Source organism: Liolophura sinensis, chromosome 11 (genome assembly GCF_032854445.1).
Source record: "Liolophura sinensis isolate JHLJ2023 chromosome 11, CUHK_Ljap_v2, whole genome shotgun sequence".
Taxonomy (NCBI): domain Eukaryota; kingdom Metazoa; phylum Mollusca; class Polyplacophora; order Chitonida; family Chitonidae; genus Liolophura; species Liolophura sinensis.
The window spans coordinates 23,315,726-23,387,814 of NC_088305.1; the positions used below are offsets into that span (position 1 = coordinate 23,315,726).

Sequence of the window (72,089 nt, forward strand, 5' to 3'; positions counted from 1 at the left end):
CACCAATCAAAAATACAAACAAACTTTCGTTTGGCCGATTGTAGGCTACATCGTACGTCTTCAACCATTATGGTGTGTAAAAGCTCGTCAGCAAATCGTCAAAGCTTCATTGTATAAGCGAAACTTTCTTCAGTATGTCATAAAACATCAGCCAAGTAAATAAATAAATAAATAAATAAACTCAGTGGTATTGTCCTTACCTGCAGACGTTGTCTATCTGTTCCCTCGTCGTCAACTGACCAACTATTTCGTGTCTTTGCACTTTGAACCGCATTTCGCACTCATCTCGGCTGTTGTTTACAGGGTGATCTTGACACAGAGACCATGACGAGTGAACTGCAATAAGTACATCTGGGATTTTAGGACTTTCTACAGCATTGCACTAACCCATCTACAGAAGAGATCTCTTTATTAGTGTATAATTCTGTAAGCATATATTAGTGCGAACGTGCATTATTGTGTGTGTGTGTGTGTGTGTGTATGTATGTATGTATGTATGTATGTATGTATTTGCGTGTGTGCGTGTGTGCGTGTGTGTCCGCGCGTGTGTACGTGTGTATGTATGTATGTATGCATGTAAAGTCTCCCGACTTTGAGCCTGACGCTCTAAACATTATGCCAGCGAAGCGGCCTGATGAATTAATATTAACGTGGGTGAGCGTGTATTAGTGTGAACGTGTGTGTGCAGGTTTGAACGTGTATTAGTGTAAATGTACGTCTACAGTAGTGCAATGCACGTGTGAATGCACGTGTGTAGTAATGAGAACGTGTATTAGTGTGAACGTGAGTGTACAGGACTGAGCGTGTGTTAGTGTGAAACTGTGTGTACAGATGTGGGCGTGTATGAGTGGGAACGTGGGTGTACAAATGTGAGTGTGTATAAGTGTGGAAATATGTGTACAGATGTGAGCGTGTATCAGTGTGAATGTGCGTGTACAGGTTGGCATCTGTATTAATGTGAAGTGTGGTAATTATGGAAACGTAGCACGTTGGGCGAAACAATCAAGAAAGTTTGGGCGTGTGGTGCAGCACATTTGATCCAATAGGGTGATGAATCTTACCGTCAAAATAAAGCATTCGCACACCCGCCGTCAAACAATAAGCACGTAACTGGTCAATAATCGCAAGGCCAATTCCCAACACGACGTATACCACAAAACAATAAAGAACTAAGAATGTATTTACCATCTTTAAAGTCGTCGACTATATAGCTCCACGCTGACAAATTGACATACAGTATTGTTTTTAAAATCATTCCACCGTTACTCTTCAGTGTTAATGAGTTCCAAGATACTTTCCTACCGAAAGCATACCGAACACTATGTGTTAAAGCGTGTATAGTGTTATTCCAGAGAATCATATAAAATAAGAAGCGAGGAATGTCAAATCTCCATTTACTACTCCTTCAAGTTCAGGGGGCCTCCTTGACTCATTTGGTTAGCGCGCTAACGCAGCGTAGTGACCCAAGAGCCTCTCACCAACACGGTCGCTGTGAGTTCAAGTCCAGCTCATGCTGGCTTCCTCTCCGGCCCTAAATGGGAAGGTCTGCCAATAACCTGCGGATGGTCATGGGTTCCCCCCGGGCTCTGCCTGGTTTCTTCCCACCATACTACTGGCTGCCGTCGTATAAATGAAATATTCTCGAGTACGGCGTAAAACATCAATCAAATAAAGAAATAAATGCTTCAAATTCAAGATCACCAAATAAAAGACACACTTATACCTCAGACATTTTTCCGATATTTGCACATTTCAGAGAAGACAGCTTCGTGTATTCGTCAGATTGTCCAGTTGAATGTATCCACTTTATTTTTCTAGTAGAAGCAGACACATTTTTAGTAACAAAAGGGCCTTTATGATGACTTATTTACCGACGCCCTGTATAGATTGAAAATACGACCCTGGAAAGCGGGACGTAGTTCTATTCTATTTTTACCCTTTCAAAAGCCAAGTGTATCTTTAGATTTGGTCCTCTTTTTGTACGCAGCTTGAACGTTCTCTTATTCCCGTACAATCAAGTCTGTAGCATGTGGCCTTATCATACAGTTTACACTGCATTCATCTTCTTTATCGTTAGTACTCATACAGAGTGTAAGTTGATAGCAATGAACTTTACAATGGAATTTCCAGGTATTCTGATTGAAATACTCGCAGAAGATTACGTTTACCATCGTTAACGCTCAGCAGTTAGAATGTACCAGCAAACTCCGTACTTTTCATGGATCCGAAAAATAATGTATCCAAAATGTTTGCTCCATACATCTGAATATTTCTCGACGAAACAACCTTACTGCCTTTTCAATTCACTCGGTCAAACAGCTTTGACCTATATATATTTTTTCTAACCTTTATGAAAATCCAAAATAAAGGCATCTTCATAGTTTGACAATTATTTTGAATATTTTCTTCTCTATCGATGCCGGCGTGGTAAATAATTCATCTTCAAAATTAAATTTTTGCGCATGGACGATTTGGCCCTGAATTTCGCTAAAACAATCTTTAGTGATGCACGAAGAGAGATAGAGGGCAGTAACTGTTTTGTTTTCCGTGACAGCAGATATGTATGCAAATGAAAGACCCACTCTAAAATTCACAATTTTCACAAAATGAATTTTTTTCTGTTTAAGAAAATGACTGGATGAATGTTTATAGCTCAACGCCATACTGTCATGACCGTGGCCATTTAAGAAAGAAGAAGATATATTCAGACTTCTGAAAAATCATATGGTCATTTAACTTCAAATTTCAGAATCATGTTGCTCTAACTATACATCTGCGTACATAAAAACTAACAAAACTGAGGCTAAAAATGAATAACACTTACGTTGCTTTATACTCACTTTACACGGGAATAAACATGAAATGGTTAATTTCGCTAAAATTGTGCTACCGTGTCTAAAATATTATACCTTATGCTTACATTACAACAAATGTAATGATGCCCCTCGTTTTCCAAAAATCAAAATGTCAATACAGCAAATGCATTTAGACATATGTATACTGTAAATAGCATTACTAAACTTACGTATTCAGTACTAACTCAGAGCGTATGAGCGTGTGATATACACAAGGTCTGACGGATGAAAGAAGACGTCCTGCAGCTTTAATTACAGGTGTGTTAAAACTCGTGTATAAGGTTTCTTCCCATGTGTCAAGATATATATTTACACTGTTTCAATCCTCACCTAATCCTGTTCTACTAAGAAACACCCCTTTAACTACAGCACCATATGCGTATGTAGGCTTGTCTGCTGACAGACAGGAACACTTTTGTTACTACACTCAACAAATTAATCTCTCAATGTTAATAGTTGTCTGAGTGATGCTAGAATATTCTCGCTATTCTGTTATTGCGGCAGATTATCCAATTACATATAACACACATATTTTATTAATTCAACATAGATTTATTTTATTTATTTGATTGGTGTTTATTTTACACCGTACTCAAGAATATATAAGAATATTTATATTGTTGGGAAGGTCTTGCAGCAACCTGCAGATGGTCGTGGGTTTCCCCCGGTCTGTGCCCGATTTTCACCCATCATAATGCTGGCCGCGGTCGTATAAGAATATTTCACTTATACGACCGCGGCCAGCATTATGGTGGGTGAAAACCGGGCACAGACCTGGAGAAACCCACCAACATCTGCAGGTTGCTGGCAGACCTTCTCACGTACAGCCGGAGAGGAAGCACGAACTGGACTTGAACTTACAGCGACCGCATTGGTGAGAGACTAGCTAGCGCGCTAACCAACTGAGCCATGGGGGCCCCTGCAGTTCAACATAGATTCTATTAGACTAACGGAATACTTTGTTGAATATAATACGGTATTATGTTATAATAACAGAATACAGCCTAGCATCTAGACAACAGACTTTCTGTTCAAATTAACAGATTGATTTTTTTAGCGTATAGATAAGCAGTCAAGAATGTAACTTAAGGAGCTTTAATATCCACGTATATGTTCACGACACTATGCATCAGTGTTACTCCAAAACGTATGGTATTTGCATATGCACGACTTGTAAGGAAAACAACAACACTACACATGTTTACATACGCTGAAACGGCATTGTACTTAACGGAGGGATACGTTACAAATCAAATATGTTAACTAGACTCTTCTGTTATTTTGTGAAACTTATGTTTAATAACGAAAGTTTAAACAGCTTACCTGTAGTCACAAGAACGAGAAGTGTTCCCAGTTGACGCAAAGCCTCCATCTTGCCTCAGACCAACTGTCCTACTTGAGAAGTAGAGCAAATGTTCATCACCAACCTCTTAATCCCTACACCCTGGATGTGTGACGTGCTGGTTTCTTTACAAAAAGATAAAAGAAAGAGAGACCACTTTATAATCGAGCACGTTTTCCGTACGAGCTTATTGTCACATAAAAGTGTACTTTTTTCCTTACTATTTACCTCCATCTTGACCAAAACCCCTTATTTCTCGAGTTTTTTCACGTGACATCTCCCCCCATCCCCACAGTTCCACCCCCCCCCCCCCCCCCCCCGCCACCCTTCTGCTACTCGCACACACACACCAACCCTCTCTCATAGGGTCCTGGCTTTACACCTACATCTACCTATATAAGAGAGCAACACTTCAGGTTATCTATGAACCTTTTTATTTTATACACGCTCCTGTTTTTTGTTTCACGCCTGGATGCACTTTCAAGTTATGAAGTATAGCTGCTGTATGTTTTGATTATTGTCAGTTGTAGGTTAAGAAATATAATAAAATTGGTGTGGAATAATAAGAGTTAGATGGTTCGTACGGTTTATATCATGCTTGTAATACAGAATATGGCATTTCAGCAAACTCACAGATCTTTAGAGTGCCGGTCCACGTGGGATGGAGCCTAATATTTGTGTCACACAAATGTACTATGGAGAAAAGTAGGGGTCATCTCAGTGTACTATGGAGAAGAAAAAGGGGATATCGCAGTGTACTATGGAGAAAAGTAATGGATTTTGCAGTGTACTATGGAGAAAAGTAGGGGATATCGCAGTGTACTATAGAGAAATGTAAGAGATATCGCAGTATACTATGGAGAAAAGTAGGGGTACCTCAGTGTTCCGTTGAGAAAAGTAAGGGATATCGCAGTGTACTATCTAGAAATGTTGGGGATATCGAGTGTACTATGGAGAAAAGTAAAGAGTATCGCAGTGCACCATGGAGAAAACTTAGGGAATGTCGCAGTGTACTATGGAGAAAAACAGGGGATATATCGCAGAGTACTATGGAGAAAATAGGGATATTGCAGTGTACTATGAGGAAAAGCAGGGGATATCTCAGTGTACTATGGAGAAAAATAGGGGATATCTCAGAGTACTATGGAGAAATGTAGGAGATATCACAGTGCACTATGGAGAAAAGTAGGGGATATTGCAGTGTACTATGGAGAAATGTAGGGGATATTGCAGTGTACTGTGGGGAAAAATAGCGGATGTCGCAGTGTACTATGCAGAAAGTAGGGGATATCTGAGTGTTAAATGTAAAAAGAAGGGGATGTCGCAGTGTACTATGTAGCAAGGATGGGATATCGCAATATACAATGTAAAAAGGAGGGGGATATCGTGGTGTACTATGTAAAAAGGAGGGATATCGCAGTGTACTAATATTGCAGTGTAGTTTTGGGACACAACATGTCTTCATAATCACTAATTGCCATGCAGGCATTTTTCATGGCATGCACATATGTGGATCTGGTTTGAGTCGTTTTGCATGACATGCACATATGCAAATCTGGTTTGAGAAACTGGTGCATTGACAAATGTTCTTATTTAGTTATTAGGGAAAAACGCCGATATTTGACAAGTCACTGACGTGCTTTCCCCAATGTACACATATGAACACTTTCGATAATCATAATAATAATAATTATTATTAATAATCATATATATATATATATATATATATATATATATATATATATATGGTTTGAGTATGCAATAACCTATATATATATATATATATATATATATATATATATATATATATATATAACAACATGTCTTCATAATCACTAATTGCCATGCAGGCATTTTTCATGGCATGCACATATGTGGATCTGGTTTGAGTCGTTTTGCATGACATGCACATATGCAAATCTGGTTTGAGAAACTGGTGCATTGACAAATGTTCTTATTTAGTTATTAGGGAAAAACGCCGATATTTGACAAGTCACTGACGTGCTTTCCCCAATGTACACATATGAACACTTTCGATAATCATAATAATAATAATTATTATTAATAATCATATATATATATATATATATATATATATATATATATATTATATATGGTTTGAGTATGCAATAACCTATATATATATATATATATATATATATATATATATATATATATATATATATATATATATATATATATATATATATATAGGTTATTGCATTGTATGGTCCTGTATGGACGAATCCTGGGTGCCGGAAAGGGACTCACAAGCTCGTCTCTTTCCTGGACTCATCCATACAGGACCATATAATCGAATAACCTATTTAATATACACCCACTTGTCAAAAAACTAAGTAAATAAACTCGAACGCTAAACAAATTGGGTAAAACCGTGCTAATTATTTCATATCGCGTAACAATAGCCGATAGCCGGTTGCTGATGAATATGGAATACTGAATGGAGCACTTTCATTGGTTGGCGGAAAACTGGGTCAGGCGCACGTGGCCGAAGCGGTATTTTACAAACAGAAGTGTAAAGAAAAGGAATGCAGACGCTTCAGTGAAAATTAAAGGGGGGCCTCCGTGGCTCAGTCGGTTAGCGCGCTAGCGCAGCGTAATGACCCAGGAGCTTCTCACCAATGCGATCGATGTGAGTTCAAGTCCAGCTCATGCTGGCTTCCTCTCCGGCCGTAAGTGGGAAGGTCTGCCAGCAACCTGCGGATGGTCGTGGGTTTTCCCCGGGCTGTGCCCGGTTTCCACCCACCATAATGCTGGCCGCCGTCGTATAAGTGAAATATTCTTGAGTACGGCGTAAAACACCAATCAAAAAAAAAAAAAAAAAAAAAAAATGAAAATTAAAGGCGCAGCTATTGAAAACTGGGCCACCGAACAGACTAGTGTAATCTTTACAGGATGAGGACGAAAGAGAACTAGAGTTTGCTGACAAAGCTAGCTGATTATCTTTGGGATTCCATGCGAAAGTTGATGGGATCGGAGTCGTGAAAACTTTATTTGTGTGCACTTGAACTGGCCGGCCAGGGAGTGAAAGCGCGGGAGATGGTTGACTGAAGGCGCGATTGCCCTGAAGTAAACTCGACATTTGCTTCTGCTCTACGTGATCTAATTTAGAATCATACTCCTGGATGCTAGCAAGGGATTTGTGTCCGGTGACCTGCATAATTTTATATGGAGCGACGCCAGATTTTACAAGGGTTTGGACGGTTGTTTTTCGGACCGAGTGATTAGTTTTCTGGCCTTTCATTCCAGCAGCCTCAGCTGCCCTCTTCATTAGCTCTCCCAAACGATGCTCTCCCATTGGAGTGGAGTAATACCACACAGCTGTATCAGGTTTGAGGCGACTTTCGGGAATTGGTGTGAGGTAGAACGGACTGTCCGGAGACACAGATTTTTCTGGACGAGCACGGACGAACATCTTGAAAAGAGCGACGGGACACCGACGGGCGTCTGTGTTTGGCTGGCCGTAGATGCGAGGGTTGGTCAGGCGGAGATCATTTCGTCCACTCCCGTCTCTCGTCGTCCTATCCCTTTCGGCCCATTCCAAAAATTCGCTTCCATTCAGGGTTTCCTGATTCAGGATATCATCCTCAAACTTGAGTTTCCTGTGCTCTCCTCGTCCTCGGAATCCAAAAAATTTGCCAAAGAAATAAAAAACGGAGAACTGTACGCTGTGAGGTGTGTAGGGGCCGAGCTGTTTTGCCTGAAACAACTGCTCTTCTTCCTGCGGAGAAATGCCGTCTGCCGCATGGATTTTCCGGCCCATCCCCTGCTTCTTCAGGTCCATCTTCTTAGATGTCACCGCCTGGGTGGCCTCGTGAAACTCACGGGATCGAAGTGAGGTAGTGTACCCGGAATCTTTAAGATGTCTGCAGATGAAATATTTGAAAAATTTGTTAAAAGTAAGACAATTTTATGTATTTTTTTTTGATTAATTCATTAATTTATTTTTTTTTGCTTGTTTTTCACCGAGTAAGGAGGCCCATGTATGTTTTTGTTGGAAAGATTATCCAAAACAATTTAAAAATATTATTGTGTTCTAAACGGATGAGGTCATTGTTTCAGTCATTTAGAAAGGCGAAATAATTTTTTTTATTTTTTGACCGTCTGTTAACTGAAAGTAGGCTACCTCTCGATGCTATTTTTCATGGACTGGAGGGATGCTGGTTCGTACTCTGACCCATCCTTCTTCCTGATTGAAATGAACATCTCAGCCAGATATTCGTTCAGATGATTTGGAGGAATAAACTCTATCAGTCTCTACTCCTACTTGTTTTGCCACAACCATCTCTGCACATTTTTAACATCGCAATTTGTGCTCACGACTGTGTTTTTCTTCTTTTGCGAATCAATAAAGGCACTCACATCATTTACTACTTCATCTCTACTGGTACTTGGTGTTGCTTCTAAAATGTTGTCCAGCCCTGGGTCATCAAATGGATCAAGTAGCATGCAAATTTCAGCGTCGGTGAGATCAAAAGGGTCAGAATCTGATTGATCGGCAGCCATGCTTGTTGTGTGGTCTGCTTGTTGACAAACAAAAGTAGGCTGTACGTGTGACGTCACAGTTACAACTGTCCAGTATATTAAAAGTATTGGACAGTTGTGTTTACTACTTAATATAGTAGGCGCTGGACACTTAGGTGTATATATATATATGTTCAGGGAAATGATCATCGAACAGTTTACAGGAAACAATTCGTTTAACGTATGGTTTCATTACCCTGTAATAGACGAATCTAACCAGAAATCTGATAAACAGTGTAATTTACATGTATTTAATTGATGTTTTACACCGTACTCAAGTAAACGACGACGTCCAGCAGGCAAAGCAAGGAGGAAACCAGACAGAGCAAGGGGGAAACCAGACAGAGCCCGGGGGAAACCAGACAGAGCCCACAGGAGGCCAAACAGAGCCCGAAGGAGACGAGACAGACCCGTAAGGAGACCAGGCAGAGCCCTAAGGAAAACTCACTACCAAACAGAGTAAATCCAGGCTTATCCCAAGCTGAGCTGCTCAGACGAGAGTTAATAATCATAACCTTGTTGTGAAGGCACAAGGTATAAAAAGGTATAAAAAATGAATGAATATTCTGTCAAAAAGCAGTGGTCACGTCTCACAAGTGATGTGATAACCTCCAACATGCCAATATCGCTCCTTCTCATCACACGACACATTCAGGCGGTTTGGAAACAGTAATTTCACTTCAAAAAGATTGCTATTGGACAAGTTTTTGTCATGAGAAAATCATTGAACTATATGGAAAGTAAGGCAGTACTCGCTCGAAGTGCCCACCGGTGGTGGCATTTACGAAAACTTTCATGTTCTTGATTTGGAAGCCGTCATATAAATGAAATATTCTCAAGTACGAGGTAAAACACCAGTCAAATAAATAAATCCTTCAAATTCAAGATCACCAAATAATAGACAAATAAATAATTAAAATAAAGACATGCATGTATCGCACACAATGTTTGTAAAGATATACATGTATCATTTATTTATTGATTGGTGTTTTACGCCGTACTCAAGAATATTTCACTTATACGACGGCGGTCAGCATTATGGTGGGTGGAAACCGGGCACAGCCCGGGGGAAACCCACGACCATCCGCAGGTTGCTGGCAGACCTTCCCACTTACGGCCGGAGAGGAAGCCAGCATGAGCTGGACTTGAACTCACAGCGACCGCATTGGTGAGAGGCTCCTGGGTCATTACGCTGCGCTAGCGCGCTAACCGTCTGAGCCACGGAGGCCCCTTACATGTATCATGCACGACATTTGTAAAGACATACACACCATACTGCTAGACGGCGTCGTATAAATGAAATATTCTTGAGTACGGCGTAAAACACCAATCAAATAAATACGCAATGATTGTAAAGACATACATGTATAATACGCAATGATTGTAAAGACATACATGTATAATACACAATGTTTGTAAAGACATAGGCATACATATATCATATACAATGTAACTAAGTAATACTCTATCACACTCATGTGTATTTAAGGTGAGTATATCTGTGCAAACCAAAGTACATTTATTTATTTATTTATTTATTTGATTTATTTTTACGCCATACTAAAATATATTTCACTTATACCACGGCGCACAGCACAATAGTCGGACGAAACCGGGCAGCGCCTGCGGGAATCCCACGACCATTCACAGTTTGTTGACAGACTTTCCCACGTTCGGCCAGAGCGGAGGCCAGCATGAGCTGGACTTGAACTCACAGCCACCGCATTGGTGGTAGGTTCCTGGGTTATTGGGTCATTGTGCTGCGCTGGCGTGCTAATCCCGTCGGTCACGGAAGACTCAAGACAAAGTACATGTTTGACTGACAAATTACATGTGCATTGAACAGATGTAGATGTTATTACATTTAATGGTAAAACAACTTTCACGCGTTCTGGTAGATAATTATAATTAAAATGAATTTTTATATATTTACATAGGGAAAAATACAAGAAACTACAAAATTCAGCTGCACTGGCGTTTGTTAAATTAACGACATTTCCAGTCTAAGGTTAGCAACCGAATAATTTTGTAAAAAAGACAAAATATCGGGTAATACAAATTAAAAATACATCAGTGTTTCTAACATAAAACAAATCAAAATCCTTAATTTTGTAAAGTCTTTTATAGTATGTTTCTTTTTGCCGTAATCAGATTGGCTGAAAGTGGACTAAGAGACGGGATTACTCATGACAACGGTTGCATTACCGACCAGTAGAGATTGAGCCAATTCGCTGCAGTATGTCGATGATTTTGTGTTTAGTTTCAACTTTTCCGTAACTCCCTGCATCACATGTAACTGCTGGAGTTATCTCCCTTCATGCACTAAAGATTGTAAGGTGTCGATAGACCTTTTTTTTCGGATGCGTTTGATAAAGCCGGAAATGTCTTGCTGTACCTTTTGGGTCGTTTTACGCAATCTGCTTTCCTCGTTTCTAGGTAAATAGCAAAATAGCATCTCGTTATGACCATAAATAAACCCAGCAGTTTTGTTTTGTTGTGTTTAAACTTTATCATCCATAAAATAAATAGTACTAAAGGCCTTAGACGGGACCGAGGTCATGATATCGGGGATATCCAAAGAGGAAACTGGACAGATTATAACATAAAACACCATGGTGGCAAGTAGTAAACAGCACAGATGCTAGGAGAAGGAAACCTGGCAAAGATCAGGAGGAAACCAGAGAGGTCCCATGAGGAAACCAGAGAGATCCCAGGTGGAAACTGTTAAGACCACCGGTGGAAACCCGACGGAGGCCGAGTGTACACTGGTCTTAACCCAAGAGACAGACGAGAAGAGCACAGGAGTGAACAAGAACTTGGATTGTCCCAAGAGGAAACAGGAGATATCCATGGAAGAATTAAGACAGAGCTCAGAAGGATACCGGGACACGTCCAAAGATGAAACCAAACAGGGTCTAGGAGTGACTGGGACAAATCCAAAAGGAAAGAAAAGAGCGTCTAGGAGTAGCACGACTGATTACAAGAGGAAGCCAAACAGTGTTTAGGAGTGGATGGAGCACATCCCAAGAGGAAACCAAAGTTTGGAACAGCCGGAACAGATCCCGAGAGGAAACCAACCAGAGTCTGGGAGTAACCGGGACAACTCCCATGAGGAATCGAACCCGAGGTTTAAAGTAATCGGGAATGATCTCAAGAGAAAATCAACAACAGATTCGGAAATTCTGCGCAGACCTCAACGTAGATAAAATCATGTTCGAACGCAAATCCCAAATTTGAGACTTAATCATATGTAGTCATCTGGAATAAAATCTCGGTTTTACGAAGCACCTGCCACAGGCTCCTGTCCGCTTGATGTACATTCCTGTTTATTTGCATCACTGAAGAATTATATGAAAGACACCATATGTGACAATCATCTGGTCACACCAAAGTGACATCAGTCGAGCAGTCATTAGTCATTTTAGCTTAGTAACAAGCCCATACTATATGTCGTTTATAGGGAATTTTGGTACACTGCTGTACGACGCCAGTGGGAACAGAAGACCTCCAAACATATGACCAACGTCCTCCTTCATACTAGACGTAATTGAGAAGAAAACATAAAAATGATGCCAAAATCAGCTGAAAGAAAACTTATTTGCAAGTACTGTCTTTAATATTCTCTTAGAGTTTTTCTTTCAGGAGAAAAAGGTATTTGAACAACTTTTTGTATGGCCACCTCTTGGTATATATCGTGTTTACACAATAGTGTTCTAAATAAGGATGTGATGCATGTCTAATAAATTTATTTGAATGTAAATTTGTTGTTCACACCCAAACACATGCATTTAATCTGAATTATGATATTTATGAATACATTGAAAACATGAATATGTTGAACACATTTGTTTACTAAAAAGGTCAAATTCTAGCGCAAATATATTTATTAAACATGTGTTGAATGTTACATGTTCATTTATAACATTATTACGCAAAGACAATACATACCAAGAGGTGGTCCCAAATACAAGAATTATATTTAAGTGTCTTTTTCTCGTAAAGGAAAAGCGAAGAAAGTATTAAAGACCACAATTAGCTTTTCTCACTCTTTCAGCTGAACTTTGTGTAATTTTTACAGAGCTGAGATCCATTGGCAAGGTTCCTTTCTACATATTCTGAAAGCTAATCTGGAAAGAATAAAGTATATGTCAGACTGAATGTTAACAAAAAAACGCATTCAATGCGACTGTGACTTGAACAGTTTATTAAAATTTTAACAAAATAAGTTATACAAAACTATAGACGAAACCTTTGTACAATGCCATCAACAATTTCCCCCACGAAGTGCACTATCGGTGTGGATTTATTGGCTGCAATAAAAGTCAGCCATCTTGAATAAAGTAAAATATTTTTTAAAATCTACATATACATATCCCGGTGTCTGAGTGAGTGGCACGTGAACATCAAACTACATAAATTGCCCCTAGGAGTAGTTAGGAGTTATCACATATAGATATTTATAATATGCTGTGAAATATAGTTACTACTACCCCCTGATCGCTCAAAGTGATACGGTGCACACGTAAAATGTACAATAGTTACTTTTAACCAGAAGCCAGAGAGTTATCAAACGTAGTTACCCTAATTTTTCTAAGATTTGGGACAGATATTGGTAGTGTTGAAAACAGAATATTACATTTCTGTACCAGCCTATTGGAAAGGTAAAGATAGGAGTATGTTGTTCATTAGATGATCTAACCATGTGAGAAAAAAGAACTCAATACTGATGCTAGAATTACATATATATTTGCTAAAATGAGCAGACCAGGTGTCCCAAATTTTAGAGGAAACAGGACGCTGCTAACGTGTGGCCAGATACCCTTATTGGATGTAGCTACATTTAACGTGTGGGCCCTGACAGTTATAAGATGAAACCATTTCTAACCCCTGCACACTGAAAGTTATTAGATGCGGTAAACTATCACTGTAAAATCTGTCAAGATCAAAGCTTTAGTACTTCACAACCCATAGGCAACTTGAACAATCTATTTATATAATGCGTTATACATTATCCCTGTTGAAAACTAGCTCATTCATTTATTTGCAGATGGAAATATTTACAATAATATTAACGAAAAGTCATTCGTAGTTTGCTTTTGGGCCATGTAATCCCTTTTGCACACTCAGCACACAGTATCGAAATGCTCATCTGATGGCTTTATGCTACAGTATTTTACATATTGTTAAAGGTTTCTTGGTGAGAAATGGTGACACTGAACTGGATCCTGAGTCTAAATGGCACACATGCACATGGGTGTAAAGTGACACGACACGCGTGGTTCCCTGATGTTAGATTGTGATTCATGTGAACCACATGGTTGCTTAACGAGCTTCACTATACAGAAGGTGCACCACATTTACAGAGAAACTAGAGTCACCCCACGGTGTGGAACCTACTCGAGAAATACCTGAGGTCTTTGTGGAACCGAGGGTAGACAAAAAATCAACTTTGTCTCTGCGATATTACAGATTGCTAAGTTGGAGCCGACAAACCCGATGTTATCTCCTCTGGCTGATGTAGTGATACTGCTCAAATCAGGGTATTTTTTGTCTTTCGTGAGAAATGAACTACGCTACCCATTATTTCTGCAGCGCCGGTGAATTACTTTCCGCCATCAACAAATAGTCCTTGATAAGATTCGGAATTGGGAGGTCTCCCACAGAGCACCAATATGGCTTGGGGAGCGATTTCCATATGGCTTTTCGGCAGTGGCACTTGAGTGGATACGGTTTTGCCGCATGTTTCTTCAGATAAGAACGCACAGCTTCGTTATCGTTCGTTAAAGACATGGTCGATCCCGACTGTCCTGGTAAAGGATGCAGCCGATAACCAACGCCGCTCTCAAATTCCATTCTATTCCAGTGATTGGTGATATCCTCCATGGAAATCGTGCAGCCAGCGTTCACAAGCAGCTGCACAACTTCAAAATTCTCCTGCTTCACGGCCAGTTCTAACGGATAGAGAGGGTCCAGAGCACGGTTTACCCGCCATTTTCTCTCCAGATCAGCTCCGGCTAAAATGAACAAGGAAACGATTGCGGGCTGGCCCACTTTGATGGCAACCATGAGCAACGCTACTCCATCCGAGTCAACAATTCCAACCGACGCTCCTGCGGAGAGAAGGACTTCAACGCACTTGGGGTTCATTGACAGTACGGCGTAGGACAGTGCTGTTTTTCCCAAGTCATCCTCTGCCGATATATCACTGGCTCTGTCCAGTAGAAACTTCACCATGTCCACATGTCCCCTACAAGCCGCTTTCATTAGCGGCGTCCGTCCGTTGTTGTCCTTGATCATCACAGTATCGCCGTGCTCCAGGAAGTATTTTAGACAGTCCAGGTGGCCGTACTCCACCGCGGCATCCAGCGGCCGTCCTTTGTCCCCACACATGCTGTACAAGTCACACTTAGGAGCCAGGATTTCCACCACGTTCAAGTGGCCTTCTTCTGCTGCCAAATATAAAGGTGTGATGCCTATGCAGTCGGGAATGTCCGGGTCGGAGATGTACTCCAACAACAGAGCCGTGATCTCCACATGGCCGTAAGAAGCTGCGAAGTGTAAAGCGGTGTCCTTAGCGGACCATCGCCTGCTTAAAGGGTCACAACCTCTCTCTAACAAGAGTTTCACGACATCAATGTGTCCCTCAACAACTGCGTACATAAGAGGCGTGTACCCAAATCGATCGGAGCATTCGACATCGTAACCAGCGTCCAGGAGACGATTCACTATGGCCGCATGGCCCTTCTTGCTGGCCACCATCAGAGCGTTCTGTTTGAATTGATTGGATTCCGTCTGGCCAAGGCCACATTCCAGTAGAACGTCGACGATGTCGGCGTGGCCCAGGTGGGTGGCTAGCATCAGAAGATGTATGCTGGACGGGTTACATGTCAACGCCCCGGAGTGGATAAGTAACCTCGTCACCTCCACGTGTCCTTTGGTCACAGCAACTCCTAGCGGGGTCATACCTGAGACGTTAGAAGCATTCGCGTCAACACCGAGGGAAAGCAAGTGTTTTGCAAAGGCCGTTCGATTAAGGCTGGTAGCAACGTGCAACAGATTATTCTCACTGTCTGCAAACGCGTTGCCATTGCTAGCAAGATGGCCAAACTCTTTGAGCACGTACTGGAAGAAGTCAAAATTATCACTGTGCATAGCTCTGAGACAAGCCTGCTGAACGATGCGTGACGGATTGCCGGAGAAGGACACCAGGAAATCCAGAACACGTCTCAGGTTCTTTGACACAATCACCACTAGAACATTCCGGAGTTCTCCCTGAGAGGCCTCATCCCAGCGTTCCCTGTGGTCCTGCACCATTGACTGGAAACGGTCACACCGTCCGGTCTGAAGAGCCGTACATAGTCTCTTCCAGAACTCACTGGTTCCAGAACAAGCCGACTCCGAGTCCACTTCCGTGGATTCCATTGTATCCTTGCTTCTTCAAGCCCTAGAGAATTGAAATTTGAAAAGTTTATTACACTGTCAAGGGGTTTTGTATACAATGCAGATAAGAGATACCAATTTGTAAATTAGTTACCATTAAATTCTTGACCTGGAAGGTCCGCTTTGGATGACAGCTGGAAAAAGAATGTCGATTTCGACGCATACATTCATAAAGAATCTTACCACCATCATTATTACATATGCACTGTTGCATGAAATGTTATTCTGGCAGATCTACGCCTAACCCTGATCAGCTACATAAATTATACATACGGCTGTACAATATACTTACAATTTTGAATAAGATGATGATGCTGATGAACAAATGCAAAGTACCGCATTATTTTAATAAGTTAAATAATTACCAGCTGCTGAAACACTCAGAAAGAGAAGTTTCAAAGGAAAAGAAATTAGATTGTAGATCAATACTGGATGGTCCTGCCAATCAAATTATGAACAATTTGTAATGGAGGTCCTATGTCAGAAACATGAGGTCACAATGATGTGGAATTTTGATATCTCAAGTGCATAGCACTGTGTCAGTCCTTATGCAACCAGGTACACACCAGGCTAGCAACAATTTGTAATGGAGGTTCTATGTCAGAAACATGAGGTCACAATGATGTGGAATGTTGATATCTCAAGTGCATAGCACTGTGTCAGTCCTTATGCAACTAGGTACACACCAGGTTAGCAACAATTTGGCTACAATGCTGTTGAGCAGTCAAATATGCAGATATATGTCTCACCAGTCAATCTCCATAAAAAAATTTGCAACAGTACTCATAGATCTAGAGAGGTTTGGGGCTGAAATCTACAGCGCAATCTCTGTCGAATCTACGAAAAACACTTAATATTTAAGTAAAGGAGATGAAAACATAAAAATGATGCCAAAGTCTGATGAAAGAGTGTCAAAACTTATTTATAAATATTGTTTTTAATATTTTCTTTGATTTTATTATCAGGAAAAAATGGTGTTTAGAAATATTTTTGTATGGTGGGTATTTGGACCACTTTTTGGAAGTTATGGTCCTAGCATAATAAATTAAAAATGTTTTAAATACTGATGTTATGCATATCTAATAAATATATTTGAATGTAAATTTGTGGTTTATATCCAAACATATGTTTTTAATCGGAATTATGATAATATTAATGAATGTCTTAAAAATATAAATATCAGCAAAATCCAGGTTGAACACATTTGTCAGCTGAAAAAACCAAATTCTAGGGAAAATATATTTATTATTTGTGTTACATCATCATTTATAACATTATTACACAAAGACTGTATGTACCAAAAGGTGGTCCCAAATACCAACCATAGAAAAATTATTTTCAAGTGTCTTTTTAAACAATCAAAAAAATATTGAAGGCCACATTTACAACTAACTTTTCACACCCTTTCATCTGAACTTTATGTAATTGTTACATTCTCTCCACCTTTAATGTTTAATTTTAAGAAATATTTTAATACACCAGTAATATTCAACCTGGGAGCGTGCCGAATTCATGGAATAGTATCCATTTTCATAGCTACATTTGTACATAGCACTGAACTAATGGGACATCAGCAGTAAAATATGTTGACAGTATGGTTGGTTTGGTTGATAGAGGGTGGTGATAGATATCATTCAAAGAGGCCCTCATAAACTATAAGTGTCTCTCTGTCAGTCAATGGTCAAAAGATGATGAACCTAGGTAGCTTATGTATTGAAGTTTGGCATTGTACCAAATTTTGACCTGTTAAATAATACTATTTATAATAGTATATCATAATACTACTCAACTATTCTTTCAACCAGATCACAGACAAAAATAGGAATAAAGCTCTGAACATTCCACGTGTAATGTTTTTTGTATGAAATAGACCTTCAGATGTTTTTAGACCCATCCTAAAAACATCTGAACTTGCTTATATATTAATATCATATATACATGCATTACATACAGCCTTGATTTTGATTAATTTGGCATTATAGCTATATGCAGATTGGTATGTTATTAATACAAGATGAAATATACAGTGAGTTAAAAATGTTTTGTTGTTGCTCATGATTTCAGTCACATTTTCCAGTCATAGGAATCGTGTGAGTTTCACACTCCTTAACAGTATCAAGTTTTTCTTTTTTCCCTTTTGCCTTTACATATTTTTGCAAATCTTTAAATCTTTGATGAGGCAATTAAATGAGGCAATAAATAAAGCAAAAGTTGATGTTGCCCAAATGGGGCTACAATTTGAGCAAAGTTTAAAGCCAGTCAGAATATTTTAACAGTAGCTGTCACTACATTCACACTCATTCTTTACCACTTTTGCCACTTATACTTTTAGTAAAGTACAAATGACTAACTCATAATAATAGGCCCTTCTAGGCCTGCAGGGAGAATATAGTATGGATGAACCTAACATTAATGCTTGACACCAGCACAAAAGATCAACACAGGAAAAAGTAGTAATGTCATCTAGGTCAGACTAAAATTGCAAAACAATGATTTTTCATGCTGATAGTTAATTATGCAAACTAGGTGAGTTAATATGCAGAATTAAGTGTATTAACACAGAAAATATTAATGTGTAGGATAGACTTGAAAAGGTTAAAAATTAGAGGTTTAAGTCAAAATGATAATCTGTGCAAAACTATGTGGTCAGGGATACAGCATTGACAAAATTCTGCTAATTATGCAAAGCCCATTAATATGTAAACCAATGCACAGATAGAGATGAGAAGGACAAAAGGCACAAGTATGAGTAATCATCTCCGACAATATTCATGAATTTCTTTTAAATGGGTACATGTATACAAACATGGTGGTCACACAATTCAGTACACACAGGCAGAGAGACAGACAGACAGATAGGCCAGGACAGTATTCCTCATAATGTAGGCACAAGCCCTTAGGGGCTGCAAGCTGAAAAGATTGGTGAGACTCAGGGTGATGGTTTCCAGGAAGAAATGACTATGCAGTACGACTCTTGCAGCAGGCACACTTACCATGTGTATACCTTCTCATATTACCATGGGTAATGACCGGTAGGGCAATACGCTGAGACACCCTGTTTAGGCGAGAGCTAGAGACACCTATTAACATTGCTGGTTTACAGGATGACATGAATAAAGTCACGACTCAGTTCTGCTCGTTGTCACATTCTCTATTAACATGGAAAGAAGTGAATTTCCTGGAATTTTCAACAATCTCTCTAAAGTTTTGATTTTGAAGTGCCTGTTGGTGGAGTTAATATTTCAACTGGTCATACTGGAAAATTATAGGACTGTACTTCAGTAACTACCTCAGAACACTACAATACTAAAACATTTATCAACAGTTCTTAATCAAGTCCCCCTTTTCAGTATTATAAATGTGCAGGCTTGTCTGATTTGGGTTATGGTTTTTAGATGATTATGGTTTTTTAACTTACAATCAATCAAATGTTTAGTTTTATCAGGTAAATGAATATCATATGATTCAAGCTCATCCCATGTTTTGAAACTGTCATGGCTCTTGAGGTTACATCGTCAATGTTACACTGGCAGTTTTTAACAGCCAATGGATAGTAGTGGATCGTTTGCTTTGAAGAACTATAGCTTAAATTGTGTACGCAGGCATATGATGGCCGTGCTGTCATGATGGACATACATGTATTGTATTTAATTTGATATATTTCATTAGCTTGAGATAATTGGTCTAAATCTGAGTACAAATTAAACACTGTAAGCGCTGAAACTACGACGCTAGGTCAGTATAAGAAATAGAGTTGCAGATTAAATTCAGGTATTTAGCATGAAAAGGGTTTACACGGGGTCAGAAAATGATAGGATTGGTTGAAAGACTAGTTTGCTGTCACATGCTACAGTGATGGTAATTCAATGAAGAATCTCCTTTGGACAATGAACATTTGAGAAATGGGTCAGACTACAACTTACATGTAATCTCTACAACTCCTAGAGAATCATAAAGCCTGAGTTTCTCTCCTGTTTTCATGTTTGTCGTTTAACCGTTTCTCAGATCTTCACTGTGAAAAGCAGTTTCTTGAATGAACTAACGCCATGCCCTATGACACGTGATGTACACAGCAACAGTAGTTTTGCACCTCCAGAAAAGGGTGACAGTGTGAATGTGATTGCGAACTGAAGAGATTCATTGTCAACTGTCACCGTCAGAGATTGACCACGGATGAGTAAGACAGGCGCACGTGCAAACCAGCGACGTCCGACAAATACAGCATGGTTAAGTAATGCGCTTCCCCATGATAATTTAGGACAATGACCTTTCCTTACATTTACGATCAGTTGGATTTTCTCCTCTCCAAGTTGTCTCCAACTTCTTCTTCGGTTTGTTTGCCCTCCACTACATTTTACCTTCTATTTCTAAAGAACGCCACAGGGGCAGATAACACATTTTCGCGATGACGCGCATTAATTATCTCCCCTGAATGGCTTTTCGCCACAAGTACAGTAATTAGGCGTATATTTACACCTACTGATCAAGGCCCATTTTTTCATTTATCCATTTGTCTGATTGTTGTTTTGCCTCCGTGGCCGAGATGGTTAGTATACCAGAGTGGCGTAATTGTCCAGAAGCCTTTCATCTCTCAAGTGGCCGCTGTGAGTTCATGTCCAGTTCACCCTGGCTCCCTCAGGGACCTACGTGAGAAGGTCTGCCAGCAATCCGGTCTCTAGCTTTCCGGTTTCCTCCCACCATAATGCTGGCCCCCATTATATAGGTGAACTATTCTTGAGTACAGCATAAAACACCAGTCAAATAAATAAATCACTGGATATTAGCACGCATGTCAACATGATACGGTGTATAGTCCTCACTGTTTAATATTATTTTTTTTTATGTAATATACTTAAGAATATTTCAATTATACAACAGCGGTCAGTTATATATGGCTGGTATGAACCGGAGCAGCTGGAGGGAGTAAAAGACCGATCTTTGTCAAGAAACTGATGAATCTTACCATATAGAAGCAGAGATTTTTACCCCTGCAGGAACAAAGATAGATGGATTCGAACTTGTCACCTCAGTTGTTATTTATTTTATTTATTTGATTGGTGTTTTACTTTGTACTCAAAAGTATTTCACTTATACAACGGCAGCCAGCATTATGGTGAGAAAAAACCGGGCAGAGCCCGGGGGAAACCCACGACCATCCACAAGTTGGTGGCTGACCTTCCCATGTACAGCCGGACTGAGGGCCAGCATAACCTCAATTGTTAAGCGCAGCATGTCTCGCGGTGTATGTTACAGTGGTGATCTCCAGCAAATTTCATGTTCAAACACATGATCACACCATAATGCCCAATATTCTTGAGTACGGCGTAAAAAACCAATCAAATGAATAAGTCAGTCACACGAAGACCTCATTTAATTGCTATAGGCCTATTGGTATGGATCAAGGTCTCGCACGGAGGCGAGGAAATATCCATGTTGTTTTATGTACTAAATGTATACATGGTATTTGTCCTCATTTCGACACTATATAGACATGTAATTGTCAGTTGCCCAATCATTAAGGAAGTTCTGCTTTAAGCTATATTCTGTCTGCCACACTGCGGTTAAATACAGACGCAAAGTGTAATATTCAATATGAAGTAAGTTCAGCTGGTAATATTCGTAAATTGATTTCTCATTCTGTTTAATACTTTTACATTGTATTCATCCTTATTTGGATATTCACCGGTTGACCAGTGGCTTAAGAATCTTAATATGCAGTTCAGCTCGTAATATTCCTCTTTAGCTGTCGGTTTAAAGACAATATATCGGATATTTTCGAAAAAAAAAGAATAAATCAGCGTAAATCTATTCGAATTTTCGCTATTATTTTAGAATAGCCCAAATAATTACATTTCACATAATATTAACCTCATCTGTGCAATTGTTACCGTTTAAATCGGTTATAAAGTTATTAAAACTTTAAAATTACGAGTCTGATTATTTACTGTTCAAAAGGCAATTTCCACCCACCACAATGCTGGCCGCCGTCGTATAAGTGAAATATTCTTGAGTACAGCGTAAAACAACAATCAAATAAATAAATAAATCAATTGAAAATAATCTGAGTTATTCTTTAAATTGGATTGGATTAGAGATATGAAGTTTTTGCCCAAACCCTCGGTAAATAACCTTTTTAAAGGTGTCACGATTTACAGCACAACTTCATAAGAAGATGTCTATTTGGACAACGACTTTAGCACTGTAACATGTTGTTACATGTAAGTAAACAGTTCGGTCAACTGGACTGCCCGGTGTCAGAGCATCGCGGTTATTCACCGCCACCACAAGTGTTTAGCCCTGTATGTTTAGCTCTGTGTGAATGAATGGATGTGTACCACGGCAACAAAACAAACAGATCCCGTGTGCACGGCTGTGTGAGCCAGCATGTATCACCAGCGACAGTGGATCGGTAAGCCATGAAAGCTGTCCTCATTTTACCATTAATCATTTAAAACGAGCGTTGCGTACGGCAAAGAATTCAAAATCGATGACCGTCAGAAAGAGTGTGTGTGCATGTTAGGTCTTCGACGGACCCAAAACAGTGGTTGGGGTGTGGTCGGTGGCTTACATGGGATACGATGGATAAAGAAAAGTAAACCAGAGACAAGCAATGATCAAGTGATGGAATAAATGCTAATCGATAAGGACTGAGAGCTCAAAGAGGCTAAACCGGAAACGATTGCAAGGAGAAAAACACAAAATTTTCTTTATTTTATGTCCAAGGTCATACTTATTTACATAGTATCGTTTGCAAGTATAATTTTAGCACTCCTTTAGTAGTAGTCCTTAAAAGTGTAATGGCGGTTAAATTAAATTTTTTAACTATTTATTTGATTTGGTGTTTTATTGCGCGTTGAAGTATATTTCATTTATTTGACGGTAGACTTTTTTACATGTAGAAGACAAAAAAAGAAAAAACAAAAAAAAAAAAAAAAAAAAAAAAAAAAAAAAAAAAACCAACAAAGCTATAGAGCGAAAAATCAGGTGGACACCACCAGGATTCGAAATCGCCACCTCATTTGTTAAGAGGCTAGAGGTTATTTATCCCCACCCATGGGATAGCGCTGTGTGCAAGTGACCATGGCGAACGCAGTTTTTATCTCTGGTCCAACGAAACACCTCTGAATGCAAACAGTAAAATAATTTACACACCTACATAGTATTATAGAGTAGGCTTAATACAGGTGATGTTGCAAGCTGTCGTAAAACGCCCGGCTAGCGCAACAGTATCAGTCCAAACACCTTCCCCTGGTTTATTCTTTGATCCCTTCGTGTATTCCACACCTTCCTCGACAGCTAATTTGCCTCGCCCTGTTAATCAACATCTTCATGACACCTACTGGCATAGGTAATGAAGCAAAATCCGTTTTTAACGAGAGGTGTTAAAAATCAATGGTATCCAACAAACACCTTGCCATCTGGCTTTTCATCCTTCACACTGTTTACCGTTAGTTTATGATGGGGGCTCTTCGCAAACAATCGTGTGTTACCATGGTGACAACATCATCAGCTTTCAGCATCATTATATTTCCGTGTAAACCTGGACGAATTCCATCAGTTCCACCCCTTTAATAGACACGTTAAGGTCATCGTAAGAGGGATCACTCGATTTACTTCATCAGTTACTTTACGAGGTGAAGAAAAGAGGACTAATTATGGTATGTATCGCAATTACTTTGCCGACATTATCCAGTTAAATGTACATGCATATAAGCCTATAAATCTATAAAGCCTTTGATGATATCTAAAATCGTATCTTGCTTTTGATAAATTAAATGTCATCAACGTAGTGTCATTTAAGCCATTAGACGGGATAAATCATTCATTAGTTTATCTTAGCGATTGTTGTTTGAGGTTCAAACTTCGGAATTTTTCACTGATTAGAGTTTATGTGTTTTTGGATATAGGAAACCTCCCATGCTGGCCGCCGTCGCATGAGTGAAATATTCTTGAGCACGAATAGTATTCAGTGTTAAATGTTAACATGCAATGTATGTAGACACAGAACTTCGCCAACCCTTTAACTGTAAAATGAAAAACGTGAATATCGTGTCAAAATTCACACTACAAAGTTTTTAGAGGCCCATTCCCAGATTTAATCCACTTATAGGAAAAATTCAAAATTGTTCACTAACCTAAATGCTGTTGCTAGGTACAAAGCGAGCAGTTCTGAACTCAACATTTTTACAGTGTATAGAAACAAGATCTTTTAATAGCATAGCACGGGCCAAGGAGTTTTAATAATGAATTACCTTTTGGCTGACAATTTCAAAAGCGAAATCAGCTCTTTCACTGAATAATTTACACACTTAGTGGGGGCCATGGTTGACGTTAATGAATTCTTGAATATCTGTGAAATGTGATCACATATCCTAATGAACACGTTGCATGCGCATGTGCGGAGACACCAGTAGATGTTTTGAATAAATCATAGGCTTTTAGAATACACATTCAAGTCTTAACTTTTGCTTAGGGGATTGGAAATTTGAAAACGTATAGCGTCGTGAAATAGGCGTGAAATTACAGCTTATCCCGCCTAAATAAGTCGGTTTCAGATGTGAAAAAGCACATTACTCTCTGCTGTTTCGAGCACCCTTTAAGCCAGGGCTCGCATTATCATAGTCATAAATCAAAGTCATAAATAGTAAGTGCTTGAAACACCAAATTCATATCATTACAGACCTCTAACTGTGGTACATTGCGCTGTGGCAAGTGATGAATTTACAAATGTCCTAGCGCAAAAGGTTTTAATTGTGGCCGTGTTTTGAATTTCTGGCATAAGTCTTAGGGGGTTATCTGTCAGTTATCTGCCGAAGGCCAATGGTTTAATGTTTTCTACTTCTCCACACGTCAACCTATAACCGTCGTCGTAGATGTCAACCATTCTTGAGAGCACTGAACTAACGAAAATTGTGTTCACATAGATTTAGGGTGATTATCTTAAATTAATCCCAATGGACCAGTAAAACACATGTGCCACATCTTTTGTGCTGTTGTTGCAATTTTTAACAGAAAAAAGCTCTGAAACACCGTTCAGGTTTGGGTTTTTGTATATTTTTTATAGATTTATTTACTTCATTGTTGACAATGTCAAAGTCGATAATTTTCATTCAAAACGACGACTGTCAGGCGGTCTACAAATTCCCTGACCTAGGCTCTTAGTTGCGCATTATTGTTTGGTGAAGTTATAGAAATAGTCAAGCACCTATTTGTATATTTTGTGCAGTTAATTGATTGGTGTTAACACCCCATGCTCTGAAATTTTTCTCTTATACGACGGCGATCATAAACGATTTAAGGCTAGAGGAAATCTGAGTACCGGGAAGAAACGAGTCACCTTCTCTAGGCACTTGAGAAAAAGCCTCAGCTGAAATATGCAACAAAAGCTGGATTAGGATAAACATATACATGTACACAAAGTCTGTTGATAAATCACCCCTACTTAATCTACTGAGCGTGACTAGTTGAGAGCAGCTGATCATTTAACACGTTTAAACAAAACCAACGACCGTGACTAGTTCAGATCATCCGGTCATTCATCACATAAAACAAAAATCATTCACTTACTATCGGTGTAAGCGCCGGGTAATTACCTCGCGCGGTCTTATTTGAAAAGCCAAATAGGCTTGTTGCCATGGGCAACAAAGCTGATTCTGTGGTGTTGGCCAATTGTGACAGTGACCTAGTTACTGGAATAAATATTATTGGTTTTCAGTGAACTTTGATGATGTCAAAAATTGAGCGATAATTGAGAGAAAGCCGCGAATAATAAAAGCATTGAACAAAAGCTGAAGAGCAAACATTGACCGTTGTGGTTCTATTGTTGTGTCACTAAGCAACGTACTCACGTGGTAATGGCTATTTAACGTAGCAGACACGGTTTACACCGCGTAGTCTTTAAATGTATACAGTTACTATATCAATCATTACAGCGCGCACACGTAATTTCAATGTTGTTTCATACGTGCAGCGATTTAACTGAACTTGATGTTCTGGTTTTATGCCAATTGCAGTATGTTTTAAGACGTTTTATATTTCATGCGGTTCGTAACTGTACTTTATTTAGTCTTCCTTGCCAATGATTGTCAGATGAGTCTTGTGGTCATGGCATGAAATAAATCAAATTCTGTTTAAATACCTTTGTCATAATAATTGAAACTGCACGAGGGATTTGCCTCATAAATGACTTATATAGAGGTCAACGTGATTTTGGAAGGATACGATGTCCCGTCCATATGCAAACATTCTGGGGACCTGTCTGGACGCATCCTACAGATTTGCATGAATTATTCTGCCAATATTGCCAAACTACTTTCCAATTTAAACCAACTAATGGCAATAGAAACATTGTTGCATATTTTTCACCTAAAGATCAGTGGAAGCAATCAACATGCTTGGAATGGCATAATAGCGAGTCATATACACATTGGCTGCACAATGGGGTCATTTGACATCTTTCGCGTGAATGTCCATGGATTTTTGATCTTTGTCTTCTTTTATTCCACGTTTCTGATTTACATGTTTTATTTTCACATGAAATTTCATTTGGTTTACAGCGGGAGTGTCTAAGCATCCATGTTGGTCAGGCCGGCGTTCAAATCGGAAATGCCTGCTGGGAACTCTACTGTCTGGAACATGGCATTCAACCCGATGGTCAGATGCCCTCAGACAAAACCATCGGGGGTGGGGACGACTCCTTTAACACCTTCTTCAGCGAAACTGGGGCAGGGAAGCACGTCCCCAGGGCTGTCTTTGTGGATCTTGAGCCTACTGTTGTTGGTGAGTTGTAGTCTATACATATAAGTGACAGGAGGAATGAGTTTCTAAAAATTTCCTCCAGTTTATGAGCTTGATATAGCTTGGTCTGAACATTTATTTTTATAGCGAGATGTAACACTAATGAAATCATTTCACCAGTGATAGAAATTGCATACGCCTACTACATGAAGAAGATTTCAGGGATTTGTAATCTTCTATTTAATTAATAAAGAAATACAAAGAACAGTGAAGACGTATTGACTAAATTAACAAATAAAATGTAAAATCTGTTTATCTATTGGAAAATATTCTTTTAAATTGCGATTTATCTTATTTCAGACGAAGTCCGCACTGGGACATACCGACAGCTTTTCCACCCCGAGCAACTAATTACAGGTAAGGAAGATGCTGCCAACAACTACGCCCGTGGTCACTACACCATTGGCAAGGAGATCGTTGACCTTGTCCTGGACAGGATTCGTAAGCTCGCTGACCAGTGTACTGGGCTTCAGGGATTCCTCATCTTCCACAGCTTCGGTGGAGGCACCGGCTCTGGATTTACCTCCCTTCTCATGGAACGTCTCAGCGTCGATTACGGCAAGAAGTCCAAGCTGGAATTCGCTGTCTATCCGGCACCCCAGGTTTCAACTGCTGTGGTTGAGCCCTACAACTCCATCCTGACCACCCATACCACCCTGGAGCACTCCGACTGCGCCTTCATGGTCGACAACGAGGCTATCTACGACATCTGTCGCCGTAACCTCGACATCGAACGTCCTACCTACACCAACCTCAATCGTCTGATTGGTCAGATCGTCAGCTCCATCACGGCTTCTCTTCGATTTGACGGCGCCCTGAACGTCGACTTGACCGAGTTCCAGACCAACCTGGTACCCTACCCACGTATCCACTTCCCACTGGCAACCTACGCCCCAGTCATTTCTGCCGAGAAGGCTTACCACGAGCAGCTCTCCATTGCGGAAATTACAAATGCGACCTTCGAACCAGCCAACCAGATGGTGAAATGCGATCCACGTCACGGTAAATACATGGCCTGTTGCATGTTGTACAGAGGTGACGTCGTGCCCAAAGACGTCAATGCAGCAATTGCTACCATCAAGACCAAGAGAACCATCCAGTTCGTCGACTGGTGTCCCACTGGTTTCAAGGTCGGCATCAACTACCAGCCTCCAACCGTCGTCCCTGGTGGTGATCTGGCTAAGGTACAGAGAGCCGTGTGCATGTTGAGCAACACAACGGCTATTGCTGAGGCCTGGGCTCGTCTTGATCACAAATTTGACCTGATGTACGCCAAACGTGCCTTTGTCCACTGGTACGTGGGAGAAGGTATGGAGGAGGGCGAGTTCTCTGAGGCCCGTGAGGATTTGGCCGCTCTGGAGAAGGACTACGAGGAGGTTGGAGTGGACTCCGTGGAGGGAGAAGGCGACGAAGGGGAAGATGAATATTAATGTTATTCTGCACTTCTAACGGAGTGTTATTAGCATTTTATCACTTTGTGTATCTAGTTGCAGAAGTTATTTTCAATGTGCCATAAACATATGTATCATGTGTGTGTGTATATATCTATGTAAATGTGAAAATACATATAAATTTGTAAAAGAGATCAATTTCGGTAAGGATATTGCTCTTCAAAAATGAAGTGTCTAAGAAGTGAAATATAAGGATGTACCCCCCCCCCCCCTTCCCCTCTCCGTCCTACCCTACCCACACCCCCACCCACCCCCACACACATTCTTTGTAGCCAAATTTTACAAATACATTACTTTACAGTGTTTTTATAGTTTACTGTACGTGGGAAGGTTTTCCAACAACCTGCGGATGGTCGTGGGTTTCCCCCGGGCTCTGCCCGGTTTCCTACCACCATAATGCTGGCCGCCCTCGTATAAGTGAAATATTCTTGAGTTCGGCGTAAAACAAATGAATAAATAAATAAATTTTATAGTTTATTTTCACGAAGGTATGGGGTGGGGCAAGTCATTTGTTGAACATATTCGAGGTAGGCTAGTTTAATATGTCTACATTGTAAAATTTGTCTGTGACACGGAACAGTGGCTCACACAAATCTGCTCCGACGGGTTGACTTAGAAACACGGGTGTCGACGACAGAAGATTGTGTCAGTTTGAAATGCATCTACGTGTGCTCGACCGTTCACATATGCACAATGTATATCAATATATGTGTACTTTCTTACCACAATGAGAAGAATAATTTAACTTTTCCGTTTTTATTGGTTAGCTTGTCCCCTGTGTTAGAAATGTAAGCAAACATCTTTATTCCTCAAGTGTGGATCCTTTGATATATGGTGTATAACGATGGCAGTATGTGTCTAAACGTCAACGATTCGAGTCAGCACACCTGCTCGTGGGATAAGCTCGACACGATAGATCAAACAACGAAGCGCCTCTTGCTTTGCCGCTAAGCTTTACGTGTAGGACGGCACTTCACCACATAGCCGTCGCACAGACGATGTACCGATCTCACAAAGCTGTTCTGGTTCTCACCCCATATCCATGCATAATTATGTAGCATACGTTCGCAATTAAGACAATATGAAATACGTCATCTTTACTGAGAATGCCAGCACAAATATTCAGTCAACCAGCTTGTACATACAATGCGTACTAAAATGTACGTTGTTCATCGATACAAATATTACGACCATTCTAGGCTTTTTGAAGTATATATTTGTACTTTACTTACTTCTGTAAAAGTGAACAATATGTGTTATTTTATGAATTAAGCTTTAATTATTGCAATACACAAACGCCAATCATAACTGATATATTAAAATTCACCGCATACCATGTTTGGTCATTTTATGGAAAACTGGGACTACTATAACACTTCTGTTATAGTAGTCCCAGCTGTACATGATACATGTGCATTGCTTAATACAATGTTTTATATTTGATTGTTATTTCGTCAGTGTCATTTTGTTTCATCTGTATCTTTTTATCTCTTTAATATTGCAGTTGATCTTAAGGTGAGAAAAACACATCCTTGTGGCACAAGCCTATACCGTTATGTCCACCATCTGCCATCAGGCTTTTGTGTTGACCGGCTTCCTAAAAGCTTTGCGTTTATGTTTCAGTCTACAGTTGCATGTACGAAATCAATAAAGATAAACAACACCGTTCCCCACATATAAGCTGAGTTCATTTTTCTTCTTCATTTTTTTTACTCACGTGCACTTTATAGTCTTTTATTTTGCATCGAAATGATGTCGTACCGGCTAAATATTCCGTATGTTATGAGATTTTATCACATAGAACGAAAATAAATAATAGTACACTGTGTAGCCCGTGAACGAAACTGAAGTAATGTACAACCAGGATGAAATGTATAGCAATGTATTTTGATTGGACAAAGGAGCGTACTTCAAAAGCTTGCCACAGATATGCGTGTCTATTTAATTAAATAGACCAGAACAAAGGGACATGAGTTATAATCACGGGACAAGCCGATGTTACACAGGGGACGTCAGTTCTTGTAACACTGGACATGGGGACGTCACCTTCACGAATTGCCAATCGGAGAAATACTAGTCCGGCGGCATTGTGGTGTCACCATACGAGGTGTTATACCTGGTGTCTCCGAAATCGTGTTGAAAACAGCGTTCAATACTTTGTCAACAAATCAGCGTATCGTGCATGGGAAAAATCTGTCAGCAACACGCAGGTAGTCGTAGATATCCTCCGGGTTCTGACCGGTCTTCACCCACCTCAATGTTTGCCGAATATAAGTAAGTGAAATATGCTTGAGTCCGGCTTAAAACACCCATCAGATAAATATATATTTTATACCAGGGCTGGATAAAATTTAGATTATAAATGAATTCCCTGCTCTCTACCTGCAATACAAAATCCCCCTGGATTAATAGGTCTACTGGTGATTGCAGTAAAAACAATTAAACATTTCCTTGTACACTGTATGACGTACTGACCATTGTGTGTGTGAGAGAGTACGCCGTTAGGCGGGTTTACACCGTGTCCGAGCCGTAGTTGTCAAGTACAGGCATGGGCCAAAGAACGGAGTTTTGCTCATTCACTTTTCCAAAGTAATTTTCTCCAAACAAAAGACGTCGACAGTAACAGCGGAAGAATTGTGGTAGCAAACACTAACAGAGCTGTAAGCCTTGGAATAAGGCTGAACAGACATGTGTCAAACGCTATTTCACGCTTCAGTGATTTTCTTTCTGATCTGAAAGGGCACACTGAAAGGGGGATAGAAATGTGTAGGATTAAAACCGTAAAGTTCTCCGGAACACAAACACACCTTCTGTTGAAGAAAACATTTGCTTTTTACAATCAAACGACCATTGTACCAATGTGTTTGACTGTAAAATCAAAGCGGAACAATTTGCATTTTACACTTACGAAAATGGACTAGCTGGTCTTCTCACAGATTATGCGGCCGTCCGTTAACTTTTGTTAGCAAAATTACAAAGTCACATATTTGTAGGGCGATTAGAAAGCGTCTGGAAACCTCCAACCCGGAGTAGGTGACTGCTTGTTTCCACTTGAAATGTAGCTAGGGCAGTTGAAAGAGAAGCAAACAGATCTTTTCAAAATGTCAAACTGTCTCCTATTGAAAAAGGCGACTGACTTGGTAACAACAACATCCGATTCTGTGTTCAGCCAGCAGGTATAAATGTTCCCGTGCGGGATTTGAGACCATACCTTTCTCATCAGAAGACACGTGAAGTCGGACGTGAGATATATCTGTGGTAGAGACTGACATCATGGTGAGTTTTCTCTGATTGCTTACTGATTTTAGTGACAAATTAGCTTCAACAACACAAGCTCTTTGCCTGATAGATCTTTGTAATTCTTTACAGGTGGTACTTATTGGCTTAATTTATAAAATTCTGATTTTTTTAACGTCGCCTACATCTGACTGACAAATATCCTTTCTGCTAGCAATTAACATTAACTTATATATATATATATATATATATATATATATATATATATATATATATACATGTCGCTGTATTTGACGAAAGCTAATTTGACTCTCCATTTGATCCGCATAGAAAAAATGTAAATGTGAATAATGCTTTCAAACCTCCATCAGCCAGAAAGCATGTCAGATTACTGTCATTAGTGAACTGTACACATTTTCTAATATTTTGGTTTTTGTTTATCTTGTTCGTAAACTATGAATTTAATAATATTATGGACCATTTTTATATGTAAGTGCATGAATATGAATAAGAAAGGGAGTTGCAAAATTAATCGATATGCTGTACGATTTATTACTTGAGCTATTGCCTGAAAATAAACTAATGTACAACGAACGCCATTAACATACTGTTATCTTATTTCCTTTTGAAAATATGTAAATCACTAATACAGTAACTCGCTTTCGAATTTCAGAGGGAATGTGTGAGTATCCATATTGGCCAGGCCGGCGTCCAGATCGGCAATGCATGCTGGGAGTTGTACTGTCTGGAGCATGGAATCCAGCCCGACGGTTTGATGCCGTCTGATAAAACCATCGGTGGTGGGGACGACTCCTTCAACACCTTCTTCAGCGAGACTGGTGCCGGGAAACATGTCCCTAGGGCTGTCTTTGTCGATCTGGAACCCACAGTTATTGGTAAGAGCTTATAGCTTACCCCAAAAAATGTCATACATAACACACTGGAAGTGTTTTTTACAAAAGTAGGAAAAATGTTAGAAGTAGCAGTACAAGAAAGAAGGATAGTATTCTTTCACGGTGAAAACTGAAAAAAAAACTGTTTCGAAAATGGCGAAATCCTCATCGCCTTATATTATATAGCTGACCACGTGATCTATCAAGAATGTGTAACAAATACAACAAGAACAGATGAAATCAATCATGTTAAGTTCCATCATTTAGGTATTACATTTCTGCACATTTGCGCATATGCAAGCAAATTGCAAATAACACATTAAAACGTTGAGAGTCCTGTGACCACTTAGATCACGTGCCCCAATCCAGCTCTTGGTGCTTCGGATGAGGCTTTCAGTCAGGAGGTTTGACAGATACTTGTTCACTGTCGGTGGTTTGCTCCCGGCACTTCGTTTTCCTCCGTCAATTAATGTAACCTGACCGACGTGAAAACTTTTTGAGTATGGTGTTAACAACCAATCAATAAAAATAAATAAATAAATAAATAAATAATAGCTTATCGCGACGAACGCCCACTGCTGCCACATGATACGAATAAAAAATACTGCTCAGGAAAATAAAACAGACCATAAGCATGTTGTGCCTTAAATTTGCAGACGAGGTCCGTACCGGAACTTACCGCCAGCTGTTCCACCCCGAACAACTGATAACCGGCAAGGAGGACGCCGCTAACAACTATGCCCGTGGTCACTACACCGTGGGCAAAGAACTGGTGGACCTTGTCCTGGACAGGATTCGCAAACTGGCTGACCAGTGCACTGGGCTTCAAGGGTTCTTCCTGTTCCACAGCTTCGGTGGAGGTACCGGGTCCGGCTTCACCGCTCTTCTCATGGAACGTCTCAGCGTCGACTATGGCAAGAAGTCCAAGCTGGAGTTCGCTGTCTATCCGGCACCCCAGGTTTCAACTGCTGTGGTTGAGCCCTACAACTCCATCCTGACCACCCATACCACCCTGGAGCATTCCGACTGCGCCTTCATGGTCGACAATGAGGCCATCTACGACATCTGTCGCCGTAACCTCGACATCGAACGTCCTACCTACACCAACCTGAACCGTCTTATTGGTCAGATCGTCAGCTCCATCACGGCCTCACTCCGATTTGACGGTGCCCTGAACGTCGACTTGACCGAGTTCCAGACCAACTTGGTGCCGTACCCTCGTATTCATTTCCCATTGGCTACATACGCCCCCGTTATCTCCGCTGAGAAGGCTTACCACGAGCAGCTGTCGGTAGCGGAGGTGACAAACGCCTGTTTCGAGCCAGCCAACCAGATGGTGAAATGCGACCCACGTCACGGTAAATACATGGCCTGTTGCATGTTGTACAGAGGTGACGTCGTGCCCAAAGACGTCAACGCCGCCATTGCTACCATCAAAACCAAGAGAACCATCCAGTTCGTCGACTGGTGTCCCACTGGTTTCAAGGTCGGCATCAACTACCAGCCTCCAACCGTCGTCCCTGGTGGTGACTTAGCCAAGGTCCAGAGAGCAGTGTGCATGTTGAGCAACACGACGGCTATTGCTGAGGCCTGGGCTCGTCTTGACCACAAGTTTGATTTGATGTACGCCAAACGTGCCTTTGTCCACTGGTACGTGGGAGAGGGCATGGAGGAGGGTGAGTTCTCTGAGGCTCGTGAGGATTTGGCCGCTCTGGAAAAAGACTACGAGGAGGTTGGAGTGGACTCCGTTGAGGGCGAGGGCGAAGAAGAAGGCGATGAATATTAAATAAACAACAAAAAATAGGTTTAAAAGACGTGTCATTTGATGTCAACTGATCTATGTCAAATGGCACAATCTTTGCATATGATCCAATAAAAAATATGAAAACCAAATTTTGCTTTTTTACATCTATTTTAATAACGTGCCTTTAAAAAACATATGCCAGGTATAAAATTCTTGTTTGGTTGTTGGTTGACCCCATACTCAAGTAGTTTCCACTTATATGAATGTGGACACATTTATGGTTGGAACAAACCGGAGTCCCTGGGGTAAACCACTGAACCATTGCAATATGAATCTAAAAATATCTGTGTCCCATGATGAGTTTAAACCCGCTCGTCAGTTGTTCTAACGATTGAAAGAGATTTATTATTTATTTGATTGGTGTTTTACGCCGTACTCAAGAAAATTTCATACGACGGCCGTCAGCATTATGGTGGGTGAAAACCGGGCAGAGCCCGGGGAAAACCCACGACCATCCGCAGGTTGCTGTCAGACTTTCTCACGTACGGCCGGAGAGGAAGTCAGCACGACCGATTTGGTCAGAGACTCCTGCGTCATTACGCAGTGCTAGCGCGCTAAGCGACTGAGCCACAGAGGCCCCTCGGTTGAAAGAAAAGGCTAGCTTTTGTAATTATTAGACCACCGTTCACTCCCACACTGAGCAGTGAAATACCAGTAAGTACCTGAGTAGGTGAAATATCACTGACAAGAGAAGCATAACTTACATGTAGCATTGTGGGTATTAAGAGGGGTTGTTTATTGCCAAATGTTACACTGTTTACTTATGGCACTGCTGTTGTAACAACGCATTTTGTAAAAAAAACGCAATTTGTAATGATTACTACAACTTCCAGAGTGGCTTTTTGGTAATATATCATTACAAATTGCTCTAACGCATACAACGCAATTTTTAATAACGCAATATATACCAAATATAAAGGAATTTATCGTCATTATTTTCATTTATCACATCTGCCAGACTTGGACATCTTTATATGCAATTTTCCACAGTCTTCTTAATATAAGTTATTACGGATAAGTTATTTTAAAAAGGAATTCTGGGATTTGCAATTGGTTATAATTTATTACAAAAAGCATTTTTGTAATAATTATTTCAACCTACGTTTTTATTACAATTTGCATTGTTACACGGTTCGTGGCGCCAGCAGCTTAAAAATTATGTCCCCGGGAAAATAGAAACCGTTAATTTATTTTATTCACAATTTGCACACAACTACTTGGCTTGTTTAGGTTAAAGTTTAGTTGGTTGCACGTGGTAGATTTGGAATGGCCGAAGCGATAATTATATATTATTATTATAATTATCGAGAGTAACGTATAGACGACAGATTTTCTCACTTCTGACATGCTCATTTTGCACGCTATATTGGCGGAAGCCTAATAGTCTTCCACGGAAGTTAAATCTAGAAATGCTCTGATCACGTCCAGCACTTCTTGTGCCATAATGGCTTGAAGAGAAGCATCTTAATCACTTAACAACGACCAGATATCCAATCCACTTCCAGGCTTAGAACAGCAGCTGGATTCGAACTGCCGATTTGATTTGTTTAGAGCAAGACATATGCATCGGGGGCGATGTCGCAGGCGGGACCATTTGTCCATTTCTTTTAGCCAGTCGCCTATATTCAGCTGTCTGTAAAATCGATCATTCAGTCAGTGAGACCTAACAACACAAGCTTTACATATGAATATGCTGTAAGTAAATATTCTTGCAAAGAAAACAAAGTTAGAACCCTTTTTCTCATTCATAATGTTAAACTGCATAAGCTAAGTTTCGACACCAAAAACGCATTGCCTCTGGTGACGTCATACTTATTTAAAAAAGACCAGTGGCATGCTGGATATTGAGCGGAGTTCAACATATTTTTGACGGAGAGCGACACCAATTACCTAAACTGCTTTCTGATGTACTGCCATTTTTGAAATTGCTTAATGCTTTTATCATAATATAATCTTTATAAATTAATTTTATTTTATCTCTCGTAGCATATGATCTCAAGGCAGTATGGTTTTAGAGTTGAACCGAGGCAATGAGTTCCTGGTGTCGAAACTAATTTTATGGAGTTTAACATTATGAATTATTTATTTGATTGTTTTGATTGGTATTTTACGCCGTACTTATGAATATTTTGACGGCGGTCAGCATTATGGTGGGGGGAAACCGGGCAGAGCCCGGAGGAAACCCACGACCCCTGCAGGTTGCTGACAGACCTTCACAAGTACAGTCAGAGAGGAAGCCAGCATGCATTATGGATTAGCAAAGGTATTTTGACTGTATTGCCTTTGTTATAATATAAAGGTCCAACATATAAATATGTGGAACTTGCGTTGTGACGTGTTACTGACTAAAGTTAATTTTGGTAGGGAGTATGACTGATTTTACAGACAGTTGAATATAGGCGACTGGCTAAAAATAGACAAAAGCTTGTCGAATTCGGCAAGTGGAATAGAGATATGACAAGCCTATTTTACAAACCGCTTTCAAACAAAGCGATTTGTCAAATGCTACAATTATTTGGCATAGCACTTGTTCTGGATTCATTCGACCAATCTTATTCGACAATTTATGCTGTGCGGATTGCAAATATGTAATTAGTTTTTCGCAGTGACATGTAGTTTTGAACTACAGTTATCAAAACCGTTCATATGTATCTCATCTACTCAACACGGAGGCTTCGTGCAAGACTACATGAAACTAATTGCTGCAGTTTATCGTTCGAACGTACTTAACCTTGGGACGATGAGCAATGAGCAAAACTCGCAATATTGCAAACAGTCCCACAGACACTGGGATGGAACTGTTCGTTATACTGCATTGGAAACAGTAATTTAACCAGATATGAGATCATTGCCGCCGGAAGAACAGCTTGAACCACGGAAATGCTATTTCTTAACAGCTTTAATTTAAATTCTAGATTCTAGAATTTGGACTTTTTCGCTGGGTTTGGACTATATTTCCATAATTTCATGAACAAAGTCTATTCGATTATTTCAGACGCTCGTTACATGAGATGGGTACCGGTATCTAAACTAGTTGACTGACAGCCGGTTTTTGCATGTATTTTGTATGCATGTATGCTTGGATATGTATACCTTATAATTTTTCAGTCGTATGACGAAAAGGAATCGTTAGGTGCGTGTGTACATATACTGACGATGTCTTCCTGTGGCAAGGCGAGTCCATGCCGCCCAAGTGCTGCCGCTAGTGAAGAATCATGTCGAAGACACTAGACATGACACCTCATCCAGTAACATTATACTGACACCGGACTAACCTGTCCCGTTTCCTGGCTCTAACCTCTCTCTAACCTCCGAGCGTTAAGTGAGGCAACAACAAGTGCTATATTTAACGTCTTTGGTATGACCCAACCCGGATTTGATCTCTGGTCTGTGGACTTCCAGACTCTAACCACTAGGCCACTGGAGCGGTACTTCTTCCCTTTTTGCTCGGTTTTACTTTGCAATCTGTACAGAGAATCTTCTGTACGTCCGTCTTGAATGGATATGCTTAGATTTCCAAGATAGCCAGTTGACACCGCCGTGCCATACTGTATCTGCATAATTTTGTACAATAACCACTTCAGTTTATGCATGTGGGTCACACTACTGTCACTGAGTTTTACATCTTCACAACTTCACATTTAAAAAGGTAAGAGAATTTTAACACAGTTTGATGTGGTCCCCTTACCGGGGAAGATTAAATTATTTACATCGTTGACAACGAAGCTCCATTGTTCAAGTCGATTGTAACCACCAACGACTAAAAACAAGAACAAACACACCACTTGTCTCGTTGGTACTTGACGTTGGTATAGCGGCCATCAAAGCTGTCGGCTGCCAAATAAAATAAACCGGCGCAAATGGCCATAGTGGTTTCCGAGGATATTTATAACCTTGTGCCTCAACAAAGACAGTTTTGAATGTTTCAGATGAAAACTATGAAAGGCGGAAACCACTGTTTTTCACAAACACAGAATCGCACAGATATTACAACCTTACATCTCTGTTGCGAATGCAGGACAGTTTAGGCCAGTAATCGCCGATGCCGATGTATTGATGTCGAGGATATGAGACGGAGACAGAGGAGGGGCAACATTGGTACATGAATAGAATACAAATGATTAAAATAGACGTAAATTTGATTGTTGCTTGACGCCATACTCAAAAACTTTTCATTTATATCATTGTCAGTTTTAAGTACCTAAGTAGGTCAGTTTTAATGGGTAGAAAAAAAAAACGGAGTGGACGTCGAAAAGTACCAATCGTTGGCATGTTACTGATAAAACTAAGGTTTTCAACGTATCAGGCTGTACAAAATGATACATAAGCATCTTCATCGTCAAGCATTTATGCCCCCCACCCAAACATTAAGGGCGTGGGGAAGTTATATAAACGTTGCCTGTATGGAACACGAACAGAAAAACACTCAACAATTTAAAAAAAACTATGTTTAGAAACATGTTAAATAGGGCGTTTGTTCAACCCCAACTCCAGACAGGAAACGAGATTCCGCCGCGATTGCTGTTTTCAATGGTTTAGTACAAGCAGTAATACGTGGATGACGAAACGGCTTATGTGGTCTTAGATGAAGTTCGTTGAATGTCACTTGTCTCCAGTCAATGTAAGGAGAGCTCGTTAACTGTTTACTACAGCTGATGATTTACTTCACCTGTAAAACTGATCATTGTGGTAATCGAGCAATATTTCGAGAACTGCAAATATCTCTAATTAGTCAAAAAATCAGTCAAGAAATATATCAATATTTGCAGACGTACTGTTCCTCTAAGTGCAAGTGGAAAATTAACCCACCGACATTTGGCAATTTACTGACGAACATTCCCACATGTAAATTATACGGCATGTTGTGTGGCTGACGCAGTCTATTAATAACCTGATGCATGTCATAAAATACATAAAATACAGAATGTCTATTTTTATTTTATTTTATATTCTATTTTACATTCGACTCTTGAGGGAATTATAACCGACTGTTGGCAAATATGGACTTAAAGCGATACTGCAGTACACTCTTAAAACGCTGCATTTAACAATTAAAAGGCTCTCGAGTGACCACACTTTTAATGTGTGATTGCCACAGATCAATGAACAGAAACAATTCTTACACAGGTAACACACAAGTGTTTCATTAACTCTCAGATTGTGGTGCAATGACTGAAGAGCCTCTCATCAATGCGGTCGTTGTGAGTTCAAGTCCTGTTCAAACTGGATTTCCCTTCGGCCGTACGTGGGAACGTCTGTCAGCAGCCTGCGGTCGGGGGTTCCCCTCGGTCTGTTTGCGGTTTCACCCCACCATAATACGCCATGAGTACGGCGTAAAACACCAATTAAATAAATAAATCAAATTCTGGTTACTGCTCCAGCCCTCTGCGTGTTGAACACACCACTCTAGTTTCAATAATATAGTGTGCCGACGTTAGCCATCTGTTTGTGTTTGTATAGTGTGTTTGTAGTTAATACGCATGTGTTTGTGCCCCTTTCCTGCTTCCGTAGTGTCGCTGTTTCGCGATCTCCAGTTTCACTGTGAATTATCTATAACGTTGTCATCAGCTGCTTGGCGACCCGGTTGACATGGCAGCGCGACGAGAACGTATTTAGGTGCGGGACAGAGGACTGGACGTAACTCAAGCTGTTAAACTCAGGAGAGATATCGTCAAGGTCTGAACTGAGACGCAAACCTTCGCAATGGTGAGTAGAATGGTTTGGAGAAAGAAGAGTGTCTACGTGTTTCTTATCCACACTGATTAATGACTTATTACTTATAAATCATTACAAGTAATTATAATATAAGTATTAATTATAAGTATTATTGTTATGATAAGAATTATTACTTATTACAACTAAAACTCCATAGTTTGGCAAAACAATTCTGTGTAAAGAAAAATACATACGACTGAAAAAGTCACTGTCAATGTTTCGGCTACCAACATGACAGCGTCTGTATAATGGCTTAGATGGCCTAGCATGAAGTACGCTGGTCAGAAGGGGCCTCCGTTGCTGAGCTGGTTAGCGCGCTATTGAAGCATAATGACCCAGGAGTCTCACCAATGCGGTCGCTGTGAGTTCAAATCCAGCTCATGCTTCCTCTCCGGACGTAAGTGGGAAGATCTGACAGCAACCTGCGAATAGTTTTTCCCCGGGCTCTGCCCGGCCGCCATCATATAAGTGAAATATTCTTGAGTACGGCGTAAAACACCAATCAAATAAATAAATAAATAAATAAACACTGGTCAGGAAATCATCGCTCATGAATAGTAAATGTGGGCCGCTCGTCTCATTTATTCAAAGTTCTTACAATAGTCACTTGTCGCACAATTACTTACGGCAACGACTCTGGGTTACTCCACCCATACAGATGACAATTAAGTTGAAAATTAGAAAATAGTTTACACTGTTAAACGTAAGTCAAACATTCAATAAAAATAAAAAATAAATAATATTTATTTATGTATTTGATTGCTTGTTTTACGCCGTATTCAAGAATATTTGACTTCTACGATGGCGGCCAGCATTATGGTGGGAGGAAACCAGGTAGAGACCGGGGGAAACTCACGACCATTCGCAGGTTGCTTGCAAACCAAAAAATAATGAATAAACGTTTCTACAGATGAATACTTATAGCATCAACTCGTGTCCGCGTCAGTAAAATTGCTTTATTAAAATTTACGTTGCAGGTTCGATATGATTTCATTTATAGTCTGCATATTCTTGGCGAAAAGTTAATGGGTCAGGCGGTGAAAGTCTTCGATCTTTGAGACTATCATTTGTTTGTCTGATATTTTCAATTATGAAACGGCGGCTTTTATGGTGGAAGCAAACAGGGTGCACCCGGGGGGTATTTAATCATCAGGCCCTTGATCAAGAACACTGCCTGTTCGAATCAATTGCTGCGGCTGTGGCTTCGCCATGAGTTTTGCCAGACACGTAGTAGAAAGGCGTGGAAAAAGCCGCAGTGTTTCGCCATTGTCTGGTTACCTAAAGCCATTGAAACAAATTATTATTACATTTCGACCGCGCAGAGCGTTTAGATTTGTGGCCTAGCTACACTTTTGTGGCCTAGCTACACTTCTGTGGCCTAGCTACACTTTTAAGCTGTAGCATTTAACATGTACGTGTATAGGGACGAAGTTGTCCTCAACACTTCAATCTAAGTATCATTTTATCAGCTACGTCACCTATTCAGTTTCATCGGATTTTACTCTTTGTGAACATTTCACAAACAATTTTTTTTTCTGCAGCGGGAGTGTGTTAGCATCCATGTCGGCCAAGCCGGTGTCCAGATGGGTAACGCCTGCTGGGAGCTGTACTGCCTTGAACACGGCATCCAGCCCGACGGTCAGATGCCTTCCGACAAGACCGTTGGGGGTGGGGACGACTCCTTCAACACCTTCTTCAGCGAGACAGGAGCAGGAAAGCACGTCCCACGGGCTGTCTTTGTTGATCTTGAGCCCACTGTTGTGGGTGAGTACACCTATTATCATATGGATGGGAATTAATGTTCAGTTTGATTGTTTCTTATTCCAATCTACTGGTCAATTTTTACACTGAATTGCAACAAGACTTCATTTTAAGGCCGTGTTGTAGCTCACTATAAATAATGACATTAGATCCCGAGTTCAAAGAATATACTTTGATCATATGGATGGGAATTAATGTTTAATTTGATTGTTTTTATTCCCATTAATGAGACACTTTTGACAATGAATGGCAACAAGACTTCACATTTTAAGGCCTTGTTGTAGCTCATTATAAATAATGAAAATGGATCCGGAATTCAAAGAATATACTTTCTTTAGGGTACTTACTATTGAAACATTAGTATGGTGCAACTGAGAATACATTTCGTATATATTACGTTTTGGGCATGTTATGTCATCTATTTTAGTTTATTGTATTTTATTGTTTAGGAATGTATACATTTACAATCAATGACAGCAACGCAAGTTCGATTGCGGCTGTTTCTTTTTTTTCTGAATGAATCTAAATATCATGGTGTGTTTTGACTCTAGATGAAGTTCGTACCGGAACTTACCGGCAGCTATTCCATCCCGAACAACTGATCACCGGCAAGGAAGATGCGGCTAACAATTATGCCCGTGGTCATTACACAATCGGGAAAGAATTGGTTGACTTAGTTCTTGATCGTCTCCGTAAGCTCGCTGACCAGTGTACCGGTCTCCAAGGGTTCCTCATCTTCCACAGCTTCGGTGGAGGCACTGGCTCTGGATTTACCTCGCTGCTGATGGAAAGGCTTAGTGTGGACTACGGCAAGAAGTCCAAGCTGGAGTTCGCGATTTATCCGGCACCTCAAGTTGCAACAGCCGTGGTGGAGCCCTACAACTCCATCCTGACCACCCATACCACTCTGGAGCACTCCGACTGCGCCTTCATGGTCGACAACGAAGCCATTTACGACATCTGTCGACGTAACCTTGACATCGAGCGTCCTACTTACACCAACCTGAACCGTCTGATTGGACAGATCGTCAGCTCCATCACGGCTTCTCTCCGGTTTGATGGCGCCCTGAACGTCGACTTGACCGAGTTCCAGACCAACTTGGTGCCCTACCCTCGCATCCATTTCCCTCTAGCTACGTACGCCCCGGTGATCTCTGCAGAGAAGGCTTACCACGAGCAGCTGTCGGTGGCGGAGATTACAAATGCAACCTTCGAACCAGCCAACCAGATGGTGAAATGTGACCCACGTCACGGGAAATACATGGCCTGTTGTATGTTGTACAGAGGTGACGTCGTGCCCAAAGATGTCAACGCCGCCATTGCTACCATCAAGACTAAGAGAACTATCCAGTTCGTCGACTGGTGTCCCACTGGTTTCAAGGTCGGCATCAACTACCAGCCTCCAACCGTCGTCCCTGGTGGTGATCTGGCCAAGGTCCAGAGAGCAGTGTGCATGTTGAGCAACACGACGGCTATTGCTGAGGCCTGGGCTCGTCTTGACCACAAGTTTGACCTGATGTACGCTAAACGTGCCTTTGTCCACTGGTACGTGGGGGAGGGTATGGAAGAGGGAGAATTCGCTGAGGCTCGTGAGGATTTGGCTGCCCTGGAGAAGGACTACGAGGAAGTCGGCGTGGACTCAGTGGATGAGGAAGGAGAGGAGGGCGAAGAAGAGGAATATTAAAAAACGCTGCGCATTTCTGAAAATCCTCCTCAGTGTGTTCACGTATGATGTGTCGATATGGATGACTTTTTTTCGGTGTGTGCAAATTATTTCTTTTGTTGTGTAGCCTCAGGGACATTACTTAGCTCTGGCTCTTTCAGCAGTTTAGATTTTGTGCTTTTCATTTCTTTTATATCGCTTTCCCATTTTCAAAATACATGATAATCACTGTTGTGAAACCTTAAGATTACGTCATTTCTATTTAACCCGCGAGCAGCTGTACATGCGCAATGTACCTGAAATGAACAAATTGTGCTTTTATTTCTGACGTTGCTATTTACATATTAAAAAAATTAATTGTGTGTCATTGTGATATGAACAGTTAGTTGCAAGAATCCGTTATCTGGTGTGATGCTATACGCATGTCTGAATCACTATTCACGGGTTTCATCCACATGTTTCACACCTATTACTTACACACATTTTTGATTATTGATTATATATTGATTATTATATTATTGATATATATTGATTTGATCGGAATTTTTCACAGTACTTAAGATTATTTCACCCGTACATGCGTGATAATCGGTTTATTTTGGCTAGGGTACCGGAAACACCGGGATCAGATGTATTGGAAGGTTGTGGGGCGGTGGTGGGTTGGAGGGGGGATTTAACAGGACATAGTTAACTCAGTTACATTAAATGATATGTTATGAAATAACGCATCAAATAGCCGCACTAAATCAACATTTCTTGTATATTACTGAAAAGTGACAGAGCCACAATTGGGCTGCTACAAAATCATGAGATAAGTTAGAATTTGGATTCCGCTCATTTCTCCATCATTCCCCCATCACTTGTCTATCAGTTCCTCATTATTTCTCCATTTCCTCATCATTTCTCCGTCACTGCCCCATCATTCCCTCATCATTCTCCCCCATTTTCCCATCAGTTCTCCATTATTTCCCAATCATTTCTCCATTACTTCCCCATCATTTCTTCATCATTCCCCCATTATTTCCCCAATTTTCCCCTCATCATTTCTTCACCATTGCCCCATCATTTCTCCGTCATTTCCCCATCTTTCCCCCTATCACTCTCTTATCATTTCTCCACCATTTCCACATCATTTCTCCATTACTTCCATTATTTCCCAATCATTTCTCCAACATTTCCCCATCATTTCTCCATCATTTCTCCATTATTTCACTTTCATTTATCCACAATTTCCCTTATCACTTCCACCATCATTCCCTCATCATTTCTCTGCCATTTTCCCATTATTTCCCAATCATTTCTCCATCATATCCCCATCATTTCTCCATTATGACCCAATCATTTCCCCATTATTATCACTCTGTCATCATTTCTCTACTATTTTCGCCACTTTTCCCCATTATGTCCCAATCATTTCTCCATTACTTCCCCATCACTTCTCCATTATTTCCCCCATCATTTCTCCATCATTTCCCCACAGCACACGCCATTTCAGTACATGCCATCCCCAAGGAGGCCATACAGGTACAGGTATTACAGCCGTCAGTAGATGGTGTGGATTCCCCGTCAGCAAACCAGTGACCGTTGTAATGACAACCATTCTGGTCCTCATCGTCTGTTTCATCGTTTGCTGAAAATTGATTGATCTCATTACTGATTTATTGATTGATTGATTGATTGATTGACGACTAAAAAATTGTTAAGCACGACGTTAATCCCGAAGCATTCACTCGTTCATTCGAGCAGTCTTTGAAGGAATAAAAATTCTACAGGTATACAGGCTTACTAATCGAGAACGTATCTTTTTAGTATTTTCGCTACAAACCACTTTCCAATGTAACTAAAGTGATTAAGCCGTTACTTGTTTCATTTATTTAATGATCAAGTGTTTATTTACCTACTAGATTGTTGTTTACCGCAGTATACTCCAAAATTTGTCGTTTACACGGAAACTGGAGTGAACTATCAGCCTTCAGGCATCTGACAAATCGTCTGATTTAACGCTGATTATGCCGGATGAGCAGCGTCTTAGAAATAGTTACATACAACAGAACAGGTGGACTGGTGAATTTACATGTGCCTGGGGTCGATTGAGAAAAAAGGCATATGTTTCTGTGCCTTGCGGTACAGATGCTCTTCGTCAGAGTTTTAAGTCGTAACAAGAACATAACTGGGAACTACTAGTATATCGAAATCTACTTGGTAGGAGCTAACAGAGGCGCGGGTTATATACCCACCAGGAGGCAGACACGCCCTCTTGGTACAGGCCATCCCGTAGGGAGCAGCACACGTACACGTGTTACAGCCGTCTGTGGAGAGCGTGGATTCTCCGTCAGCGTACCAGTGACCATCATAATCACATCCTCTTGCGTCTTCATCGTCGCCTTCATGGTTCCCTGAAATGACAGATTCATTGGTTAATTCATTGATAAATAAATGAATGAATGGGTTTATTGACTAAACAGTTCAATGGATGATTGCTTTTTTTGTTCTTTGGCTCACTGATTTATCACCAGGTTAATAGGTTTATAAACGAATCACCAAATTAAGACACAACTGTTCTAGTGACACCATAATTTTGAAATAAGCTACTGTTTCAGCTACATTTACTTATTTCAGCTGCATTTACTTAAATGATACTGGCAAGTGTTAATGAAGCCGGAAACGTGAGTGGTTGCAGTAAACCACCAGCCTTAAGCAAGTTACTAAAACGAACTTTCTTGCATGTATCACACAGATATGCAAACTCTATTCTTGAAGAAGGGTGATCCTCTACGAACTCTGTACTGTGCAAACAGCCACGTGAGCTTCACCGATATGTCATCGTCACCAAGTCCACCTAAGTAGTTTGGGCGAAAGTTTCTACAAGAAAACCTCAATCCGAGGCTGGAAAGGGAACCTGCATCATGGTGGCTCGTTGTTCGGATTGGCAAAACTAAAACGCAGAGCCACGTCCCGCGCATTAGTGTCATTCGTGACAATAGTGCCACTGTATTACAGTGTCACATGACAGAACAGTGTGTCAGTTGAGCTTAAAATTTATTTGATTGGTGTTTTATGGCGTACTAAAGAATATTTCGCTCATACGTAGGCGGCCAACATAAAACAACCATCCGCAGGTTACGGCCAGACATATGCCCACGTACGACCGGAGTCGAAGCCAGCATGAGCTGGACTTGAACTCACAGCGACCGAATCCATATTTGCTAATCAAATCAAATTGTTCGTGCTTGCCAAGAACGGCTCAGTAAAGAGCATGCCATTACCTGTGCTATTTATAGTGTTAAAATGATTGTAAAGTTTGTAACAGTTATGTTGCGACCACTTTGTAAACTTCGGTACCTTTATTACCGATTGTCAACGGTGACATGTGCACAGTCAAGGCTGATATCTTGTGAATGCTAATTATTTGGGCTATTGTAAAATAACAGGCAAAAATTCGATTGAATTTGCGCTAATCGATTTGTTGCCAAAATCCTCCGGTTTAGCCTTTATAAATATAAACGCTGAAGTACTACATCATTTCCACAGAATTAACACCAATTTGGGATGCCGTTGATGATAACATACCCCTGTCTGGCATTCCAATTGGACAAGAGCGCAGTGTGCACATAATCTGCCCGTGCTTTCCACAGGCACACCTGTTACATTTGTCCAAGGAATCGAACGAGTCTCTGGGTTGGTACACCTTGCCTCCATAAACACATACGCCAAGGGAGATAACTTCCCTCTCCAACTGGTGTCCTGAAACGAAAGTGACAGATTTGTTGGCCTATGTATAAGCGGTGTAGCTACATATACTACGGCTAAATAGCTACATGTGCATGTACCACAGTGACGTAGCTGCATGTACCACAACAGGGGTAGCTACCTGTAGGCTACCACAACCACGTAGATGCATGCATATACCTCAGCAGTGCACAGCTACACATACGTCTTGCACACGTATCTCAGCTACGTTCTGCATGGTCATACTGATACTTGTGCCTCTGTCGCTTAACTGGTATTTGTTTATCTATAGCACCCGCTTTAAATAAACTGAGCCCAACAGGTTTATTCAGATTAAACGTCACATCGCATCCTATTTTATTTTTGTCACATTAGCGCTGCTTTGTTTTGGTGTAGTCTGATTAAAACATGATGGTACGACTTGAAAGCATGCAAAAGCACATGTACCCACAAGTGACAGTTCTACGAACTTCACATCGCAATACTTACGCTCTGAAGCTAAATTTGCACAGGCCATTAGTGTGCACCTGATAAATCCACTGTCCGAGCAGCTGCACGTGTTACAACCATCCGGGGCTTTGTACCCCTCGCCGGCCTTGTACACGTGACCACCATGGTGACACACACCAGGGGAGATAACTTCTCTCTCCAGCTGTTGTCCTGAAACGAAACAAGCAGAGTTGGAGTGCCTTTACGACCCTGGATATTATACGTTAGTCTTTGGCAATTTTGTATAAATGAACGTTTTGTTTATCTTTACAGTATGAATAAATTTGTGAAATAAATCTTAGACGGTTCTTCTCTGATCTTGAATAAATGCATTCATGATATTTGTGAAGCGCACTAAAACTGGAGAGGTAGCAAAACTTTTAACAGAAATACATGTATTAAAACGTAGTCACAAGTGATACTCACGCATTGATGCTAAGTTCACACATGCCATCTGCGTGCAAATTACCAGTCCATTGTCCGAACAGCCACATCTGTTACAACCATCGGTGGATTTGAACCCCTCACCGGCCTTGTACACATGACCGTTATAAAGACAAACGCCAGGGGTGATAGCTTCCCTACTTAGCTGTTGTCCTGGAAGCAAAAATTTAAGATTAAAGTCCCTTCCCGACGATTCTGTATAAATGAGCGATTTATTTTGCTTTACGCTATAAATAACGTAAAAAAACGTGTAAATTAAATGTTACTGGAGGTTGTATTTTCGATATTTGTGAAATGTCAGAAAAATTGGAAACAACGTTTTGCAGGATTAGAGAAAGTAATACACTGCGAGAGATTTGAGGCGGTCCATGGACAGCTTCAGTAAAGGCGCGTTACAGTGCAGCACAGCTTCGTAAATATGTATCACAGCGGGGCAGACAACCGTACCACAGCGCGTGGACAACTGTACCACAGCAAGGTAGACACCTGTACTGCAGCGGGTAGACAACTGTACCGAAGCCGGGTAGACATCTGTATCACAGCGGGATAGCCACCTATACTGCAGCGGACTAGCCAACTATACGAGAGTGCGGTGTCCACTTGTACCTTAGCGGGACTGACAACTGTAGCACAGTGGGGCAGACAACTGTACCATAGCGGGAAGACAACTGCGTCACAGCAGGGTAGCCATCTATACTGCAACGGAGTAGCCAACTGTACCACAGCGGGATAGTCACCTATACCACAGCGGGGTAGCCAACTGGACGAGAGTGGAGTGTCCACCTCTACCTCAGCGGGACAGACAACTGTAGCACAGTGGGGCTGACAACTGTACCACAGCGGGAAGACGACTGACTAACCAACTGTACGAGAATGGGGTGTCCACCTGTACTTCAGCGGGGCAGACAACTGTAGCACAGCGGGGCAGGCAACTGTACCACAGCGGGAAGACAACTGCATCACAGCGGGGTAGCCATCTATACCCCAGCAGAATAGCCAACTGTACCACAGTGGGGTATCCCCCTGTACAACAGCAGGGTAGACACCTGTGCCAGAGTGGGGTAGACAACTGTACAACAGCGAGGTAGGCGCCTGTACCACATTGGGATATCCACCATCGCACATAACCAACTGAATGTACCCACATGCGGCATTTCTACGGAGCTCCCATTGCAATACTCACGCACTGATTCTAAGTTCACACATGCCATCAGTGTGCACATGACCAATCCATTATCCGAACAGCCACACCTGTTACAGCCATCACTGGAGTTGAACCCATCTCCGGCCTTGTACTTGTGACCGTTATAAAAACACCCACCAGGGGAGATAACTTCCCTTTCCAGCTGTTCTCCTGAAATGAAAAAAAAAAAACAGAGGGCAGGAGTAAACTAGGATTTTCCCCCAGTACCTGACAGATCTCCAGACTTTAAACCGCTAGACCTGGATTCGAACAGGCGGCCTCATTTTTCATGCACCTGAGCATCGACTAGGGATTGAAGGTGTCTCTCTCGGTTACAAAGTACACGCTTTGTGTCACCCATTTGCATGTATCTTGAACACCTATATTTGCATGTTGATGCCTGCCAGTCGCTGAGACAAACGACACGTAGGGTTCAGTACCGGCTTTGGACATGGGATTCGTATTACACCGCTCTGACTGCCTCAAGGGCCTAGGTGGCGATGCATGGGTGGTCGTTGAATAACATTTGTTTTCCAACAAAATTGTATGCATGTATCTGTGCGTCAAAAACGAGGGAATGTTCGCCTGTAACTTGCCAAAGGTTGGTGGTTTAAATGGGCTCTGATTTCCGCAATTCATAATACAAATCTCCGTTATATAGACATTGCACTAAATATACAACACGAATATATACAACAAGTGTATGACATAGCTCGTACCTTTAGGGCACCACATCTCTGTACAGCTCACCCCGTATTCCCCACAGAAACACGTATTACAGCTGAAGGGGTCCGGGAAAGTGTCCCCTGGGCTATACACAGAGCCGTGGAACTGGCAGTGTCCACCTTAAATGATACAGACTCATTTCTGATTGACTGTTGTGAGTGATAGGCCAGTCCAGGCTATGTCTAGCTTAAGCTGAATTTTAGGCATGACAGATTTATTTAAACGTGATTCTGATTGACTGTTGTGAGTGATAGGCCAGTTCAGGCTATGTCTAGCTTAAGCTGAATTTTAGGCATGACAGAGCTATTCAAACGTGACCAAAGCAGCAGGGTTAAACAAAGGAAACTCTACCTCCAGTCTCAGCTAATCAGCGTCGATTCTGCAACACTTCGAAGAGAAAGGTATCATGTGCCGATAGTAGTCAGAGTTTGATAATTGTATCAGTACACGTGCGCACAGCAAATCGTACGTAAAATAAACAAAAGCACATAGCAATTTAAGCATGTACTACAATACTGAATACTGGGTGACTGCCACAATACTTTGACATATCCACGTGGGTTTGTTTGTCTTGTAACGAAAACATACCGGTCTTGCGCACTGAAATCCCTTATACCGTTATTATATCACAGTGATGAGTAATTGAAGTAAACTTGGAACAGCATTACAGCTTCCCTCTCACATCATTATGTGACAAAATATCCTAATACAAGCAACTCAAATATACTAATGTGTTCATTTCGAATGTTAGTTGTCTAACATTATATGGTAGATGAAAGTCTGTAAAATTCATATTTATGTAATTCTAGATGTAGTTTTGTGGGTGCCTCCCACACTAGGATGCCTCTCTGGCAGAGCGGTTAGCGTGCTAGAGCAGCACGATAACTCAGGAGCCTCTCACCAATGTGCTAGCTCTGAGGTCAAATGCAGCTCAAGTGGGCCTCCTCTCCGATCGAACGTGTGACCGTTTCCTTCCCAAAAAGTGCTGGACGCCGTCGTATAGGGCTTAGTGAAATATTCTAGAGTGCGGTGTAAAGCACCAATCAAACAAGTAGATAAGTAAATAAACCCCAATGAGAGAATTGCTCAGTGTGTTCTACTTACTTTGTGTGGGGGGAGCGGATACACTGAAACCCACCGTCAGCGCCAATAAGAAAATACCTGGGATCGCCATTTTGTTAGGAACGTCAGGTGCCTTTTGAAGAAATTTCTCACATGAATATACATCTGTATTATGCATGTATATCAAGGCAAGATATACATGAGATTGTCACAGGTGTTCTTATGAAGTGAAGACATACCGGTGAGAGTAATCTGCGGTTTTGTCTTGTTATCGGGGACAATATTTTCGTCTTGTTCAGTGTAACCATGGGGGTAGTTTGAAGGCAATACGTACGCGTCATTTCTCAACATTACATGGGCAAATTCGTTTATCTGAGTATTTAAGTATTCTACAATTTATGATAACGAAGTTATCATATTGAATACATACTCAGCCCATAAGATCTGAATTATTACCATTAAGCCATATTATATATGTATTATAGCCGTATGATATATGTATCCGGACCCGAGATCACGAAGCGATCTTAGACTTGGGTCAAAATTTCAACTGACTTTAAAATTGCTATTTCTTGCGTAGTACGGTCAACATATTGCTTGACACAGTAAATTCTGAGAAACATACAGAGTTCAGTGATTGGAATTTTGACTTTAATCAAAGATCACTTCGTGATCTCGAGGTCTGGGGGTTTTCGTGTCAAGCCGAACCATTACGAATTGATGTCGTAATGTAATCATGTTTGCATTCGTTGTCTTTCGTATTTATTCGTGAGTATTCGTAATGAATTCATCATCTCTTTTTCATTCGCGGACAATTTAAAAAAAAAACCGGACGTTAGTTCGTAATGATTCGTGAATAAAAAGATCGTGCTGGTTTGTGTGGCAATTCTCAATTATTCGTCATAAGTCTGTCATAAACCGAGTGCGGAGATCGTTTTTATTCTTTTAAAGCTCTTCAAAAATTTGCTTATTGCTATCCGAATCTTATATCGTAACAGTTCTGCAGACCGTTCAGCTAATTGGGAACGGGGCTTAAAGATATTGGAGGATTGCACCTAACTACGAACCAGGTATTTAAGCAATGATAAGGCAGAGGGGATACGTCTCAGCGTCAGTAGCATCGAGTTTTGACGTGAAAACAAGGCCTAGTTTGATAAAAAAAAAACACGATCTAACTAAGATGTTGAAACAAGAGAAATGATGCGATTTTACCACATGCGACAATACCATATGACTCGTGTTTTACACATTTCTTAGCAACATATCATTTATACGGCGGTGGCAAGCATGATGGTGGGAGGAAACCGGACAGAGCCTGGGGGAACCCACGACCATCAACCCACACCTTTCCACGTACGGCAGAAGAGGAAGCCAGCATGAGCTGGACTTGGACTCACAGCGATATTATTGGAGAAAGGGTTCTGGGTCACGGACGCCCCGCGTTACCATATGTAACATTAACACATGTGTTACATGTGACATTACCACCATGTGATATCTGTGTACATCAGCACTTCTTTTAACAACATTACATTTTAACATTACGTTTTAAAATCGTTCAAATTCAATGATTAAGTAGTCCTATTCAATGGCTTGTTAGTGTTAGGGACTTACGTACGATTTTTTTTATATTTTCCCCTAAATACCTGTTAGTATTGCGGATTATGAAACAATATGTCAGCAGAGGAAGTCAATCAGCTTTTGTTATTGAAAATATTCGTTTACACTGAGATTTGATTACAAATAAAAATTGTGTTTTTTCCGAATAAAATAAGTCTCATTTCACAAATTTCCCTCTTTGTTTTATTAAGAAAATAACTCCCTATACAAAAGAAAGTGCACGTTTTAGAAACGCAGTAATAAACAACATTTTTTTTCATTTACACAAGTAGGCCTAATATCGTCAATGAAAAGAAAAAAAAAATAACATTTTGTTTTCACAATCAAAAAGAATTTGCTATGAGGAAAAAAGAATTTGCTATGAGAAAAAAAGAATTTGCTATGAGAAAAAAAGAATTTGAACGAGAAAGGAAACATTATTTTCTTTGTAAAACTAAAAACTTTCTGTTTATAAAGTTTTGTGAAATAATGTTTCTTAGGAAATTTATCTATAAAAATATTCTGTTTAATAAACCGCCGTAGAAGCAAGTGTGTTAACAACACTTACAAGCAGACAAACACATGTATTCTCTATACCAAAAGTAATGTAAAACGAGCGTAAAGCTTCACCTGCGCTGTAAAGGACATGATAAACAGATCGAAATGAAATTGTTTGGAGTTAATATAAGCTACTGAAGTGGATTTAAAATGGAGACCACCAGAGAGGCCATTACACCCAATGTGAACTAGTTCTGGTTTTACACCTGTAAGATTATGGCTTTACATGCACCAGGTTTTGGTTATTTATCAACCAGGTATTCTTTTGGCGGATACGACAAGGCCACCCTTATCAATTCTTTCTTTTCCGACCCTATGAGAAACGTAGGATATGTAGCGACATGTAATTAATGACTTTTTTATTTTGGCTACGAATATTTCAAAAATTAACATTGAGAGAAGAACTTTAAAAAAAATCTACAGAGAATCTCATTAAAAATGGTTGACAAAGGAATTCATTTTTATTGATCGCTCTAAGATAGAAATTGATGTTGGCCTTTTTAAGTTTTTATTTTCTGTAAGTGGAAATAAAGAGACCAGCCTCCTCTGATACAAAGGAGAGAGTTGAAGACATGAAGGACATTAAAAGAATGCCTGTTTTATGTGTGCTTTGGTTTTCTTCATAACAGACTGCTAAGATTAACGTTTAGCTATCACAACCTGATGCTTGTGCTAGTATGCATGCATTGTAACCATTTTGTGCTTGCCATTGGGAATTAAGGCAAGCTGATGAATGAAGACAAGCAACAGTGACCGAGTGGAGTTGATATATATATAGTATAAATAGCGGGCTAGTCCAGCATCTGATCATGCTGGTTTCATCACCAGTAGCACGTGGGAAGGTCTGCCTTCATCCTGCAGATGGTCGTGGGTTCCCCCTGGCTCTGGCTGGTTTTCTCCCACCATAATATTGGCCGTCGTTGTATTTATAGTGAAATAGTCTTGAGTACAGCGTAAAGCACAGTCTGCCGATGTTACTCAATATTGTGAAAGAAAGTTCGCGAAGACCTACGTGTATAATCTTTGGAAAGTGTATTGATTTTGATCATCACTGTTTAAAGTTTGTTGATTGTTTGTCAAAACTGTATTTGATATATTTTTGCTCTCCAGATACATGTAAACGAGAACCATTTTAAGCCTTTAATGTCCTTTTTTAACGGAATTCCGCTGCCAACGTTTTAATCATGTAGCTCCCGAATGCCGTGGTAATCTGAGGTGCCCTCGATGCAGCGAAATACATGAGTACAACGATTGTCATAACAAAAATGCCCGTGTGTAAGCTGTGGAAACCTCTACAGCTCAGCATATCGGGGTTGCCCAAAACTTAAAGAGGCGAATGAAGCCCAATTTATTAGAAAAAGTGTCTTTAGCTGAGGCACTCAAAAGTGTGAGAGCACAGGAAAGTGAGGCCATAAATTTTTCACAGGATCCTGCTTTTGACGAATCCATTTGGGATATCCCAAGTGGTGGAGAGCATACAAGTCCATGTAGTTCACAGTGTAGATCACGCCCCACAGAGATATCTTTAGGCAAGTGTCCGAAGAAAAGCACCCAAACTGATTCTGAGGCTGCTGTTCAGAACGAAATGTGTAGTTCGTCTACAGTAATAAGTGTTGTTACTCTGTTCACAGAGATACTGTTTCATTATATCAAAGTGTCAATAGGAAAAAGAAGCAATTGACCGTATTGCTGAATGTGCAGAGCGTCATCTTGGTAGTTCTGTCGTTGATATTAAGGAATTGTGGGGGAAAAATACAGCAGAGAAACTTTACGCATAAATAATGGATAAGTTCCAATATGTATACTTGTGTGGAATCTTGGGTTGTATACTTACTATAATGTCCCTCAACATCTTGCAACAAAACATCCAGTCCTTGTATTCTCATGATCAGGAATTTAAATTCTTCCTTTCTAATCTTAGTCCAAAACCAGACATAATTTGTTTACAGGAAACATTTTTGAAACCTGAGTATGGTTTTACTTTTCCTGGGTAAGCTATCATTAGAGAAGACAGCTTGTGGGGGAACAGAGGTGCACTTACTATGTTTATCAAGAATGGCCTTTCATTTACTGAAGTAAAGTTACCCCGATTCAAGGTTATTGAGTTTCAGTGTTTCCAGATAGCAAGGGACAGTAACAGGTCGGTGAATGATTTTAAGATCTTACTGAGATCTTTCTCACTCCGAATCCTGTTATTATCTGTGGTAACTTCAGTGCGCACCACGCTGTGTGGGGCAGCACAGGTATTGACACAAATGGTAGAATGTTATATGAGGTTATCTAAGATTATGAACTGGTGGTATTAAACGATGGTTCTGGGACTCCTTTAGATGCATATTCAGGGAAACTTTCAGCAACATACCTCACATTGTCATCCAAAAGACTAGGCTCTATATGCACATTATCAATCCCCAGGTGGAAGTGACCATTATCCAGTATCAGTATCTTTAGGCTTTCATCCTCACTCCGACGACATTGGCTCATTGCCAAGGTGGAGGTTAAGTAAAGCAGACTGGGCCAAGTATAGCAAAGCTTGTGATTTGTACTTCAGTCAGGACTTGCATGACAGTGATGTGAATAAGTTTTCAGACAGCATTATTACTGCTTTAAATGCAGCAGGTAGTGAGGCTGTTCCAAAAACTTCTGGGAACATTTCAGGAAAAGTACCTGTTCCCTGGTGGACAGAGGATTGTTCGCAAGCTATCAAGAAGAGGAAAAAAGCTAAAAATAGAGCACAACACACAAGGCTGTATAAGGAATTTATTGTGGTTAAGGGGACTAAAGCCCAGGCCCAGAGGATTACAAAAAGGGCATAAAAGGAGCACTGGCGTATGTTCTGTTCCAACATAAATCGTAACACATCTATTGAGAATGTATGGCAGCAGGTAAGAGCCATAATCGGGAAGAAGAAATCTGTATGTGTGCCAAATATTGTGACTAATGGTGCTTTACGTGATACGAATGTAGATAAGTGTAATGTACTAGCTGACAGCTTCTCATTTGTCTCCAGCTCTAGTACTTATAGCGAGGAGTTCATAACTGATAAGAAACAGGTGGAAGAGAGACAAAGTTTTAATAACATCATATTTGACGATATGTCCATTAATGAAGATTTTTCCCTGATGGAGCTTAAGCAGACATTTAGTGGCACAAAGGGAAGATGGGGTTAGTTACTCTATGGTTAAGCACCTCCCCGAAAGCAGTCTAAGTGTGTTACTTTTGTAAGCCTGGCAAAGATCCATCTCTAGCTTCATCATATAGGCCGATTGCTCTGACATCAGTACTTTGTAAGATAATGGAAAAATGATTAAGTCAAGATTCAAATGGTTTCAAAATAAGAACGAAGTCTATTCTGTCTTTCAGAGTGGTTTTAGGCAAGGTAGAAGTACTACAGACCATGTTGTCTCCCTTGAAACATTCATTAAGAGGTCACTTGCGAGTAAAGAATGTAACCTGGTAGCCTTTCTCGATATCGAAAAGGCATATGATATGTTGTGGAGGTGTGGACTGTTAATTAAGATGAAAGGATTGGGTATTGGAGGTAGGATGCTTGGTTGGGTGAAGGCCTTTCTCTCTCACCGCACAATGCGGGTTCTCATTGGTACCGACTTTTCACGACCGGTTTCTGTTGAAAATGGCACCCCACAAGGAAGCGTTTTATCCCCAACACTGTTCAATATAGCCAACAACGATTTACCATCGGTCCTCAACCCAAACATAAACTGCTACCTTTTTGCTGACGATAAAGCTATTGGGTTCAGTGCTAAGAATACAAACATAGCAGAGATGTATAAACAGCAGGCCTTAAATGAAGTTACCATATGGAGCAAACTGGGGGGATTGGGCCCCCCACGATTTCCCAGATATAGCCCTCTTGTTTCTCCAGCTAAGTCCGAAGCAGTCTTGTTCGCTAGAACGCGGGTTAAGATACCGGTACCTCATCTTATAGGAAACAGTGCAGTTAATGTCTCTTCATCATGCAGATATCTCGACGTTGTATTTGACAAGAGACTTACGTGGTCAAAACACATTGGAATGATTGTTACAAAATGTCAGAAGGTCCTTAACCGTATGAGGGAAATCCTGGGAGGGAAATCCTGCCTTCTAATCTTGTATAGAGCGCTGATAAGATGGCGTCTAGACTATTGTTGTGAAGCTTTTGACTCTGCTTGCTTTTCTGTTAAATGTAAATTGGATGCTGTCCAATGTGCTGCTTTCAGGATTTGTACAGGGACGTTTAAGACCACCTCTCTTAATGTTCCACAAGTTATATGTAATGAGTGGCCATTGGGTCTTTGGAGATACACTCAAAGCGCACTCTCAAATATTCTCTTGTGTTGAAGGCAGCTCTTAATAACTCAGCGTCATGTGTTTTTAACACTTGTGAATATGATAGCATTTAAATGTTCATAAAAAGTATAAGCCATTTAACCACAGAGCACTGGACATAATTGAACGTTCGGGGTGTAACACGAGTTGCCTTCAAAAAATCTCTGTCCCTAACTTCCCACTTTGGCACTTGGTACACCCCAATATCTCATTGGATCTTCAAAGTGTCATTAAGAAATCTAATCCTGTAAATGTCATGAAATCCTTTGCAATGAGTTACGTCTACGAAAATTTCGGACACTGCCTGGATATTTACACGGATGCATCCAAATGTCCAGAGAGTGCCGAAGTGAGGGCAGCGTTTTGTATCACAGGGCTTAAGTAAATAAATGCTTCCTGTTATCCGATTTCAGTTCAGTATTTGCTGCTGAACTTATGGCTATTTTAACATCCCTGTGTTTTGTGCTAGACTTTATTCCGAATAATGTTGTTATTTTTACAGATTCTTTAAGTGCTTTACAAGCCATAAAAACTTCAGTTGGAGTGTAACCTCATCCATGGTTTTAGAGATTTTACATATGTGTACAGTGCTACATTTTACAGGATTTAATATCAGTCTTGGTTGGATATCCAGGACATGCAGGCATAGTTGGAAATGAATTGGCAGATTTCCTAGCAAAACAAGCTCTGGCTTGCACAAGTGTTGCCCGAAATATTAGTTTTACACCATCAGACATTATTAGCAACATGCAGTCACACTGTATTGGTCTGTCAGAGTTTCCTCTCGTTTGTTAACATTCCCATCAAGTAGAACCGAAGTTACGTTTTGTAGATTACAAACAGGCCATATTCCATTAAACTCATATCTCCACAGGTTTAAAGTAGGTGGTTCGAGCCTGTGTCAAAGTTGTCTTGTTGAAGAAACTGTTGAACATTTTTTTGTTTAAATGCAACAAGTTTACAACCCAAAGAGCGAAGTTTTTTCATGATCTCATTTGTGCAGGGATGCGTGGACCGGGTATGGAATCTGTGCTTAAGCCGGTAAGAAACGTGCAAAAACTGTTTCAAGCGGTTGGACACTACATTGTCAGTTGCCATAGGTTTTAAATTTTGTGTTTTTTTTTTTGGTGGTGTTCTGTCACAGGACCATAACTCCTCTCTGCATGCTTTTGTTTGAATGTACTTTTGCGTTTTGTCATTAGCTGTAACCTTGTTTTCTTTTTTGCATGAAATGCTGCTTGTGTGCATTGGTGTGCTTTATTATTGCTTTGCGTGATCAGAACTCCACTCTGCATGTTTCTGGCTTGGTTCATTTGCGTTTGTGTGCTGTTGTTATGAACTGGTTTTTCTGTGCTTACCTTTTATGTGTTTTGCCATGATCTGTAATTGATGCTGATGTATTGCTTTGGCATGAATCATTCCAATGAATGTAACACCGATAATATTATATCTGTCTGTCTGTCTGCCGTTCTGATATGTCTGGTCTGGTATTGTTAGTCACAGTATCAATTTTTGATCGCCTTAACACTTGATAAGATAAGCTGTAATAGAGGACATTTTCCTTCCATTAGGAAAAGGGCACCTTATTCATTCATTGGACCAATCGTAAACTTAGGTGATTGAAGTTTGTAGAACTCAAGCAGTTTAGATGAGAAGTCGTCAAACTGTGTGGCTGTAGTTTGTAGAACTCAAGCGGTGTAGATGACAAGTCGTCAACCTGTGTGGCTGTAGTTTGTACAACTCAAGCGATATAGATGACCAGTCGTCAACCTGTGTGGCTGTAGTTTGTACAACTCAAGCGATATAGATGACCAGTCGTCAACCTGTGTGGCTGTAGTTTGTAGAACTCAAGCGATATAGATGACCAGTCGTTAAAATGTGTGAATGCGTGAGTGAGTGGGTGCTTGGGGTCTAACATCGTACTTAACAATTTTTCAGTCATATAACGACGAAGGAGTCCTTGCAGTGCATGTAATGTACCTCCTTGTTGCAGGGCAGATTTTCACCGCACTTTTATGTAGTTCTGCTTCACTGAGACCACTTACCATCGTGGACCATCATTCAAACCTATCATTTCATCAAGATTTAATTTTTTCTTCATGGTGAGTAGCCAAGTTTTATTTTCTTGGAAATGTATTCTGTGAATGTCTGTTGAAAACCTTTACTAAGAAAAAAATCACTTAGAATAGCGGCTGTTTGACCGTGGTTGTCAAGCAAATCCATATCAAAATCCCTTTATCACTTTATTCGTTTAGCTTTACACATGTAACCAGGTTAATCTTCAGTTCTTAGAAAAATGAAAGAATACATTTTCTGAACCTCTGGACACCATTCGAATAAGTAAATAAATCTCTTCATAAATATTAATCGTGCTTTTTATAATATTTTGTTATGCGATTTTCTAACTGAGCCTATTTATATATGGGAAAACAGAGTAGTGTAAAGAGAGGTTCACTCGAAATAACCCCATTTTCAAAGATCCTCGAAAATCCTTTCTTTGCCTCCAGTTTTTGAGCCGTTTGCTTTGTGTAATTTCTGGGAAAACATCAATGGACTTTACTTGCCTGAGGATTGACACGTTTTGTTTGGGCTCCAAGAAATTAATTTTTACTTACCATGTCTAAAACGTTCAGACAGGAATACACAGCCTCAGTTACTGGCAATAAACTTTATAGAAGGGTGTATGTCCATAATCTAGGTCATAATCCGAGGACCTTATTCAAAGCTTTTCTGCAATGCGGCACATTGTTTGCACATAAGTTTTGACCTACATAGTAGGCTAACCAGAAAACTATTCTCCCCACTTTTTTGATAAAAAAATCTTGAATACATGTATGTCGGTGAGAATATTTTAGGGGAGTACATCATAGGGAGTTAATCCAGAGCAGCGACGATAGTGTGAAAGCTGGCAAATGAAACCAGTGAAATACAACCTATTGTTAATTTACCTCGGTTAAGGTTTTATTCTAACTGTTCCTGTACAAGCTTATACAGTAGCAAATTACACCCCCCCCCCTGCACCGTGGCTTAAGGAGAATTAGATAAAAACATCAAAAACAAATAAAAAGGGCAAACCAAATCAAAGTGTTGCGAAGTCCTTTTAAAATGGCAATGTACTACATGTGTAAATATAAGCGTCATATCCGACATTCGTATACCATTCGTAGTCCGTAAAGGGCGTTCCAAGTCGATAATCGCAAGATCCATTTCCAAAACAACGTTTAACACTAGCTCCTAAAGACAAAGGTATGTAAGAAATTATACAAATAGGAAATAAAGCCAGTAACACACAAGAGAGAAGCGGTCATCAGTTTTCAATGATGTTGGGCTGACAGTGGATATTCGAGGCTTGAATCCCATGTCAAAGTTCAAATTCGTAGTCCCTTGAGCTGTTTCGTAAAAGCCACTTGAGTTGTTTGGGTAGTCCTGGTCCTAACCTCTAATCCATGGCTCATCGTCAAGGGTTTAAATGGAAATCAGCAAAAACACGTTATACGCATTACAATAAATGACTTACATGTTCATCTCTTTTGACTGGTCTTCTTTCAATCAACAAAGAATTTATTCGTTTAAAGAGATTACCAGCAGTCATTTGTACACATTCACAGCTGTCAGTCTTGTTCAAAACGGCTGCTTTAGATCAGCTACTGTATGTCAATATGCTGCGCCTTGACAGACACAGTCCCCTGCGTATGTAAGGTGAGAAACCAGTTGGAAACAAGTTTGATATAGGCTTCGGCATTTCATAACTCCTGCATGACATTGTATGACCGATCATTTCAATCCTGAAAAGACAAACAGGTTTAACAGGCCTTGTGAGTAAACTGAAAAGAGTTTGTTGTGTATACGATATTGGTACGTTTGCAGCAAAATATGATGTAAACTTCATTCTTTCGACTGCGGTCAAGATGATCTTCAGAGAGAGTTTTTCAAATGCCTGGTGAATATCAGTGACCCAACATATTTTAGGCTCTAGGAATTTGTTCTTTATGCAAGTTTAATGTGTTCATTTACGCCGTTGTGAAGAATACTGTTTCCACTTATACGATGGCGATCAGCGTTATGGTGGGAGGATACCGAGCAAAGCCCTGTGAAAATCCATGACAATCTGCAGGCCCACGTACGGCCGGAGAGTGAGTGCTTGGGGTTCAACGCTCAATCGTACTTAACAATTTTTATGTCATTTGACGACGAAGGAGTCCTTAGAGTGCAGAGCGGATTTCCACCGATGCGGGTCAACCAGTCACTGCACTATCCCTTAATGCTGAACGCGAAGCGAGATAGCTACACCTTCCTCTTTTAAAGTCTTAGGTGTGACTTGATCCAGGCTTGACCTTTGATCTATTGCTCAGGAGCATACGCTCTACCAACTGCGCTATCGAGGCCGGTATCGTATAACCGGAAGAAGCCCACATGAGCTGAACTCACAGCAGCCGCTTTGGTGAGAGGCTCCCAGGTCATTGCGCTGAGCTCACACGCTAGCCATCCTGGCTGCAGAGGTCCCAACTTTGGCATTGAAAGTGGCGTAAATGTCACTGGAAGAAGTTGTTGAACTCAATATGTCTCTGCTGAATATGATATTTTTCTAGCTGACCATAACAAACTCCTATGTAATTCCTTGCATTAACAAAACCGATGAGTCCAATTCGCGATAATACGCGAATTCCTCTTTAATATATTGTATTCCTGAATAAACCAGGATTCTGCTGATTGACCAAGTATCCCCGAGGCCTGGTCATTGCTGGCGAGTCAAGTATCCCCGAGGCCTGGTTCTTGCTGGTGGGTCATCTATCCCCGAGGTCTGTTTTCTGCAGGTGGACCAAGTATCACTGAGACCTGCTCCCTTCTGGTGAGCCAAGTATCCCCCGATGCCTGTTCCCTGCTGATGGACCAAGTATCCCCAAGGCCCACTACATGTTTGTACCTAACTTTACTTAAACCGTGATGCTATACTTTCAAAGCTTGTACTATCGACGTTGTACTAGACGTTGTACTGTCGATAAGTCCGATCATTTTGCACTTCTCCAGGTGCTCTGCTTAAATGAGCGGATATACTTTTCACTGCTTGTGCCAAAAAATAAAAGCCAACCGAACATAACTGGAATTTAGACAAGACTTGTTAAATCTTTAAAAAGCTCTGTTATACATGTATATGGGAGTGTATATTATAAACCCACAGGCCAGTCTAAACTAATTAGTCCAGTTATTTCCATGCCCACAATACATACTTGCATATATAGGCCTAAACCATATGTAGGAAACGAATTCAGCTCATCTCCTGACCACCACCCCCGCTCAAAAAAAAAAAACAAAACAAAAAAAAAAAAACAAAAAAAAAAACAAACAAACAGATGGTTCAGCTCCCAACATTTGAATTGCACCGGTATTCATTAGAATACATAGAGTGTTCAAGCACCGTGATTTTCCTTCAACAGTTTTCTTTTTAAATCCAACTTTTTAATCTTTGTAAAACAGTTAATTGTGCGAAGGCGAAAGAGGACATTTCGCTACCTCAATATTTGTATTGAAAGGCGAGGTCACTCTCCCGCCATTCAATGAGGAAGGATCCTCTATTGGCTTGCCACAGCTTATCTAGCGCTATTTCAAGGGTTAAGTCCTTTTATGTGTTGTGGGGTCGTAATGACTTTGCGTTCTAGGAAGTTTCTAGGAAGTTTCTTGATCTTTATACGTTTGAATCGGATACAAAGCATTCAACAGAGCGAAACTTATCTCTTCTGAATTGCACAATAAAAACGCTATGAAGAAAATCCAGACGAGCCCTTTCAAAATGTGAGTATAAAACGCAACGCCCAGTTGGCACTGTACATTCTGCGTCAGTACCGTGTCTGGGTGAAGTATCTGTCGTACACTTTTGCTGCCTAATACATCAACAATCATGAAGTCTTTCTGTATTCTTTCCGTGACGCTGATCTTGCTGCTACATGGTGTAGAATTGGTATCGTCGCATACTTTCTATGATTTGGAACACAGATTAGAACAGCTGGAGCAAACCTTAGCCACACGTAAGTGCGTTAGGAGGTAGCTCACTAGCGTCATGGACATGGGTAGTTCGAAGTATGAGATTGTTCCATTGCAGTTTCTGAAAGCTCTGTTCTATAGAAAAAAATTACAATACTTCACAAAATGTCCCGCACTTACATCAGTAACAGGATTAATATTACTGCCCTCAGAGTTGTTTTCCTCCTTTTTCAACGAGTTTGTTCTCTTAAGTATTCTGTGAAACCAAGCTAGGTCGGCGAATTAAGTTTTCACACGATTTATATATAAAAAAATTGACATTATGATTTTTGTGCACTTTCTACAAACACTTGTAAGCGCATAAAAGTGTTGGAACTATTTTAATCTGTTCTTGTTTACTTACAGTTACGGCAGAGTTGGCGAAGCCTGTGATCAAGTGTGAGTAACTTTCTGCGGGTAATCAAAATATTGTTTAGTGTATGTATACTTGGGGTTTTACGTCGTACTTAGCGATTTTTCAGTCACATGGCAACAAAGAGTCATTAGCTTTGTGTACATCTAGTCTGTCTTGTTGAAGTTGAAAAAAATTAATGATTGGTTGTCATAAAATATGAGACAATGATTTGGAGATTAGAGGAATTTAAACACTGAAATGACTCATTCTGAGACAAGGACGTTTGGCGTGTTTTTTTTTTTTGTCAAACCTTTGCCTGGACATTTCTTTCCGCTGGCCTGACTGATCGGTATGTCAGTGATAGGGCTTAGGCGGTTTAAAGAATAACGGAAAGCATGGGGGAGGGGGGGGGAGGGGGGCAAATAATTCACTCTATACCCTGAAGTATTTGCTCATTTTTTCCGGCGTTTTATGCCGTACTGTATTAATACTTCACTTTAAATGCATCATGCTGAAGGAAACCGCGGTGAAAATCACCTCTTCTGCGGCAGGGATTTGACATTTCCTGACCCTAAATTCTGGTTACAACTACTTTATGTGTCAATGGCTCTTCGTCATCAGCGGCATTTGAAGCCATTTATACGCAAATGAACTAGCCACAGTCTTCTTTTCACCTGGACCTTGTCAAAGATTTATGAACAGACTATTAGGCGATAGAGCAACCTACGCATGGTCGTAGATTTCTCCCTGGTTCCGCCCCGTTTCCTTCCACGATAATGGTGGCCGCCATCGTAAAACTGAAATACTCTTGAGTACGGTATAAAAACTCCAATGAAATAAAAAAAAATCAATATACCAACGGTGGATATAAGCAGGTTAAAACGTTTTGAACTTACAAACTTTCCATGAGTGCGCTGACAGTAATGAATGTGTATCTTTCTTTCGGATTTACATATTAGCTCCCGACATTGTTCTGGTCATGTATCAGTGGTTTCTGAATTTTTTTCTAACAGTTCTCATTGTCTCTCAGCGTGTGGTGCTGGCTAATTGCAATGTCCTATCCCACGTCCAGCCAGAATTCTGTGTAAAGTTTTATATGGATTTCAGAAAAGAGATGAATAAAACATGGTTCTTGGCTCGCCCAGTTCAGTCGCCTACATATACGTCCTCGTACATACATAGATGCAGTTCAAGTTAGAGAACAACGTGCTTTACACAGTTATCTGTTGTATTGCATATTACTTTTGACATTTTCTATAGGTGAAAGTGGGCTTCTAGTCAGCGATTTCTGCTATCCGGGAAGCCAAGATTGCTTCAACGGGAAGAAGACAGCCCAGTTCACCTTGAATTTCCAAGCGACACCGGCATTATCTGTGGGGCTCGTCCACCTAGACTTGGAGAATGCATACAACACACGAGTTGCAACGACTGACACCATTGCAAATAACCATGATCCAGCAGTGTCTGGCATCCCCCACGCCGCCTACGAAGCCACAACCGACGAAGTATCCGTGACTTTCCACTGCTGGTTCTCATCTGAATGCCACCAGGCGGCTGTTTCCTGGATGGCGTGTGGACCAGTTTCCCATTAAAGATATTTTCTTATGAATCTGTAGTCTTCAAAATTTAATACATAATTTGGATACATTATAAGACCTTAATATAACGCTATATGTGCGTTACTGTAGCCTTCTTGCGGATAGTCAGAAGCTTATCCCGCTGCCAGTTTATTTTGCACTTAATACTTTGAATCTGTTGTGTAAATGGCGTTTTACCAGGCTATTCATACCGATATTTTAAGGCTAATATTAACAAACTGTTAGCCCGACTTCTTACTTTGATATTTAGAGCTATTTCTCCAAGTAAGTATACAAACAGAGACTTTCCTGTACGACGAACTATTGTTTGCGACATCAGTGTGCAAATATCATCAATAACTAGGAAAAAGTTTTTTGCTAGAAACACTATATAAGACAAAGCAACGCAATATTATGCTTCCAAATAAAGTGTATGATCTAACAAACAACAACTTTATCGTTATGTCTTCCTCTTAAGAATGTGGGTTAGCGCGATAGCGCAGCCTAATGACCCAGGAGTCTCTCACCAATGCGGTCGCTGTGAGTTCAAGTCCAGCTCATGCTGGCTTCCTCTTCGGCCGTACGTAGGAAGATCTTCCAGCAATGTGCGGATGGTCGTGGGTTTCTCCCCGGGCTGTGCCCGGTTTCCACCCACCATAATGCTGGCCGCCGTCGTATAAGTGAAATATTCTCGTTTACGGCGTAAAACACCAATCAAATAAATAAATAAATCTGAAGAATGTGTGACGATTTCTCATACCATCATAACACAGTGACAGGTGCTATCATTTCGAGACCAAACTGGCCGATAACGTTAAGCCATTATGACTGAGGCGGCGTCTTCTCATTTGGATACTAAAGTAGCCGATAACGTTGGGCCATCATGATTGAGGCCGCTTCTTCTCATTTGGACACTGCAGTAGCCGATGACGTTGGCCATCATGATTAAGGCACCGTCTTCTTATTTCGTCTCTAAAGTAACCGATTGCGTTGGGCCATCATTACTGATGGTCTTCGTCTTCTCATTTGGACACTAAAATGGCTGATAACGTTGGCCGATCACGACTGAGGTTGCGTGTTCTCAATTGGACACTAAACTGGCCGATTACGTTGGGCCATCACGACTGAGGTTGGGTGTTCTCATTTGGACACTAAACTGGACGATAACCTTGGGCCATCATGAATGAGGCGGCTCTACATGTTTTCACCGGCTGTATATGGTTTCTCGCCTCTACATAGTTTCTTCGGTTCCACATGGTTTTTACGACTAGACACGGTTTCCCCGGCTCTACATGGTTTTCCAGGCTCTACATGGTTCCCGGTTCTGTATGGTTTTTCATACGGCTCAAAATGGTTTTCCCCTAATCTATATGGTTTTTCCATAGATCTGTGGTCTCCCTGGCCCTACATGATTTTCCCGGCTCTACATGGTTTTCTAGGCTCTAAATCGTTTCCCCGGCTCTAAATAGTTTACCCGGGTCAACATGGATTTCCTGGCTAGACATGGTTTCTCCGGCTCTGCATGGTTTTCCACTCTGTACATGGTTTCCCGGTCCTTTATGGTTTTGCCGGCTCTAAATGGTTTCCCCCGACTCTATATGGTTTTCCCAAAGATCTATGGTTTTCCCGGATTTGCATGGTTTTCCGGGCTCTAAATGATTTCCCCAGCTCTAAATGGTTTTCCGGCTCTAAATGGTTTCCCCGGGTCTAAATGGTTTCCCCGGGTTTACATGTTTTTCCCGGCTGTATATTTGTTTTCCCCGGATATGCATGGTTTTCCTGGCTCTACATGGTTTCCCCGGCTCTTCATGGTTGTCCCGGTTCTATATGGTCTTTCCGGCTCTACATGATTTTCCCGGCTCTATATGGTTTCATGGTCTCCCTGGTTCTACATGGTTTTTCCGGCTAGACATGGTTTCTCCGGCTCTGCATAATTTTCTTGGTCCTACATGGTTTTCCGGGCTCTAAATTGATTTCCCGGCTCTAAATGGTTTCCTCGGGTCTACATGGTTTTCCCGGCTCTATTTGGTTTTCCCGGCTATACATGGGTTTCCCGGTTCTATATTTTTTTCCGGCTTTGCATGGTTTTCCGGGTTCTGAATTGTTTCTCCGGTTCTAAATGCTTTCCACGGCTCTACATGGTTTCCCGGCTCTACTTAATTATTTATTTCGTTGGTGTTTTAAGAATATTAGACTTATACGACGGCGGCCAGCATTATAGTGAGAGGAAACCGAGCAGAGCCGGGGGGAAACCTACGACCATCTGCAGGTTGCTAACAGACCTTCCCACGCAATTTGGTTTTATGGATACGTCTTAATACGACACACTCCGAGTAAGTTTTCTCAAAAGGCCTATATAGTTTCGCCCGCCTAAGTATGGTTTTCGTCGAACATGGTTTCTTACATGGTTTCTGTAGGCTCTGTTTACGAGATGTGTACATGTTTCCCCCTATGTTAATGCTTAGTACTGATTTGCCAATGTGAATATGTTTTTTTTTCAGGCTTCATATTGTTTCTGCGCTTTGTACACAGTTTCTTTCGGTTTATTATTGTTTCCGTCATGTATGTAATTCAGTTTCGTGTTGTTTCTTTATTCTGTTCATGGTTTTCGCTATGTGTTCTTCGTTCTCTTTATATCGTTCCCGCCTTCTATACACGGTCTTCACTGGTCCTATGATGTTTTCGCCGTGTGTACATGGTGCCTTTCGGTTTTATATTGTTCTGCCTTCTGCACGTGGTTTTCGAGGAGTGTTTATGGTTTCCTTCGGTTTTATATTGTTTCCACCTTGTGTAGATGGTTTCCTTCAGCTCTTTGTTGTTTCCACCGTGTGTATCTGGTTTGCCTTAGCTCTGCTTCCGCCGCTTGTAAACTTTTTTCGCCTGCTGTATATAGTTTCCATCCTGTGTGTATGGTTTCCCCCGGCTAAATCCTGATTCCGCCGTCCATACACGGTTTTCTCTGGCTCTGTACACATGTTATTTGCACTTTGTTTTTATTGTTTCCTCCGAGGAACATGCAGCCACACTTTATTGGTCTGTCAGAGTTTCCTCTCGTTTGTTAACATTCCCATCAAGTAGAAACGAAGTTATGTTTTGTAGATTACAAACAGGCCATATTCCATTAAACTCATATCTCCACAGGTTTAAAGTAGGTGGTTCGAGCCTGTGTCAAAGTTGTCTTGTTGAAGAAACTGTTGAACATTTTTTTTTGTTTAAATGCAACAAGTTTACAACCCAAAGAGTGAAATTTTTTTATGATCTCATTTGTGCAGGGATGCGTGGACCGGGTATGGAATCTGTTCCTAAGCCGGTAAGAAACGTGCAAAAACTGTTTCAAGCGATTGGACACTACATTGTCAGTTGCCATAGGTTTTAAATTTTGTGTTTTTTTTTTGGTGGTGTTCTGTCACAGGACCATAAGTCTTCTCTGCATGCTTTTGTTTTAATGTACTTTTGCGTTTTGTCATTAGCTGTAACCTTGTTTTCTTTTTTGCATGAAATGCTGCTTGTGTGCATTGGTGTGCTTTATTATTGCTTTGCGTGATCAGAACTCCACTCTGCATGTTTCTGGCTTGGTTCATTTGCGTTTGTGTGCTGTTGTTATGAACTGGTTTTTCTGTGCTTACCTTTTATGTGTTTTGCCATGATCTGTAATTGATGCTGATGTATTGCTTTGGCATAAATCATTCCAATGAATGTAACACCGATAATATTATATCTGTCTGTCTGTCTGCCGTTCTGATATGCCTGGTCTGGTATTGTTAGTCACAGTATCAATTTTTGATTGCCTTAACACTTGATAAGATAAGCTGTAATAGAGGACATTTTCCTTTCATTAAGAAATGGGCACCTTATTCATTCATTGGACCAATCGTAAACTTAGGTGATTGAAGTTTGTAGAACTCAAGCAGTTTAGATGAGAAGTCGTCAAACTGTGTGGCTGTAGTTTGTAGAACTCAAGCGGTGTAGATGACCAGTCGTCAAACTGTGTGGCTGTAGTTTGTGCAACTCAAGCGGTGTAGATGACAAGTCGTCAACCTGTGTGGCTGTAGTTTGTAGAACTCAAGCGGTGTAGATGACCTGTCATCAGCCAACCAGTGCAACCAGTCGTTGCATAGGTCAACATAGGTCAACCTATGTTGTTGAAATTTGTAGAATTCAAGCGGTGTAGATGACCAGCCGTTAACCTGTGTGGTTGAAATTTGTACAACTGAAGCGGTGTAGAAGACTATTTGTTAACCCGTGTGGCTGTAGTTTGTAGAACTGAAGCGGCGTAGATGATCAGTCGTCAACCTGTGTGGTTGAAATTTGCAGAACTCAAGCGGTGTAGATAACTAGTCGTCAAACTGTGAGGCTGTAGTTTGTAGAACTCAAGGGATATGGATGACCAGTCGTCAACCTGTGTGGCTGTAGTTTGTAGAACTCAAGCGGTGTAAATGACCAGTCGTCAACATGTGTGGTTGAAATTTGCACTCAAGCGGTGTAGATGACCAGCCGTCAACCGGTGTGGCTGTAGTTTGTAGAACTCAAGCGGTGTAGATGACCAGTCGTCAAACTGTGTGGCTGTAGTTTGTAGAACTCTAGCGATATAGATGACCAGTCGTCAACCTGTGTGGCTGTAGTTTGTAGAACTCTAGCGATATAAATGACCAGTCGTCAACCTGTGTGACTGTAGTTTGTAGAACTCAAACGATATTGATGACCAGTCGTCAACCTATGTGGCTGTAGTTTGTAGAACTCAGGCAATATAGATGACCAGTCGTTAACCTGTGTGGCCGTAGTTTGTAGAACTCAAGCGATATAGATGACCAGTCGTTAACCTGTGTGAGTGCGTGAGTGAGTGGGTGTTTGGGGTCTAACATCGTACTTAACAATTTTTCAGTCATATGACGACGGAGTCCTTGCAGTGCATGTAATGTACCTCCTTGTTGCAGGGCAGATTTTCACCGCACTTTTATGTAGTTTTGTTTCACTGAGACCACTTACCGAAGGCAAGCAAGCCGCCAAGCCCGAACCATTATACTGATACGGACCAACCAGTCGTTCTCATCTGGGCCAACATAGGTCAACCCGTGTTGTTGTAATTTGTAGGATTCAATCGGTGTAGATGATCAGCCGTTAACCTGTGTGGCTGTAGTTTGTAGAACTGAAACGGTGTAGATGACCAGTCGTCAACCTGTGTGATTGAAATTTGCAGAACTCAAGCGGTGTAATGACCAGTGGTTAACATGTGTGGTTGAAGTTAGTAGAGCTTTAGTGGTGGAGAGGACCACCCGTTGACCAAGGCCATTGTGGCTTGTAGAACTCAAGCGGTGTGGATGACCAGTCGTTCTGGTGTGTGGTTGTACTTTGTGGACCAAATCATTGTCTCATTGTCTCGTTTGTGGACCATCATAGTCATTCAAACCTATTTTTTCATCAAGATTTAAATTTTTCGTCATGGTGAATAGCCAAGTTTTATTTTCTTGGAAATGTATTCTGTGAATGTCTGTTGAAAATCTTTACTAAGAAAAAAAATCACATAGAATAGCGGCTGTTCGACCGTGGTTGTCAAGCAAACCCATATCAAAATCCCTTTATCACTTTATTCGTTTAGCTTTATACATGTAACCAGGTTAATCTTCAGTTCTTAGAAAAATGAAAGAATACATTTTCTGAACCTCTGGACACCATTCGAATAAGTAAATAAATATCTTCATAAATATTAATCGTGCTTTTTATAATATTTTGTTATGCGATTTTCTAACTGAGCCTATTTATATATGTGAAAACAGAGTAGTGTAAAGAGAGGTTCACTCGAAATAACCCCATTTTCAAAGATCCTCGAAAATCCTTTCTTTGCCTCCAGTTTTTGAGCCGTTTGCTTTGTGTCATTTCTGGGAAAACATCAATGGACTTTACTTGCCTGAAGACTGACACGTTTTGTTTGGGCTCCAAGAAATTAATTTTTACTTACCATGTCTAAAACGTTCAGACAGGAATACACAACATCAATTGCTGGCAATAAACTTTATAGAAGGATGTATGTCCATAGTCTAGGTCATAATCCGAGGACCTTATTCAAAGCTTTTCTGCAATGCGGCACATTGTTTGCACATAAGTTTTGTCCTACATAGCAGGCTAACCAGCAAACTATTCTCCCCACTTTTTTGATAAAAAAACTTGAATACATGTATGTCGGTGAGAATATTTTAGGGGAGTACATCATAGGGAGTTAATCCAGAGCAGCGACGATAGTGTGAAAGCTGGCAAATGAAACCATTGAAATACAACCTATTGTTAATTTACCTCGGTTAAGGTTTTATTCTAACTGTTCCTGTACAAGCTTATACAGTAGCAAATTACACCCCCCCCCCCCTGCACCGTGGCTTAAGGAGAATTAGATAAAAACATCAAAAACAAATAAAAAGGGCAAACCAAATCAAAGTGTTGCGAAGTCCTTTTAAAATGGCAATGTACTGCATGTGTAAATATAAGCGTCATGTTCGACATTCGTATCCCATTCGTAGTCCGTAAA

The 72,089-nt window shown here is 40.7% G+C and overlaps 6 protein-coding genes across 6 annotated transcripts in view; 3 read left to right on the forward strand and 3 right to left on the reverse strand.

Annotated features, from left to right (window-relative positions):
- LOC135478208 (uncharacterized) overlaps window positions 1-4,427 on the reverse strand; it is a 7,362-nt gene extending 2,935 nt beyond the window's left edge. The window contains exons 1-2 of the mRNA XM_064758480.1: window positions 4,179-4,427; window positions 201-336 (exon numbers count right to left, since the gene is read on the reverse strand). Coding sequence (XP_064614550.1) covers window positions 201-336; window positions 4,179-4,227 — 185 coding nt within the window. The 5' untranslated portion in view covers window positions 4,228-4,427. The remainder of the gene's footprint in view (window positions 1-200; window positions 337-4,178) is intronic.
- An 8,309-nt stretch (window positions 4,428-12,736) lies between these two features.
- Window positions 12,737-20,533, reverse strand: LOC135478018 (ankyrin repeat domain-containing protein 50-like). The gene is made up of 2 exons (XM_064758274.1): window positions 20,460-20,533; window positions 12,737-16,186 (listed from the first exon to the last, which is right to left on the reverse strand). The coding sequence occupies exon 2, from the start codon at window positions 16,162-16,164 to the stop codon at window positions 14,323-14,325; it is 1,842 nt and encodes a 613-aa protein (XP_064614344.1). The 5' UTR covers window positions 16,165-16,186; window positions 20,460-20,533; the 3' UTR covers window positions 12,737-14,322.
- Window positions 20,534-23,756: 3,223 nt separating this feature from the next.
- Window positions 23,757-30,098, forward strand: LOC135478020 (tubulin alpha-1A chain-like). Its single transcript, XM_064758278.1, has 3 exons — window positions 23,757-23,840; window positions 26,739-26,961; window positions 27,280-30,098. The coding sequence occupies exons 1-3, from the start codon at window positions 23,838-23,840 to the stop codon at window positions 28,407-28,409; spliced, it is 1,356 nt and encodes a 451-aa protein (XP_064614348.1). The 5' UTR covers window positions 23,757-23,837; the 3' UTR covers window positions 28,410-30,098.
- A 2,329-nt stretch (window positions 30,099-32,427) lies between these two features.
- LOC135477539 (tubulin alpha-1A chain-like) lies at window positions 32,428-34,346 on the forward strand. Its single transcript, XM_064757682.1, has 2 exons — window positions 32,428-32,563; window positions 33,217-34,346. The coding sequence occupies exons 1-2, from the start codon at window positions 32,443-32,445 to the stop codon at window positions 34,344-34,346; spliced, it is 1,251 nt and encodes a 416-aa protein (XP_064613752.1). The 5' UTR covers window positions 32,428-32,442.
- A 7,301-nt stretch (window positions 34,347-41,647) lies between these two features.
- On the forward strand, window positions 41,648-43,771 carry LOC135477859 (tubulin alpha-1D chain-like). The gene is made up of 2 exons (XM_064758065.1): window positions 41,648-41,843; window positions 42,392-43,771. The coding sequence occupies exons 1-2, from the start codon at window positions 41,663-41,665 to the stop codon at window positions 43,522-43,524; spliced, it is 1,314 nt and encodes a 437-aa protein (XP_064614135.1). The 5' UTR covers window positions 41,648-41,662; the 3' UTR covers window positions 43,525-43,771.
- Window positions 43,772-44,810: 1,039 nt separating this feature from the next.
- Window positions 44,811-49,801, reverse strand: LOC135478210 (kielin/chordin-like protein). The gene is made up of 7 exons (XM_064758481.1): window positions 49,789-49,801; window positions 49,349-49,519; window positions 48,148-48,318; window positions 47,722-47,892; window positions 47,074-47,247; window positions 45,741-45,899; window positions 44,811-45,133 (listed from the first exon to the last, which is right to left on the reverse strand). The coding sequence occupies exons 1-7, from the start codon at window positions 49,799-49,801 to the stop codon at window positions 44,970-44,972; spliced, it is 1,023 nt and encodes a 340-aa protein (XP_064614551.1). The 3' UTR covers window positions 44,811-44,969.
- Window positions 49,802-72,089: the final 22,288 nt, after the last annotated feature.

What these genes read in the sequence shown, in the direction of transcription:
- LOC135478018 (XM_064758274.1), bottom strand. Translation starts at nt 16,164, where the DNA reads ATGGAATCCACGGAAGTGGACTCGGAGTCGGCTTGTTCTGGAACCAGT.
- LOC135478020 (XM_064758278.1), top strand. An exon ending in TCTTGAGCCTACTGTTGTTG is followed by an intron (nt 26,962 to 27,279) that starts GTGAGTTGTAGT and finishes ATCTTATTTCAG; the next exon opens with ACGAAGTCCGCACTGGGACA.
- LOC135477539 (XM_064757682.1), top strand. Translation starts at nt 32,443, where the DNA reads ATGCCGTCTGATAAAACCATCGGTGGTGGGGACGACTCCTTCAACACC. An exon ending in TCTGGAACCCACAGTTATTG is followed by an intron (nt 32,564 to 33,216) that starts GTAAGAGCTTAT and finishes TTAAATTTGCAG; the next exon opens with ACGAGGTCCGTACCGGAACT.
- LOC135477859 (XM_064758065.1), top strand. Translation starts at nt 41,663, where the DNA reads ATGGGTAACGCCTGCTGGGAGCTGTACTGCCTTGAACACGGCATCCAG. An exon ending in TCTTGAGCCCACTGTTGTGG is followed by an intron (nt 41,844 to 42,391) that starts GTGAGTACACCT and finishes TTTTGACTCTAG; the next exon opens with ATGAAGTTCGTACCGGAACT.
- LOC135478210 (XM_064758481.1), bottom strand. An exon ending in TGTGAACTTAGCATCAATGC is followed by an intron (nt 47,893 to 48,147) that starts GTGAGTATCACT and finishes GTTTCGTTTCAG; the next exon opens with GACAACAGCTGGAGAGAGAA. An exon ending in TGCAAATTTAGCTTCAGAGC is followed by an intron (nt 47,248 to 47,721) that starts GTAAGTATTGCG and finishes CTTTCGTTTCAG; the next exon opens with GACACCAGTTGGAGAGGGAA.